We start from the raw sequence: 72,089 nt of genomic DNA, 5'->3' as shown, positions 1-72,089 counted from the left end.
AGCAGATTCTTCTTTACTGAATAAGTTTTCCAAAGAAGAATCTCTCTCTGCTTTCAGAAATAGTTCCTTTTTCCTGAGCATTAATGTGTTTAAGTCTTAAGGAATATGAAGTCATGTTGCCATTTTGGCTTGTAGTGAGCCGGACGTTAAATGTGGCTCCCCTCGAAGTGAGGGGCGGACGTTCGCCGGCTCATCTTGGGAATACCCTGTCGCGTCTGGATTGTTCCTGTCTTTGTAGCCCTACATTCTCTTTGCTCAGTTGCACTCAGCTATTTTGATATTTTATATTGGTAAATTTGTAAATTTATATTGTAAAATTGTAAATTTATAAAATTGTAAAATTGTAAATTTATATTGGTAGGTATTTCCCTTAGCTGCCTTGAATCATTTGGGGAGTGAAGTGAGATAAATAAATAAAGAAGGAAATGTTGATTGCGAATTAAAAGAACTCAAACGATTTAAATCTACTGAAGTAATGCAGTAAGATCAAAACCAGGAATAGCAATCAACCCCTCAAAGCACAAGTGATAATGCACTAAGATAAGCAAAATATAAGTTTATAACCACTCCTCTGCTCTAAATACAACCATTCAGCATCAGGGCAAGGTAATGTTCCCTATTTTACTTTCCCCTGAAAATACATCAAATTCTTAAAACTTCGTGGTCCTTAATGGAAATGAAACTCGGGGGTCCTGCCTCCAGGGATTCCCAAACAGGCCCTAATGTCTCATCCTGCGAACTGATCTCATTCCTCCATTGCAACAAAGTATCATCTGTGACCTTTGATAAGCACGGAGTCTGTCAAAGGTAAAATATTTTAACCAGTATCATCACGCAATATCTGTTATTTTGTGGATTATATATAATGCATGTCTTAGATGTCAGACATGAAGGAGGTGAAGTTGATGGTGCATTGGAAGAGCTCGAGACAGACACAACAAATACATAAATTGTTTCTGTATGAAAAACTTTGAATCTTCTCAAGCTCTTAGAGCAACCGAGTTCGTACGTTTCTACACCATACAACATAAAGGAGACAAGTTCAGCTTCTAAATCGTTAAAGACACAATGCCAAAAATAAATGCAAGTCTTAGATTTAAAACTCTAAGTTACTAATACAATCAGAATTGGTTTAGAATAAGGGAAGCAGAGGTACTAATATTACTTTCATTTGTCCAATTCATTGGTCTGTTCATTTAAATGTCTATGACATTTTATTCAGTATTTTAAGAGAAATGTTAATTTGTCAGACTGACGCTAACTAAAAGAGAAAGAATAAAGAAGTGATTTTTAACACTGTATCCAAGTCATATTAGGAAAGTGTGAAGGAGCTACCAAAGAACAGAATTGGAAAGAAAAGTTATTTGGAAGCCTATTAAGTGAAGGAAGAGCCTAATTTATGCTAACAAAACTAGGGCCATGGGTGGAACCAAATTCATTTTAACTCAATATTAGAAAGTGTTTGAGAATTGTAAGTGTTTAGAAGTGGAATAACATGCCTTGGAGACTTGAGCAAAGTTTCTGGAAGTGTTTGAGCTAACACTGATTTCCCCATCAGTTACCCCATTGAGAGGATCACTGCACTGGGTCTGTGGTAGGACTAGATAGATTCAAAGTTTCATTGGGTGTAAAACTCTCTACTTGTTGCAACATATTTGTTATTGCTAAATCGTGGAAGGGCACAGCCCAATGATTGGTTTTCATAATACTGGTCATGTAAAAATAAGTGAAAAACTATCACAATAAATATGTGAACTTTAGAATAATTAATTAAAGTCATGCCATCTAAGATTAGCTAATCTGCATGCACCACTGTTTCAAACCATAACTCCTAATAAAAAGCAGTTAGGATACGCAATTTGCATGAAGGAAGATGCTGGGATTTCACAGACCCTACTTTCATTTTACCAGAGTGTCTGGTAATAAGCCTATAGAATCACGGATTGTAGGGAAAGGCTGTGAAGTTACAAGCCACCCAAAATGTACCAAAAATAATCTTTTAGCTAGGAAGAGCCAAGTTCCCATTCCCAACAGTTATTCTTGAGTCTGTTCTGAGAGATAGAACATAATAAAACAGTATTAGACTCCAGCTTTTTGTTCATAGATGACATTATTTTAAAGAACCAGGTCCTAAAATTTATTAGAAGGAAAGAAGGCCTAAGTTTTTAAGATATGGTCAATAAATAGATAGATTTTATTTTGAGGCAATCAAAGATTGCCACAAAATTTTGTCCATATTTTTTATTTCATAAAAAAATATGGAATAAATCCGACTTCAATGCCCTTCAAGAAAATATGTAAAGATATCAGATAAAGGGCTAGTGTCCAAAATCTATAGAGAACTTATCAAACTCAACATCTAAAAACCAAAAAATTCAGTCAAAAAATGGGCAGAGGGTGCGCCTGGGTGGCTCAGTGGGTTAAAGCCTCTGCCTTCGGCTCAGGTCATGATCCCAGGGTCCCGGGATCGAGTCCTGCGTCGGGCTCTCTGCTCAGCAGGGAGCCTGCTTCCTCCTCTCTCTCTCTACCTGCTTCTCTGCCTACTTGTGATCTCCATCTGTCAAATAAATAAATAAAATCTTTAAAAATAAATGGGCAAGAGTCATGAAGACATTTCTCCATAGAAATGGCTAATAGACACATGATAAAATGCTCAACATCACTTGGCAACAGGGAAATACAAATCAAAACCACAATGAGCTATCACTTCACGCCAGTCAGAATGGTTAAAATTAACAAGTCAGGAAACAACATATGTTGGTGGGGATGTGGAGAAAGGGGAACCCTCCTACACTGTTGGTGGGAATGCAAGCTGCTACTGCTACTCTGGAAAAGAGTATGGAGGTTCCTCAGAAAGTTAAAAATAGAGCTACCCTATGACCCAGCAATTGTACTACTAGGTCTTTATCCAAAGGATACAAACATAGTGATTCAAATGGGTACGTGCACCCCAATGATTATAGCAGGAATATGCACAATAGTCAAAATGTGGAAAGAACCCAGATGCCCACCGACAGATGAATGGATAAAGAAGATGTGGTATATATACAATGGAATGTTACTCAGCCATCAAAAAAATTAAATCTTACTATTTGCAACCATGTGGATGGAACTAGAGGAAATTATGCCAGTCAGAGAAAGACAAATACCATAGGATTTCGCTCATATGTGGAATTGAAGAAACAAAACAGATGAACATAGGGGAAGGGAAGGAAAAATAAAACAAAATAAAAACAAAGAGGGAGGCAAGCCATAAGAGACTCTTAACTATAGGAGACAAACTAAGGGTTGCTGGAGGGGAGGTCGGTGAGGGGATGAGGTAACTGGGTGATGGGCTCTAAGAAGGACACTTGTGATGATCACTGGGTATTACATATAACTGATGAATTACTAAATTCCACCTCTGAAACTAATAATACACTATATGTGAACTAAATTGAATTTAAATTTAAAAAATTTTAAAAAGAAAATCTGATTCACAGGTGTGGCAAAGTCTTGGACTTTCAGCACAAAGATCCTTTCTGGGATCAGCATAAACTGTGCTATTAAATATGACATGAGTAACAGTGGTAGCAAAGTTTAGGTTAAAACATTATTACATGACTGAAAATGGTAGTCTAGAGAACTCCAGAACCACTTCCCACTATCCTCGCCCCCCACACTAAAGCAATGATTAAGCTAGCAAAACCTGTCAGAATTAACTCTTAGGATCTCTGGATTATAATTTAATAACTTACACCTGGGAAATGATTAAAGAAGGAAGAAGTTACTGGAATTGAATAGGAGATAATGGTGGCATTTTTCCTTACCTGCCCTTGATGGTCTGTGCCCCAGCATGGCAGCAACCAGGAATCCATGATGCATCTTGCTAAAACCAGTGGGAGGGGTGTGGGCCTTGTTATCAGAGGATTGTGTCTGTGGGCTTTGATCTGTCTGGTGACTCCCAGAGGTTTGGCCCTGGGGAGGTTCCTGTGGGGGTCCTAGGGGTTGGTGGAGATAACTTTTGTTTTCCTACCTTGGGGTTTTCTCAGGGCTGGATGGCTTCCTAGGCAGTATTTGTCAAGTGCATTCAAACACAAATACACTAGCAGAAGCCACCCCCCAAAGGGCAAGCAGCAGACCAAAAACCAGGGAAGGAAAAGGCTGGGAAGGAGACACCACGGAGAAACAAGGGCTTTAAAAATCTCCTGTGTATACCATGGAATCTAGAAGGCCTTGCTCATGCCCAGGGCTAGATAGATGTTCAAGAAAGTCTGAGAAGACCCCGAACTTTCCCCTCTGACTGACCCTTAGGTTCTAGATAAATGGGAAATGAAGGTTAAGACAAGATTTATCAACAGCTTGGGTAAATGTGGAAAGAATGTCCCAACAAAAACCACCCTGCAAACTCGGGATTTTTTTTTTCTTTAGCTCTAGGCATTTAAGGAAATCTGTCTAATGACAAAGCTAACGAAATACAGAATCAGTAACCTTGAGTAACAATGAATACAGTCTTTACAAAACTCATTTAGAGTTTACAAAACTCATTTTAGAAATGAGTCATTTAGAAAAATGACTTTTCTTTTAGAAAAGTCACTAAGCAGGGGTGCCTGTGTTGCTGAGTTGGTTGAGTGGCAGACTCTTGATTTTAGCTCAGGTTGTGATCTCAGGGTCATGAGATCCAGCCTCACATCAGGCTCCACGTTCTATAGAACATACTAACTACCCAACAATAGCAGAACACACATTCTTCTCAAGTACTCATGAAACATTCTCCAGGATGGCTATATGTTAGGCCACAAACAACCACATAAAATTTAAAAGATTAAAATTATACAAAGTATTTTCTTGGACCACTGTGGAATGAAACAAGAAATCCGTAATGGAAATAAACTGGAAAATGCACAAATTTGTGAAAATTAAACAACATACTCTTAAACCACCAACGGATTGAAGAAGAAATTGCAAGAGAAAATAAGAAAATACTTTGAGACACATGACACCAAAAACATCACATACCGAAACTTATGGGTTACGGTGAAAGCAATACTCAGAGAAATTTGTAACTATGGAGATAAATGAAATAGAATATAAAAATGGATAGATTAAAAATTAGTTCTTTGAAAAGATCAACAGAATTGAAAAACTGAGAAAAAAGAACAATGAAATTACTGAAATAAGAAATGAAAGCATCAACTTTGTAGAAATAAGGATTATAAAATAATACTATGAAAACTTGTACATGACAAATGAGATAATCTAGACAAAATGAACAAACTCCTAGAAACAAGACACTATCAAAACTGACTGAAGAAGAAATAGAAAATCTCAATTACCTATAAGAAGGAAAGAGTTAAATCAGTAATCAAAAACCTGCCAAAAAAGAGAAGCCCAGGATGGTGACTTCTACCAAATATTAAAAAAATTAAACCTAAGATTTTCTCAAAAACTTTAAAAAAATAGTAGAGGAAGGAACACTTCTTAGCTCATTCTGAGACCAGCATTACCCTGATACCAAAGCCAGACAAAGACATTACAAGAAAATGAAAACAATAGGGGTTTCTGGGTGGCTCAGTCGAGTAAGTGTCTGCCTTTGGCTCAGGTCATGATCCTGAAGTCCCAGGTTCGAATCCTACTTTGGACTCCGTGCTCAGTGGGGAGTCTGCTTCCCCCTCTGCCCTTCACCCTGCTTGTGCTCTTTCTAGCTCTCTCTTTCTCAAATACATACATACATACATAAAATCTTTTAAAAAAACGAAAATGAAAATGATAGACCAACATCCCCAATGATTATAGACTAAAAATTTCTGAACAAAATGCTAGCAAACTGAACCTAGTAGCATACTGAACACATTATATGTAATGATCAAGTGGGATTTATCCCAGAAATGCAACATAGGAAAATCAATCAATTCAAAACCCTACATTAATAGAATGAAGAAAGAAAAAACACCCCACGAATACCTCAAATGATGGAGAAAAAGCATTTGACAAAACCCAATACCCTTTCATCATAAAAACACTCAACAGACTAGGAATAGAATGGACATTCTCAAAATGGCAATGGGCATTTATGAAAAACCCTACAGCTAACATAATACTTCATGATGAAAAACTGAAATCTTTCCAGCTAATATCAGGAACAAGGCAAGGATGCCTACTTTTGCCACTTATATTCAAAATTTTATGCTCTATCCAGAATAATTAAGAAAAATAAAAGGAATAAAAGACATCCAAATATAAAGAAATAAAACTATCCATATTTCATGTATGACAATCCTACAACATCCTTATAAGAACTATTAGAGCTAATAAATGAATTCAGCAAGTTGCAAGACACTGGATCACACAAAAATCAGTTGTATTTCTATATACTAGTAATGAACAATCTAAAGGGAAGTTAAAAAAAAGCAGTTGCATTTTTTATAATAGCATTTAAAAGAATAAAATAGTTCTGAATAAACTTAACTGAAAAGGTACAAGACTTGTGAACTGAAAACCACAAAATATTGTTAAAAGAAATTTGAGAAGACCTAAGTAAATTGAAACTCATCTGTGTCAATGGGTTAGAAGGCTTAATACTGATGGGGTCCCTGGGTGGCTCAGTCGGTTGAGCATCTGATTCTTGGTTTTGGCTCAGGTCATGATCTCAGAGTTGTGGGATCAAGCCCCAAGTCAGGCTCTTGCTCAGTTGGGAGTCTGCTTGAGATTCTCTCCCTCTGCCTCTCTTCCTTTCTCTCTCTCCCTCTCTCTCAAATAAATAAATACACCTTAAAAAAAAAAAAAAGACTTTATACTGTTAAAATAGCAGTACTCCCCAAAGCAATTTACAGATCCAGTGCAATTCCTTTCAAAATTCCAAGAGCCCTTTTTTGCAGCAATGGAGAAAGCCAATCCTGAAGTTCACATGGATTTGTAGAACACTCTAAACAGTCAAAACAATATTGAAAAAGAAAGGCAAAGTCGCAGTATTTATATTTTCCAATCTCAAAACTACAAAGCTACAGTAATCAAAATAATGTGGTATTGGCTTAAGGATACTCTATAAATAAAGGTATACATGAGATCATATTCATATAGATCATGGAATAGAATTGAGACTTTATAAATTATCTATACATCTATTTTTCTTTTTTTTTTTAAGATTTTATTTATTTATTTGAAAGAGAGATCACAAGCAGGCAGACAGGCAGGCAGAGAGAGAGGGGGAAGCAGGCTCCCTGCCGAGCAGGAAGCCCGATGTGGGGCTCGATCCCAGGACCCTGAGATCATGACCTGAGCCAAAGACAGAGGCTTAACCCACTGAGCCACCCAGGTGCCCCTACATCCATTTTTCAACGAGTCTATCAAGGCCATTTAATGGGAAAAGAATAGTCTTCTCAACAAATTTGCTGAGACAACTGGATATTCAAGTATAAAAGAAGAATGTTGGAACTTTATCTCACCCCATATACAAGAATTAATGCAAAATGATCTGAAGGCCTAAATATAAGAGTGTTTAAAACTATGAAATTCCTAGAAGAAAAGAAAGGAGTAAATCTTTATAACCTTAGATTTGGCAATAATTTCTTATGTATGATATCAAAGTATATTTGAGAAAAGAAAAAAAATATGAATTGAACTTCATCAAAGTTAAAAACTTTTGTGCATCAAAGAACAAAGTCAACGAAAAGGAAAAGGCACAGAATCAGAGAAAATATTTGCAAATCATATATTCAATCACGACCCAAGATCCAAAATATGTAAAGAACTCTTAGAACCCAACAACTAAAAGACAAATAACCCATTCGAAAGATGCAAAAAACTGACATTTCTTTGGAGAAGATGTACAAATGGCTACTGAGCATATGAAAAGATGTTCAACATCAATAGTCATTAGAGAAATGCAAATTAAAACTCCAATGAGATACAAATTCACAAACACCAGGATGGCTATAACAACAAAGAAAGGGAAATAACAAGTGTTGGCAAGGGTGTAGAGAAATTGAAACCCTCATACACAGCTGGTTGGGACATACACTGATGCAGCTGTCCCTCAATCAGTTCAGCATTACACTATGACCTAGCAATTCTACTCCTGGGGGGGGGGGAACCAAAAGATTTGAAAACAGGTGTTCAGACAAAAACTTGTACACAAATGCATATAACAGTACTATTTGCAATAGATCGGAGTTGGAAACAATTGAAATGCTCAGGAGCTAATGAATGAATAAGCAAAATGGGATATGCAATAGAATATTATTCAGCCATAAAAAGGAATGAAGTATTTGATAAATGTCCCAACAGGATGAACACAGAAAACATGCTGAGTGAAGAGCTGGACAGAAAAGGCAACCTATTGTATGAGCCCATTCAAATGAAGTATCTAGAATAGGCAAACCCATAGAGACAGAAAGATTAGTGATTGCCTGGGGCTGGTGGGGGGGTGGTAGTGGGTCATGGGAGTGGCTGCTTAAAGGGTGATGAGAGTGCTTGGGAACTAATTGGTGGTGATGGGTGTCTAACACTGTGAGCACTGAATGCTTAGTTTACTCAGTTTAAAGTAGTTAAAATGGAGAATGTTAAGTTATGTGACTTTAAGCACAATAAAAACCATTATTATTCAAATGGTAATTTATAGGCATTGTCTATGCTTCACTGGGTGTCATGTTTTTCTGAAAGTGAATATCAAAATGCACAGATAACAGCTTGCCTGAAATGAATGTTATTTCTGTTGTTTTATCAATATTCAACAGCAAACGCTTGGAAGCCAGAGTCAGTGTACTAAACTCTTGGTATTTTTCACAGTGCTGCTTTCAACGTCCTTAAAGTAAAATGCTTCATGGGGAGGAAAGAGGCCCCCAGGTGCATCAAAGCCCCAAAGTCCCAAGATGTATGACGACAAGCAGCATGACCACTGTAATAACTTAAATTCTTGAGCACCTACCCTGAACCGAGCACATTCATCATTTCTAATCTTTACAACAGTTCTACAAAGTGGGTACAACAGAGAACCCATGCCGCAGAGTTGGGGGAGGGGATGACAACTGGCTCGCTGATACCAAGGGTGCATTAAAATGAAAATATTCTAGATGATGATCCAAATATATCTTTGAACATTTTATTTTAACTGAAAACATATAAACATATTTTATTCATTAGTCTTTTCATAAGGAGTTAAGAACTTGCTTTGCCCATTGTTTCATTGATTCCTTTTGTACAGCTCACTTATAACATGTGACCCAGTCTCCCAATTTCCAATTTGGGTTTCTTCCAAGAGAAGGGAGAATTTTGAAACACTTGTGAAATCATTAGAACTCAGATTCCTGCTATATTGTTACACCCCACCAACCCAGCCAATGACATAGAGTTGTCTTATTTCCACCTTACTCAGCAGGAACATTTTTCATTCTCTTTTCATACTGTCTTCCCAACACATTCAATGTCAATTTCATGGAGACAACAATTTTCTTTTGAAATTTTTTAAATCATTATTTTATTAATTTTTCTCTTTTCTATCATTTTATTTTTTAAGAGATTTTATTTATTTATTTGAGAGAGAGAGAGAGACAGAGAGAGCAACAGAGATCATGAGAGAGACCACAAGCAGGGGGGAGAGGGAGAGGCAGACTCCCCACTGAGCAGGGAGCCCAACGTGGGACTCGATCCCATAACCCCAAAAGAAGGCAGACGCTTAACCAACTGAACCGCCCAGGCATCCCTCTTTTCTCTCATTTTAAAAATCAGCTTTGAAGTTATTTATATAATGACAATAAAAAGAAAAGCAAGCATAAATAAGCGTGGGAATTAAGACAACTTAATAGGTATACAAGTCAGGGGTAGCAGCAGAAGGGTTGAGTATACTCCAGAGCAAGCTAAAGTCAGACTTCTCAAACTTGAACGTGCACAGGAACTACCTAGAGAGGGAGATCTTATTGAAATGCAGATTCTGATTTAGGAAGTCTTCAGTGGGGCTCGGGATTGTGCCTTTTTTATTCTTTCTTTTCCTTCTTTCCTTCCTTCCTTCCTTCCTTCTAAGATTTTATTTATTTATTTGAGAAGGGAAAACACAGAGGGAGAGGGAGAAGAAGCAGGCTCGCTGCTGATCGGGGAGCCCAACTCAGGACTCCATCCTGGACCCTGAGATCATGACCTAAGCTGAAGGCAAACACTTAACCTTCTGAGCCACCCATGTGCCCCTGGGATTGTGCGATTCTAATAAACTCCCAGGTGACACAGTGCCAACTAGTTCACGGTCCATACTCTGAGAAGCAAGGTGGTGAGGCTCTCCGTGGCATTAGCCAGGATATTTTCTGGAGGGAATGGGAGAGTCCATGAATGCAGGTCACTGAGAAGTGCAGGTCTGCTCTAAAAGCTTCAGTTTCACCGGGTTCTGAATCTCATTCTATAAACGCGGAAGCTGAACACAGAAAAGCTGAAGGACTTACCCAGTGAAGGCAAGTGGACAGTGGGTGAGCAGGGACTCAAACAGGGGGCTCTTTGCCTCCAAAGCCCGTGCTCTTACGACTGGATGTCCTGCACGAAAACCCAGGGAAGGGCTGCAGGAAATGAAGACCGCTTTGCCTCACTTGCTCAGAGGAAACAGCAAAAAGGAGAAAACGGTTTCCAGGGAAAGATCGGTGACTTTCTGGATCTCATACAGATCATTAGAAGGGTCAGCTAAAGGTAAAAGACCTCACATTCTCGTCCTTAAATGTACGTATTGTCACAAACATTTGGGGCTTGCAGAGTTCTCATGAGTTCTTAATTACTTTTATCACCACCATTTTCTCCAACATCCCGGTGCTCTTCAAGTGAATTGCAACCGGAAAGTGAACATATTGGCTCTCTGTTGTCTGGAAAAATGATCAGAAACTAGGCACAAGTGAACAATTGGGCATAATCCAGTGATGTTAGTGCCTACATCATTCCTTAGAAGAAAGGTTCCTCCAGAAATAGAAAGTATTTTTTTTCCATCAGGCTGCTCATTTGAATTCATATTCACTGCCTTATTATGCTGAAAATTGCACATGACTTCTTTGGATCTTTGGCTCAATAATCACTTTGATGTTTTATTTATTGATGCAAAAAGGGGACTTGCCTTTCAAGTTCGTTATCTCTCGTTTCAATGGAATTTTTCAAAGTATTAAGAAACTAGCTGCATAGTACTGTCTACCCAGTTTGGAATTGGCACAAGATTCTGAAGTGTTATTGGTGCCCCTGGGTGTTTCCTGCCATTTAGTTTCAAGCTAATAAGGAAATGCAGAGGTTGGCTAGAGTTTGCTATGAATACTGTAGGTAGACATTGGTGCTGGAACACACTCAAAGGAGTTTCTTCAGAGAATGCATTTTATCGTACCAGGGACTTTGTTTTTTTGGCTATTGAACTCATTTGTACTTAGAAATCAGAGCTATTTCTCATCTTTGACCAACTCTTTTGTGAAGTCTGAACTTCCATGTTTATGGAATCTGTGGCATCATTCAGTTGTTTCCAAGGCAAAAAAAAAAAAAAGTAATTAAAAAGTTTAGAAAAAGCTAAGGAAGAAACAATACAAAATATAATATTGTTTTTGGAGGAAAGTCCTTTTGCCCATTTTTGAAAATTGAGTTATTTCCTTTGTGTTTGGGTATTGAGTTGTATTTTATAAAGTACACATACTTTATATTTCCTAGATATTAACCACTTATCAGATATATGATTTGTGATATTTTTTCCCATTTCATAGCTTAGCTTTTCATTCTATTGATGTCGCTGTGCAGAAGTTTTTGGTTTGATATAGGCTCACTTGTTTATTTTTCCTTCTGTTTTGGAGTCAAGAAATCATTGCCAAGACCAATGTCATGAGGATCTTCTTCTGTTTTTTCTTAGGAAATTTACAGTTTCAGGACTTTAAGCTTTTAATCCATTTTGGTTTGAATTTTGTGTCTGGTAAAGGATCCAATTTCACTCTTTGGGTGTGGATATCCAATTTTCCCATCACCATTTTTTGAAGAGACTGTTCCCATGTAGTCTTAGTACCCTTTTCAAAGATCAGTTGACTGTATAAATCTGAGTTTATTTCTGGGCTCTCTATTCTGGTTCTATTGGTCTGTGTCTTTATGCCAATGCCACACTGTTTTAATTACTGTAACTTTGTAATATATTTTGAAATCAAGGCGTATGATGCCTCCAGTTTTATTCTTTCTCAAGACAGCTTCAGCTCTTCAGAGTCCTTTGTGGTTCCATATAAATTTTAAGATTGTTTTTTCTATTTCTACAAGAATGCCATTGAGATTTTGAAGGAATTACATTGACTCTATATATCTCTCTGGGGAGTATGGACATTTTAACAATATTAATTTGTCCAATCCATGAACATGGATGCCTTTCCATTTTGTAAGTCTTCTTTAATTTCTTTCATCAGTGTTTTGTAGTTTTCAGTGTACAAGTCTTTCACTTTCTTACTTAAGTTCATTCTAATGTGAAAAGCAAGTTTTGGAATTGGAGAAAATATTTGCAAACTATATATCTGACAAAGGGTTAATATTTTAAAAATTATAAGGAACTCTTATAACCCAAGAACAAAAAATAAATATCTTGATTATACAATAAATAATGAAAAGAATTATGCACAATGACTAAGTGAAAATTATTTCAGGTATGCAATTCTGGTTCAGTATTGAAAATCAAAAATCTAATCCATCACATCAATAGGGTAAAAAAGAAAAACCACATGATGACATCAATAGATGCAGTAAAAGTATTTGACAAAATCCAGCATCCATTCATGATAAAAACTCTCACTAAACTAAGAATAGAGGACTTGATTAAGTCCCCAACTTGATAAAGACTATTTACAAAAACCTGCAGCTAACATTATACTTAGGGTAAGAAACTGGAAGCTTCCACACAAAAATCAAAATACAATGCAAGCATATCCCCTCTCACCATAACTTTTCAATATCATACTAGATGTTCTAGCTAATGCAAGAGGCAAGAAAAGGAAATAAAGTGTATACGGATTGGGAAGGAAGAAATAAAACTGTTCATAGTTGACATGATCATCTACACAGAAAATCTAAAAGAGTCAACAACAAAAAAAAATTTCAGGACTAATAGGTGATTATAGCAAGGTTGCAGGACACAAGGTTAATACACAAAAGTCAATCATTTTCCTATATACTAGCAACAAATAAGTGGAATTTAAAATTAAAAACACAATACCATTTACATTAGCATCCTAAAAAAACTAGTATGTAGCTATAAACCAAGAGAATATATTGTACAAGATCTCTATGAGGAAAACTACAAACCTTTGATGAAAGATATAAGGTAACTAAATAAATGAAGAAACACTCCCATTTTCATCGATAGGAAGACACAGTATTTTCAAAATGTCGGTTCTTCCCAAACTTATCTTAGATTCAATGCATTCCCAATCAAAGTCTCAGCAAGTTCTATTGTGGATATTGACAAATGGGTTCTACCATTTATATAGAGAGGAATAAGACCCAGAATAACCAACACAATTTTGAAGAGGAACAAAGTTGGAGGGCTGACACTACTGAATTTCAATACTCACATTATTGTAACTCAACTGATCTTTGACAATGAACAAAGGCAATAGTTGCAATGCAATGGATCCAGAAATGGTACTGGAACAAGTGGACACTCACGTGCAAAAAATTGAATTTAGGGGCACCTGGGTGGCTCAGTGGGTTAAAGCCTCTGCCTTTGGCTCAGGTCATGATCCCAGGATCAAGCCCCACATCAGGCTCTCTGCTCAGCTGGGAGCCTGCTTCCTCCTCTCTCTCTCTGCCTGCCTCTCTGCCTACTTGTGATATCTGTCAAATAAATAAATAAAATCTTTTAAAAAATGAATTTAGACACAGACCTTTCACCCATTACAAAAATTAACTCAAAATGAACTGTAGACCTAAATGGAAAACATAAAACTCGTAGAAGATATAACATAGGCAAAGACCTCGATGACCTTGGGTATGGCAATGACTTTTTAGATAGGACATCAAAGGCATGATCCATGAGAAAAATAATTGATAAGCTGGACTTCATTAAAATTAAAAACCTTGGCTTTGTGAAATACAACATCAAGAGAATGAGAAGACAAGCTGCAGACTGGAAGAAAATACTTACAAAATAAACATCTGATAAAGAACGTTAGCCAAAATATACAAAGAACTTTTAAAATCCAACAATAAGAAAACAAACAACTCAATTTTTAAAAATGGGCTTAAAGCCCTTAACAGAAACCTCACCAAAGAAGATATATGGATGGGGAAGGAAAATAAGCACATGAAAATATGTTCCATATCATATATCATTAGGGGAATGCAGATTAAAATGAGATACCACTACACACCTATTAGAATGGACCACACCAAATGCTGGTGAGAAGGTAGAGCAGCAGGAACTCTCATTCACTGCTGATGGGAATGCAAACTGGTACAGCCACTTGCAAAAGAGTTTAGTGGTTTCTTATAAAATTAAATATACCCTTACTGTATGCTCCAGGAAGAACACTCTTTGGTATAGCCAAAGGAGTTGAAAACTCATGTCTACACAGAAACCTGCACATGGATGGTCATAACAATTTTATTCATAATTGCCCAAACTTAGAAGGAACCAAATGTCTTTCAGTGTGTGAATTGATAAACTGTGCTACATCCAGAAAATTAAATATTATTCAGTGCTAGAAATAAATGATTGATCAAACCATGAGAAGAACACAGAGGAATCTTACATGCCTATCACTAAGTGAAAGAAGTCAATCTGAAAACACTACATACTGTATGATTCCAACTACATGTTATTCTGGAAAATGTAAAACTATGGAGACAGTAAAATGATCAGTAGTTGCTAAGGGCTTAGGGGAGGGGTAGATTGGGGAGGGATGAATAGGCAGAACACAGAGCATTTTTAGGACAATGAAAATACTCTGTATGACACCATAATGATGTGTACATAATTATGTGTGTTTGGCCAAACCCATAGAATGTACAACACCAAGAGTGAACTGTAAGGTAAACTCTGGGCTTTGGATGATAACGACGTGTCAATGCAGGTTCATCAGTCCTAACAAATGTCCCACTCTGGTGTCCGGATATGGATAATGGGGGATGGGAGGGGGGTTGTGCTTGTGTGGGGGCAGGAGGTATATGGGAAATCTCTGTACCTACCCTGAAATTCTGCTGTGAACTTTAAACTGCTCTAAAAACTTCGTAGTCTGAATTTAAAAAATGGGAAAAGGACTTAAATAAGCATTTCTCCAAAGAGATATACAAATGGCCAGTAAGCATACTAAAATTGTCAGGGAAATGCAAATAAAACCACAATGAAATATCATGTTCTACATGCTCAGATGGTCACTATGAAACCACCCGCCTGCCCACCACCACCACCACCGCAAACCACTAGCAAGTGTTGGAGAAGAGGTGGAGAAATTGGAACCCTTGTATACTGTGGATGAGAAGGTAAAATGGTGTGACCACTGTGAGAAATAAAATGGTGGTTCCTCAGTTAATTAAAAATAGAATTACCATCTGCTCCAGAAATTCCACTTCTGGGTATTTATTCAAAGGAAACGAAATCATTATCTCAAAAAGCTCAAAAAGTACCATTATCTCAAAAAGTACCATGTTCACTGCGGCATTATTTCTAATAACCAAGAAGTAGAAACAACCTAAATGTCCATCGACAGACAAATGGGTAAACAAAAGATAGTATACACACACCATGAAGTATTACTTGGCGTTCAAAAAGAAGGAAATCCTACAAATGTGATAGCGTGAATGAGCTAGAACATTCTGCTAAGTGCAATCAGCCACTCAGAAAGACAAATATTATAGGATTGCATTTACAAGAGGCATCCTCCAAAAAAAATGAGGCAAACTCATATTTCTGTGTTCCCTCTAAAACGATTCGATGAGCCACAGAGATAGAAAAAGAGAGCTGGTCACCAGAAAGGGGAAAGGACTATTATTTATGAAAGAATGTACCAAAAATTAAGGACAAACAACAAGGGTGAGTGTGGTACTCCAAGAGTAAGCCTGGTGGGGAGCCACGAAGGGTATGGGCGGAAGGGCTTCCAGAGAGAGCAGAGAGGGCAGCTCTTTGGTGAGGACCATCAGATAAGAACTGTGGCTCTGGCAGCTGACCCTACAGGGACCCAGCAGGTAGACAGCTGGAGGATAACTCGCCCATTCCTCTCCTCCTGTTTTGGCTGGGACTGCCCGTCTATGCCCCTGTTGACTGATTTCGGTTGGATGGTGGAGGCAAGTGGAGCCCATGGCTGCTGTCTGTGTGGGGACCCAGGTCAGGAAGGGTGGAGCCTGGATTTGGACTTGGAGAGCCCAGTGGACAATATCCTGCCCAGCTTACCTTACGTGCTTCTCCTGGATTTTCCTTGGGGCCTCTTTTGCTGAACGTGACTTTTGAGTCCTTCATCCTCAAGATGTGGACAAGCCTGTCTGTCTGAAATGACCAGCTATGGCCTGGAGGATACCACCGCCCCAGCATGGATGGGAGCCATGGCTGAATGTTTGACTTGAGTACAAAGACTGAAGGAAAGTATGGGGATCTCAAGTGAATGATTGCCTGGGCAGTGTTTATTTAATAAACACAGGCAGACGTGGCTTGACCGGGACGGTGTGCTAAGCCAAGGCCAAGATGAAAGCTGGCCTGCTCCAAGAATTCGCTAGAACCTACTTTGGCCCCAGAGAGCACAGACACTGGTACACGTACTTCCACCCAGAGGATCCCTTACACTGCACACCAGGTTTCTTCTCAGGAGTTTCAGTGAGTGCATTAAATCTCTCTCCAGCTTGACCCGAGCTGCTCAAATACCTGTCCCTTGAGCTTGAAATATCAAGTGTGTGCTCGTGGATGCAGAAGTCCATCCCGAAGTCACCTTCACTCATTGCTCTGGAGACCTTGGACCAGGAAAGATCTGACTGAGGAACTGAGGGTCACTGAAGCCTGACGATGTTTGGAAGTTGAAAATGCCCACTTGTTGCAAAGAGGGCACGTGTCATTCCATCCCGATGGTTCCTGAAGGCTTCTGGGAGGAAGGAGGCTCCCTGGGTTCCTTAAGCCTGATCAGGGGGTAATGATCAGGTAATGATCAGGAGCTCGCAAAGTTAAAAGCAGAGACTGACGCTACCCTAGTTTCTACGCTCTCTCCCCCGAAATCAGGGAATGACATATGCTTCACCAGCTTTGCTGTGCCTCCTGGGTTCTGGAAGGGTGGGTGATAAAGTCCCTAAAGAAAAACTGGCTTGTTTGTGGGGAGTTAGGACGAGCATTCTGCAAACCCTAACCGGATTTCCCCACAAGAATTCAAAATGGCAAAGTACTAGGGTGTAGTGAAGATGAAACGAGATAATGGATGTAAAGAACAGGTTACAACGCCTCAGACACTGCGCATTGGAGAAACGGCTGCTATGCTTGAGAAGGTCAGGCTGAAATTCTGGGGTGTGAAAAGAACGGCTCCCACAACAACTCTTTGATTCCCTAATCCCTGACCTCGGGGAGCGTCACCTTTATCATGTAGAACCAGAAATTAGTGATGCCTTTTTGGTCTTCTCTAGAGCCGGTTGAGGTTCCCAAGGAATCCAATGCTCTATTCGCTAGCCTTACTTTAACAAACACTTCAACAACAGGTCAGATTTAATCTGGAACATGTAGTTAGAGGGAAAGGAGAATTGATTTGTAGATTGGCGAAACATACATATAATTAAAAAACAGAAAGGTCTTCACATTGACAAAGGGTGGAAGAAGCATTGAAAATGGACACAAGTGTCCACTGGGACTGGATAGTGATTGCTTCTCTTCCTATGTAAGTGGCAACAAACTCTATAACAAATGCTATGTCTTTCTAACGGGCCATAGTACTCGTACTGCTGTGCTCTCCATCTGATACTGGGAAGACAATTCATTTCAAAAGCTTAATGGATGCAAAGGGCTTTGAAGGCAAAGCGGTCTTATATGTTACTAAGGTGTCTTTTGTTTTCAGGGATAGCAAGGCTACCACAGTGGAAGGGAGCTCTCTTCTTGTCTATGTGAGTTTCTCCTGCCAAGCTACCGGCTTCTAATACAACACAAAATACTCTCTTCTGCTTTGAGATGACACACTCTTTTCAGGAACTTTTTTCTTTTAATGCTCTACTTAGGTGCTATGAGGCTGATTCACTCGTCTCTTTCACGTAAGGGATGCTGGGACTCCGATATACTATAGCTCCAATTACCAAATAAGTTGGAGGATAAAACTGCAACATGCAACATGTATTTCGATTTTTCAATCTATGGGAGATCTCAGTTTCAATGAGATAGCTCAGTGTTTCCAGCTGATTCGAGGGCAGACATGTTACCCTGGGCTCAGCGTGTGAGAACATGGACTGCATTATTTAGGGAATGGGAAGACATTCTGCAAATGAGTTTCTTAACGCACAGTGTTCCTCCCTTGCTTATTATAACCTGATTTTCTGAAGGTCATGTCCTCTCAATTGTCCTGCATATGCTTCCTCATCTGCTGCAGAAAAAGCCCAGACCTCAAATGCTTAAAGTCTTCAGGAAGTACAATCCCAAACCTGCCGAGGATCTCTCTCAGCCTTTCCCATCGCTTGAGAGGGAGAGACTTCATGAGGATTAAAGAGGCTGGAACAGTCCCCGAGCTGTGGACAAAGCTGCCAGGTGGCCCTCCAGCTCAGGAGGACAAAGACGCAGCTGGTAGTTGAAAAACCTTGGAGGCCTGGGTTCGCAATGTGTTGCTCTCTGCACTCACACAGCCCCTGGCTTCCAGATTCTAACATAATGGTTCTACGAGATGGATTAAGTGACGGGGGCATGGAATCGCTCGGGTGGTGTTCCAGAGGGCATAGGGGTCGCAGAGGTGGTTGTACAGCGATGTCAGAAACCAAGAGACCCGAATGAATCCATGGGCACCACGGGAGGCCACCGGTCCGATCCCGCAACCTGCTGTCCAGTGTGAGGTGCGCGTTTGGCCAGTGTGTTAGGTCTCCCCTGGAGCAGTTGTGATTGTGCCAACTGTCTGTGTCATCAGGTCTCATTCAAGGGAGAAGTGGGAGGGCATCACCTCCCCAGTATTTTCTCGTGATAGTGTTACTTCTACCTACTGAATCCCCAGGGAAATGGGATCATGCTAAAATAGGAGCTCCATGGACATGCACAGATCATTTACTCTGCAAGCCAAAGGCTCTTGGGTCATCAAAGGGACTTAAAGGATTCAATTTGTGTCTTAGGACATAGGATTCTCTTACTTATAAGAAAAGAATGCTTATGCAATTTTCAAGAGTCTAAAAATCAGTGAGAAACACTTATCCAAGCTACCTTTATTTCCTCTTGCTGCAGGTGTATCCTTATGAAAGATGTTTGGATTCATGAAAGCTTTCAATGTCTCAAAGAGGCCAGAAAAATCTGTGTCAGATAGATAAATTCTCCGTGTCAGAGTGAGTCCACTTCCTGTGTGTTTCCACCCACCATCCCTGCTCTCCTAACACCACCTCGGAATGGTCTGCATTTTCCTTTGAGAACAGTGTCCAGAAATGCCCACTTAGATGCTATCTGTTGGTTGCTGCCCTCCATTGTCATGCGCCTGGTAAGTCATAGGGACAGAAGGTGGGGGGGGGGCTACCATTCTAAACGAAATATTGCAATGTGTGGATCGCTTTGAACGTCATCTGTTTTCAAGATCTATTTAAGGAGTGGGTGGGTTGGAGAATCTCTTCTATTCTTTTGAGAGCTTTCCCTTCAACCAGGAACCACAGGTCTTACAGTCCAGTCGTTTTTACAAGTGTGTGTGAAACCATGTCGAGGACGCCCTGACCCCCCAGCCTCTCACGCAGGGAACCTCGGTGCCGGGCACTGCTGAGTTACCCTAGTGGGCAGCCACAGCACCGGGATGCCACGATGGACTGTTCAGGATGGCAGGACGGACACCACCTGGAAGTCACAGACGGGGGCATCTATGCAGATAACCAGATTTGTCACATCTGCACAAATTACCTTTGTTCTGTACGGGGTGACTGGAGGCTCTAGGAAGCTCCTTTCTGAGTCCAGGTCCACCTGGAGTTGACAAGGGTTGCCCAAGGAACGACTTTCTGACCCTGTCCATCATCAGCCTGCTACCCAGGAAGAGAGGAAGTCCAGTTCCCGGCCAGGGCAGTCAAGGACAGCCATCCTTTAGTTACTTATTTCTTCCACCAAGCCCAGGATTTAGAGTGGAGGTACCTGTCACTAACGTACTGACCCTTATTTGTGTCAATATGACATAACCAAGATGTGATATTTGTGGGTGATACAGAGAGTGACAGGCGTACATCTAATTGTGTTGATAATCTGTGAGTAAAATAGATCGGCCATTCTCTGTAATGATTTCTGGTGTATCAGAAAGTGATACGATCCCATGAATGTCATGTTGTCTCTAAGACATATATATACATACACATACATTATATACATGTAAATACCTATATATTTGGATATACATGTGTGCGTATGCGTGTTTGTGTGTGTATGTGTGTGTACTGTTTAAAAGTTTGAGTAGCTAAGTCTGGGTGAGTGCCTGTGAATTAAATGGCTATAAATCTATCACTTCTATGGCGAATCACTGAGGTATTCTTTAGCAGTGAACATAGTTTTTCAGTAATTTTATTATATCCTTTAAAGATAGCGTTAGCGTTAGCATTAATTAAATAGATCCACAGGTAAAACGTATTCTGTGGGAGTATTTTTGACATCTTTGTTTATTAAACTTGGCAGACATTAAGTTAGTATTTTCATTTGAATAAACCCCCTCAGTATGCCCCACAACTTAAAATATTTTCTAAAGATAAAGCACTTTGGGACTCCATGCTATCCTGATAATTCATCACCACACTGAATGCTACAGCATTTCATAAAGTTACTTTTTAAATACAAGTACGACTCTCGACCTTGACCGTGGTTTCCACGCTCACTTCTGGTTCCGTCCAGGCTTCCGCAGACTTGCTACTCCCCTCCGTCGGTCTCTATCGGCAAAAGCACTTGGCGTTCAGAGAGCACCATCTGGAACAGTCCAAAGTAGACGTGGGCAGACATGACTCACGGCCCCTCCCAACGTCTGCGAGGAAGAAGCTCACAGACTCTCTGGAAGGTGACCCTGAGACCCTGTGCAGCCACAGACCAAAGGCAACAGCAGGACAGAAAAAAAGTCAAGATGTCCCATCCGGCGATAAGGGGGCTTTACCGGAAGCCTGGGCTTCAGGCACACTGAGGGTCTAGTACAGCCCCAGTGAGGATATCCCCGCTACACTTTCTTTGAACATTAAAGTGTGGTCTCTGCATAGTCATCTTTGAAGGTAGCCGGGACGGCCACGCGAGGCTCCATCTGCCCACCTTGACCAGATACAGCATGAGCCGGGACGAGGGCCCCACGAAGAGGAAACTGTGGAATGAACAGGCACTTTTTCTCTCTTTTTTAAATCATCCTGGTGGCATTTAATGCACTGTCACCATCCCGTACATTGCTGGTCCTGTGTGTACTGCTTCTGGTATTTTCTCGACCACCCTCATCAGCCGGGCAGTCATCAAGCAGTGTGCATTCCACGACCACCCAGAAACCAGCATCTCGCTGAGTCTCCTTTCCCCACAAGTTCAAACAACGGATAGTTTAAATTATGTTGAACCTTTAATTACAGATACTTTTCCCCTCCACATTGGAAAGCTGGGGTTCCCTCCCCCCCCCCCTTTTTTTTGCATTAAGGCTGTCAGGATGGTGAAGCGAAACCGTGTGTCTTTCCCTATATACATTTCTACACTCGCGTCTCTTCTTTATTAATAGAAGGCGTTTTGCTGGCGGTCCTAACCCACATCTGCACTGGATTCCAGGTCGTAACAGTTTCGGGGGAGGACAGCAGCAGGAAAAGCTGGAGCTTGATATCCCTCTATGTGTAACTCAGAAATAGATTAATAATCATGAAGGAAGAGAAGAAGAGGACTTAGCTGTCACCCTGCTCCGTCTACCAAACACATGAGCTCCATGCTCTCTGCGGTCTTAAAGTGCAATTACTCTTGAGAAGGCGCCCAGGCCTGGGATCCCACTGGCCAGAGTTCAAAGCAGAAACTTCAAAAAGGGTTGCTCAGGACTCAGGCTGGGAGGGAGGGGGGCCTGGCAGCAGAAAGGGAGCCACAGTTCTGGGGCACTCAAGTGCATCATGAGAAGGAGTGCCCTTTTCTTTTCTTTTCTTCTTCTCCTTCTTCTTTTTTTTTTTTTTTGTAAAGAAATTTGCCCATTGTAAGGAATCCTGGTTTGGAAAAATATCGCTTTTTAAAAAACATCTATCTGAGGACGTTCCAGTGCGGGAGAGTCAAAAGGCCGGCAAGCCCAGCGAGAAGCAGGGGACAAGCGCTCCTCTTGGGCGCCCAGCTCCCGTACTGGTGACCCCGGGGGTCCTCGGAGAAGTCGTCGGCTCTGGGTGCAGAGGACGCACACTGGACTAAGGGCATCTGGTAGGAGGTGGCTCTCTTCTCGGGCCTGTCCGGACTGGACCCATCGCTGGGCCTCTGGCCATTGAACAGCAGATAGTGGCCGCGGGAGTCCTGCTCCATTTTGAAGATCTCGTATTCGGTGTGAGGTAGTTTGATCCCCAGTGCCACACAGCCGTTGGTGTGTGTCACATCCTGCTGGACGCCCACCTGCCAGGAGCCCTCGGCCCCACACTCATTCCCGTTGAAAACGTTGAGGAGCGAGGCAGTGGCCGCGTCCATGGGGGTGACCTTCATGTGGTTCACTGCGGAGGAGAGAGGACAGGTCGGTGACACCAAGCTGGGGGTGGCATGTGGTACAGAAAGCACTCTAGCTCTAAACCCAGTCCCACGCGGCCACCCACCGGTCGCAGCTTTGAAGAGCAGCTCCCACCCCAGTCGGGAGAGTTCCACGTGTGAATGTGACTGCCGCTGTTAACGTGAACTCAAACCGTCACACAGAGTGTCTCCCAGGACTTGCCTTTGGTGTCACTGCGTCTTTGGGACTGACACAACATTCAACGCAAACTGGAATTCTGTTTTTGTGAAAAGGGTTTTGAGGGTTTTTTTTTTTTTTTTAAGATTTTATTTATTTATTTGACAGACACAGATCACAGGTAGGCAAAGAGGCAGCCAGAGAGAGAAGAAAGGAAGCAGTCTCCCTGCTGAGCAGAGAGCCCGATGCGGGGCTCGATCCCAAGACCCTGGGATCATGACCTGAGCTGAAGGCAGAGGCTTTAACCACTGAGCCACCCAGGCGCCCCTGGGTTTTGAGGTTTTTAAATACTTTTGGTGTTGAATGCCTATCCTAGTTGGGAACCTTGCAAATTCATACTGGCCCACAGATCAGGCATCTAAAATGAATGAGGCTGCAAGCAAGAAAAATATGCGTGAATGTATGAAACAGAAATCCCAGCACTTACAGAGGGCTGTTTCTGAAGGACCCCAGGGGACTGTATCTTATGTGCACCATGGCACCTTCGGGGTGGAACCTGGCCAAGGTGGCTGTTTTCTTGGCTACATTTAGCAAAGGTCCACCCTTCCTGGAGAAAACCTTCCTTCCTAGGTGGGGGATTAAGAAGGCCTCTCTTATCAGGTTGGCAGAAATACTTCCTATTAAATAGACTGAACCATGGAATGCTACCCTAGGAGGGGTCACATGCAGTACGTGGGCCACGTCTCTGTTACTTGTCTGTGATATGACTGACACCAGCTTGAAAAGATGTATAAGTGCAAAAAGAAATTCTAGAAAGACGCTGCGAGACCTCCCTTGCTGATAACAGCCTGGTGAATTTCACCCCTTATGTTCCTCGCTTAAGTAATCATTACAAACCCCAAACCTCCCACCTCCAGGCACAGAACAACTTTCAGGTGCATGACAGACGCAGCGATAAGTATGATGCTATCAGAGGGGCAGCTCAAAATCAGCCTGAGCGGTGTACAAAAAAGGAAATGGGTAGGGGCGCCTGGGCGGCTCAGTCAGTTAAGCATCTACCTTTGGCTCAGGTCCTGATCCCCAGGACCTGACACGGGGGATCAAGCCCCAAGTTGGGCTCCCTGCTCAGTGGGAAGCCTGCTTCTCCCTCTCCCCACCCCCCCCAACTTGTGTTCTTTCTTTAAAAAAAAAAAAAAAAGGCAATGTGCAGACGTGAGGTTTCATTCCTAGTCACGTCCTCCCTGGCCACCTCTGACACCGTGCAGAGCCATGTGGGCCCTTCCGCACCGGGGCCCACGGGCTGAGACGCCCTGCCGGCCCCATTATGAACAGAGGGGAACCTCGGAGGCTGATGTGAATGATGACCTTGAAGCAGAAAGGACTCCCTAATTTCTCCCCCAACATCTGTCCCAGAAAAAAAAAAAAAAGGCCCTTTCTCTCAGGCTCTGCCTGGACACAAAAGTCCCCAAACCGCTCAGTTCCTCACCCGCTGGGCTGTGACTTTGCGAGTTGCGGCAGGAGCCCTACCTTTGAACACGAACTCCGTTCCTCCCATGACCCGGGAGGAGTGCACCCCCCGGCTGTAGCGGCCCTTGGCGTAGATGGTGAAGGTGGGGTGCTTGCAGACGGGGTCAGAGTAGTGGTAGTAATGCCCTTCCCAGGTGTTGTTGTTGTCGTGAAAGATGAAATGGCGCGTGAGGAACAGGACCTCGGGCCGCACCTCGCAGCGCTGGCTCACCCACTCGCCGTGCAGGCCGACGGTCAGGTCGGCCTTGGGGGGCAGGAGGGGCGGGCGGTGCTCATCCGACCTGTGGATGATGCGGCAGGCGATGCAGGCGTGGTCGTGGTTCTGGGGATGAAAAACACACATATGGAGAGATCTTGGTCATCGTGACTGGACAGTGCACGTGTGCTGCCTTCAAATGAGGCCCACAGTGGGACCGGGGTGGGGGGGTGTCCCGTCATTTGTCACCTGGGGACCCAGGAGGCACCTGGAGCTAGGCCCTCGGGCACGGAGGGGAGGGCAGTGGGGTGTGTGTGTGTGTGTGTCTAAGTGTGGGCTCACAAGTGCACATGTGTGTTTGGCTGACATCAGCCAAACTTACCTAAATATGTCAGCTGTGAAGTGTACTCTCTTTAGAATCCTATCACATGTCCCAGATGCTTGACTTCAGCAAGGCTATAGGGTTACCGCTGGGATGGGTACTAGGAACAAAATGTGAAAAGAACAGTGTGGACAAGGAGGGTGGGGGGAGCTGGAACTCTCGTGCACCGCTGTTGGGAAGCTAAAATGGGACGGTGGCTGAGGGAAAGAACTCCAATACGATGCGGCAATTCCTCCTCTGGTTTATGTCCAAAGGACACCAGAGTCTTGAAGAGACAGACAACGCATCCATGTTCCCAGCAGTGCAGTCACAGCGCCAAATGATGAAAACAATCCAGTATATGTCAACAGGTGAATGGAGAAATAAGATGTGGTCCACACATACAATGAAAGATTATTCAATCTGGAAGAAGGAAAGAAATTCTGACCCAGGCCGTAACACAGATGAACCCCGATGACAGGATGCGAAGTGAAATAAGCCAGATACTAAAGGACAAATACCGTACGATCCCAGTCCCTCTTCTATGAGCGACCCAGAGTGATCAAATTCACAGAGAGAGAGAGTAGAATCACGGTGGCCAGGGGCTGGGGGAGGGGAGATGGGGAGCTCGTGTTTAATGGGGACACAGCTTCAGGTCAGGAAGATGAAAAAGGTCTGTGGGTGGATGGGGGAGACAGTCACACGATGGTGTGAATGTTCTTAATGCTGTGGGACTGGACACGTCTAATAGCTAAGATGGAAATGTTATGCGTCTTTTACAATCAGATTTTTTTTTTTTCACTTTTAAAAACAATTAGGAGACACATGAAACTTGAAAAAAAAAAAAAAGGCTTTTTTTTGCTGGGATGACAAAGGGAGCTGTGTAGTAAAGCAGGGGTCCTTTCAAAGGAGGGCCTTAAGGAGGCGGCCGGCAAGTGGGCAGGAGCGGAGGCCTCCTTGAAGGCAGTCTGCACACGTTGCGACTGGCCTTGAGGCCTGACGGTTTATGGTCTCTTCACTTGCTCCCTGCTCTATAGCTTTACGCCATTTCACGAGATGAAGATAACTGCAGCTCTGCCTTCCAGGGGCTGCCTCCCTGAGCGTCTGTTTCAGAACACTCCCACAGCCTCCCCACGATGGCTGTCTGTCCACAGCTGTGGCCGAGAAACCGTCCCGAGCAGCAGACGTGGCTGGACACTGCCAGCCACGTAAACGCTGTTTGCCCAGTGGGCTCGGGGCTCCCCTCCGAGTGCCACAATCCAGAGGGCAGGACAGCTGGGTTCTGGGCCTGACCTTCCATGGCCTGTTTGATTGGAGCCACGGGACACCTGTGGGCTGTCTGCTGCCTGCCCCTGGACGTGGGGGGCCACGTCTCTGGTACCCTCCCTCCCACACCAGCTGTGCTAAAGCTGACAGGGCTAACAGAAGCACGAGGCAAATCTGATCTGTGCAGTGGTGGGAGGGTCATCACTGCAGCCAACTGTCGGGAACTGGGGGAAACAGCTCGTGGACACTGGTCTTGGGCTCCCCCAGCCATGGGATCCATGGTATGAGGCAGCTCACTGGTGTGGTCTCAGGCTTAACAACAGGCACTGACAGGAATGCCCAGGAGGGCATGCCCATGCTTCCTAGAGTCAAAAATCCAGATTTCAAAGGCCTTTTCTTGTCCAGCAGTGACTCAGGGTGACGCTGCAATTGTCTGGTTAGGTGCTTGGAGATCTCAGAGCGCGGGAGAGCGGGACAGTGGGAGAGGGCTCTTGGCCGTCATGCCTCCACAGATCTCTGGGGAGATCTCAATCTTCACTAACAATGCTCTTTCGTGTCATTCCCCACAAATGGGCTTGCTATCTGTCGTTTGGGGATTGCCAGATTGATTACTTCTTTCAAACATTTTATTTATTTGACAGAGACAGAGACAGCAAGAAAGGGAACACAAGCAGGGGAAGTGGAAGAGGGAGAAGCAGGCTTCCTGCTGAGCAGGGAGCCCGATGCGGGGCTCGATCCCAGGACCCTGGGATTATGACCTGAGAGAAGGCAGACGCTTAATGACTGAGACACTCAGGCACCCCAGTAGTTTGGGGATTTAAGAACATCACTTGTGACCACTTCATTTCTGGCCATTCTGAGACCAGAGTCTCATTTCCTGACAGAATTTGGCTCCTCAAATACTAGTAACAGTTTGGGAACCTCCCAGAAAGCTTCTTGGATAGGGCAGAGTGGTGGGGGAACAGGGGTCTTCTCACAAGAGCTTCTGCCCCCAGCATAACACCAGGGATCAAGCGCTCTTCCGTCAGAACCAGAACAGGCTCGGTGACAGGAGGTGGGCACAGCCCTCGGGCCCAGGCTCTCTCGGAAAGGTGCCACGGTAGCATGTGGCATTCACGTGGCACTCTTAAAAACAATGGCACAGAGGTCTGACCTTGGAGATAGGGACCCGGCTGAAGCATTTCTGTTCGTCAGCAGAGAAAAGCCACAGGCAGGGGAAGCTTGCCATCCATCAGCTGGGTCTGTGAGAATTTAGGGATGGAGTGGCATGGAGTGGGAGGAATCTGGCCCTTAGCTACTGGTCTTGCCAAATTCCTACTTTTTTTATTATGGTAAAATATACATGACGTAAAACTTAACATTTTAACCATTTTAAGGGCATAGTTAAGTGGCGCTAAGCACAATCACACATTATGCAACCATTACCACGGTCCATTTCTAGAACTTTCTAGAACTTTCTCATCTTCCCAAATTCAAACTCTGTACCCAATAGACTCCCCATTCTTTCAATCCCAGTCCTTGGCAACCACCATTCTACTTTCTGTCTCTATGGATCTGTCTACCCTAGGTACCTCACAAATGTGAAAGCACACAGAATCTGTCCTTTTTGTGACTGGCTTAGTTCATTTAGCATAATGTCCTCAAGGTGTGCCCATGTTGTAGCACATGTTAGAATTTCCTTTTGTTTTAAGGCTGAATAAGAGTTCGACGTATGTATGTACCACGTTTTGTTTATCCGATCATCCACTGATGAAAACATTCCATTTTTTGACTACTGTGAATAACGATGCAATAAGCACAGGTATACAATCTATTTAAAGACCCCACTTTCAGTTCTGTTGGGCATACATTCAGAAGTGAAGTTTCTGGATCATACCATAATCCCACGTGTAACTTCTGGAAGAACCACCACCATATTGTTTTTCCACAGCAGCTGCACCATTTTACATTCCCACCCCCAGCGCACAAGCGTTCCCATTTCTCCACATCCTTGCACACAACTATTTTTTTTCTCTTTCAGATAATAGCCAATCAAATGGGTATGGTGTGGTGTCACACTGTAGTTTTTATTTACATTTCCCTAATGATTAGTGATCTTGAGTATCTTTTCATGTGCTTAACCTGTAGATCTTCTTTAGAGACATGTTCATTCAAGTCCTTTGCCCGTTTTGTAATAGGGTTGTTTTTCTTGTTACTGTTAAACTGACTAGTAACCTGTCGTAACAACTCTTGAGCAGCCATTAAGAAACCAAGATGTCATAAACATGGGTGGGATTTTTGGCCTCTCTGTGCATACTGTCACCAAGCAGACAGTTTTAGCCATGGTTAGATAAGGGGGAAACCTCTCTGTTGTATGGATAGGTTTTTTTAAAAAAAATCTAATTTGTGCTCTTCATTTCTACCATCCTTGGCTTGAATAAAACTTGAAAGACCTATAGGAAAAATTACCTAGAAGCAGAAATTAAGGCCTATATTCTGGCTCTAAATTTTCTCTTCTTCCAGATGCTTTTCTTAAAACAGAAGCTTTCTGGGGCATCTGGGTGGCTCAGTTGGTTAAGCTTCTGTCTTTGGCTCGGGTCATGAGCTCGGAGTTCTGGGATCGAGCCCTGCATTGGGATCCCCGCTCAACAGGGAGTCTGCTTCTCCCTCTGCCTGCCGCTCCCCCTGCTTGTGTTCTCTCTCTCAAATAAAATCTTTTTTTTTTTTTTTAAAGGTTTTATTTATTTATTTGACAGACAGATCACAAGTAGGCAGAGAGGCAGACAGGGAGAGAAGGGGGGAAGCAGGCTCCCTGCTGAGCAGAGGCCAATGCAGGGCTCGATCCCAGGACCCTGGGATCATGACCTGAGCCGAAGGCAGAGGCTTAACCCACTGAGCCACCCAGGCGCCCCTCTCAAATAAAATCTTAAATAAATAAAAAGTAGCTTTTCAAAAAGAATAAATGGGAAGAGTTTCCTGACATGAAGAGTGATGTGTACTTTGAAATATCATTTGCTTTATGAAATTCCTCTCTTTTAAGGTCCATGCTCTGATACTGATTCTCCTCTGAGAAGCTATACTTTAGTAGGCTCTCCCACTGGGCTTCTACCTCCCTCCGTCCTCTGGGATCTTAGGATGGGCTACTTTAAAGTTAGGCTTTCTGGACACAGAAGATCCGAAGGTTAAAGCAGCAGGACCAGAATGTGTTTCTTTGTTGCTACTCTTCACACCAACTATAAAAAGCTTTAATTTTGAAGGAGGAGGGGAGAAAAAAAAGTCCCCATGGAATTAATTTCCTAAAAGGAGATAATCAAACTTATTCAAAAAATGACAATCAACCTTCAACTTCATAAGTGTGTAATGTTCTAAGCAAAGAGTGGGGTTTTGCCCACTCTGCATTCCAATTCCTGTCCAGCGCCCTGGCAACAGGTCAGCTACCCACAGCTTGCACGTCCAGCACAATGAGTCTGAGCAAGTTCAAGTACACCATCCCCTTAGCTTTATAACCTCTCGAAGAGACCACGGGTACACTTTACAGATGAGGCCACCAAGGCACAGAGAGATAGAATAACATGGCCCAGATAAGTTTACAAGCCAAAAGTAGAGTCTGGAACATACTCTGGTCTTGGGGCTTGCTGAGTGCTATCCCCTGACCCCAGGCTGCCCCTCAGGCTGAGAACAGATGTCTATCAAGGACTCTGGTCCCTAGAAAAGGTCTTCTCTGGCCGATGACTGATAGGGATTCTCCAGGCTCTCTCCTGTTCCCTGCCAACATTTATTTCTGGAGAGATGGTTCACCAACAACATTTGCTGACCGTATCCACTTGTTTCCAGCCTCTTCCCTGAACGGAAGAAATTACTTGATATCATCTTGCCGTGAACCGATTAACTAGAGAAGCAGGATGAATAAAACATTTCTTGGGCTAAAAGTTTTGCCCAAGGAGAAGGAGAAATGGGAACAGATGATGGAAACTTCCTTTCACAGAGTTTCCTTCCACGGGATCAAAAACACATTCATGTTTCTCAGGAAGCGACCTGCCAATGACTGAAGCTAAATTTTTTTTTTTTTTTTTTTTACAATAGCAATTCTCCATGCATTTGATTGCATTTCTACTGTAGATATTTCTACACATATAGCCTTCCTGGAGCCTCTCTATTTCACTGGAGAATAATTTCACCAAGCTCTTGGAGGCCAAGACCAGAGTACTCTCCCATGACGTTTGGGGGAGCGTGGCAGACTGATTGCTAGAATGTTGTCACTGACTCTTTAACAGTATGAACAGAGTAGGCAGCAGTCATCGCAAATGATGAAAGCTGACGGCCTTGTGGAAGGGGCCTCTTGGGGTGCATTTCAGATCTGGGGTCGCAGGAATTCATGAACCTGGGCTCATTTTGACCACCTCGATAGGTCACGATGATTCCACTTTCAGGGTGTGAACAGCCATGGTCACGCCTGTTGCGTCTCTCCGACAGCGGCTTTAGGAGCTGGAGGGGGCTGTTAGTAGCCACGAAGGGATGGGCGAGGAAAGGAGAACGGAAGGACATAAGAAGTGTGAGCTGCCAATGTCTCAGGCTTCACATTTGTCTCCTGACCGCTCAGTGAGACAAAAGTTAACCCAACACTGTCCTGGAGTTAAGGGGCACTTGGGGGCAGGGGAGGGGGCTCGCTGGAAGCAACCCTTCATTTTCTAAAAAGAGGTTTTCTAAGAAGTTTAGAAGCTAAGAAGTTAGCTCACAAAGGCCTTTCCAGTTTGCGGAACATTAGGAAATCATCCACAGATAAGTTTGCTTCCACCTTGCCTATATACACACATCATGTACAGACTCAACAGCCAGAAAGGGCCATGAGAAGCCAATTCTTTAAAACAAAGTTCTTCAAGAACGGTTTCGGAAGAAAATTTCTGACTGATGTTTTTACTTGATTGTGTCTTCCACTCCTGTCAATTTAAATTCATTTCAATAGTTAAAGTAGATTCATTGTAATAATGACATTAAATCTACTGTAAATCCAGACCCCCCCCCCCAGGCCCTCTTCCCCTCCTCCACATGCTCTCCCCAGTGCCGAGCCGGCCCCCCTGCACACTACAAGCCTACTTTAGACTGAACGGCTGACTTCCGGCACGCCCGGGGCTCTCACTCTGTCCTCTGGGCTCTCTTGCCTTTTAAGGGATAACTGTTTACCACTTATCCTGTCCCTGACAACAAGTATTTCCTGGTCGGCCAACTCCTTAAATAAAGCAACCTCGCATGTCTGTTTATCTGCTGAAATGCTCTGGAGTCAAGAAATATAACGAACTGTTTCTTCGAGGAAAGTAGACGCCAGCAGCTGTGGGGAACAGAGATCGAAGGCACGATTCTTCATACTTTGGCCCAAATCAAAGGTCCACACAGGCAAGCCTTTCTGAGTCAAGACCCCATCACGCAACCCCCATCGTCAGCTCTGACTTCTCCAACCACGTGCAACATTGGCTGCTCTGTAGTAAACAACCAGCCCTGGGGAGCAGGGCCACACTTTTCTTTAGGATTCCTCCTTGACGTGAGACGGGCTTTTGATTAGGTCACGACTCCTTGAATTCACCAGTCCTCTACCACCTCTTCTGTTCCCTGTCATCTCCACGATCCCCTTTCCTCTCCCTCCAGAGGCAGAAAGAGAAGGCAGGCAAATTCTTCCACAACTACCTTCCCTGGCTCCTCCTGCCGTTAGTCCTGTGATGCCCACTCACCCAGTCCCCCGCCCCAGGAGCCCACCAAGCACTCACCTGAGGAGCCCCTCCCCCACCCCATCCTGTGGCAGAGCCAGCTCCTGGGGCTGGGCAGAAAAGTGCACTGCCCGTGGCCACCTGATCCATGGTGCCTCAGATGTCCCTGATACAGAAAGTCTCACAGTCCATCTGTATTTCTCACAGACTCTGAAAAAGCTCGGAAAGGCCAGCTCCCTCAAAAATGAATGCTCGTTCGCAGTCTAGAGGTTTCTACAGAATTCAAGAGTGAAAGCACAGGAGTATCCCCTACTTCATTTTTAGTGCTCAGCGACTCCTGAAAATACTTCGGTGCCTGTCTTCTCTAGAGGGGCTGTGGACGCGCTGGGGCAGAATATTAGAGATGCATGGCTTGGGGAAGGTTGTCTGGTTTCAGACAACCCCTCTGATTTATGATGCTGTGGCTAAATCAGTGCAGGGTTTTGGAGAAGGACCAATTCCATTTGCTTACAAGTCTGATCCTGAGGCTCTTGGCATTTTCAACAACCCCGGTGATCATTTGCTTTTAATTACTATTTGATTCTACCACTGAAAGAATTCGGCTCTCTCACCCTTCAACTGCACGAAAAGCAGAGGGCGACGACTGCCCTGATGGGAAACTCGGTTGAGGGAAAGCATCTTCTTGGAGGGTTATTTTATGTGGTCTTGATTTTTCCTAGTGAAGAGCGGCCAATTTCATCCTGGAAGAATCCTCCCAGCACACCTGATTCTCTTCAAACACGATGCATTTGCCAAAGGACTCTGAACCTCACAGCAAAGCTGTATAAAGCTTAGAAAAACAAGTTGATTTAAAGTTTCTATTTTTACATGGTGTCCCGTTTCCAGAGGGGCTGAGAAGAGTGGTTTCAAACTCAATTTAGCATTTAAACTAATTTTCAGCCAGGTCTCTATGGACCAGCAATTAGAGGAGGCAAAAAGTTCAAAGAGGCGGGTGGCAGGGGGAAGTGTGGTCTCTCCGGATGCATTCCCAGCCCTCCTCCTTCCCGTTCCCAGTCCCCAGGGGGTGAGGCGACCTGCCACTGGCCAGTGGGTGGGGAGCACCTGGGGCTCTGCCTGCGCTGAGTCCGGAAAGGCACCCATGGTGAAGTCCGCTTCTTCCTTCTCAGAGCTGTCCTGTGGAGGGATCTAAAAACTTCCTGAGGACTCTGCGGCATGCTGCGGGCCAAGATGTTCAATGCCAGGGACAACAAGAGAAGAAGGGGCCCTTTCAGCTCCCAGAGCCATGCAGACCTCACTGGCCTTCGAAGGACGCCCGTGGCCATGCAGGCTGGCTACGGAAGCAGACGGCAGCACACACTGGCCCTGGACGGCCGCCTGGGTCCTCCTCCCAGCCCTGCCACAAGCTCTGACAGTAGCCACAGCTCTCCTCTGAGCTTCAGAGCCCTAGCTTCCAAAAATCTATTTCCCTCTTGCACGGTGACTCTGTTTGGACAATGCAAGATCACGGCACAAAGTGCAAAAGCTACAAAAAAGGCATACAGTGATGAGTTGCAGTCCAACTGTCCCCCAACTGTTCCCTTCCTCAGAGGCAACTGTCATGTTTCTCACGTGCCCTTCCAAAAATACTGCCTCCTTTGTAAGTTTACCTTATTCTTCCATGATTAGTTTCACACGATGGTATCATACTATTCATGCTATTCTAGATGATCTTCTTCTTCTTTTGTTTTGTATTTAACAGTATGCCCAAGGTTCTTTCTATCCTTAAAATTTCTTAAATCAGGGCCTCGGGCCTAGGGTTTAGAGGGTCTCCCTCTTAAGTATCTGGGTCAATGTCTTCACAGTTGCCTTAGTAGGGAGGGGAGGAGAAAATGGGAGGAGATGCTGGTCAATGTCATTGTCATTGTCATCCCTCCAGGAGACACCTGCCCAGAAGAGCTACCTACTCCAGGAGTGGGCAAGACAGGAACTTCGGTGAAGGGTCTTTTCTAGGTGGCAGATAGCATTCTGCACGCTAATCCAGTCGATTCTTCTATTCTTACCACTTTATGGAAAAAAAAAATCAAGGCTCCCAAAGGTCAGATGACACCACCAACACCTCACAGCTGATGGCCACAGGAGAAGTGAACTCCAGGATTGGCTACCATCTCCAAAGTCGGCATTCTTGCCAATTTATCCAGACAGTGTTTTTTTTTTTTAAAATTAAAAAAAAAAAAGCATGTCTCCCACTTTTGTGTTTATAAAAATTCTAAGGTCAGCCTTACAACTATCATCCTTAGTCCTTATGCCAATGGTAATAACTCATGGTCAAGACATTTTTCCTCCAGGAACCACAAGTGTGTGCCTTTGCTCTCCCAACAGACAGGCTCTGTTCAGGGAGTCGACTGACAGCAGGAGAAATGCCTCCTACGGGCCTGGGGAGGGAGTGGGAGAGAATCTTCCAGAGCTGCAAGTCTTAGGAATACTGATTTTACGTATCGAGCCTGCTGACCGGGCAGCCACCGGAAGATCAGAGTGAGGGAACGGACGTAAGAAAAGAAAGGTATTACGGTTCGTCCTTTTTTCTTTTCAGTCCTAAAAAGAGCCTACATGGGTGTCTGCAGTTGAGGAAAAGGAATGTGAACCTGAGTGTGTGCAAAGGACTAATCCAAGGTCAGGTGTGGACGGGAGAGCAGCCAGATGCCAGCCCAGACAGCTCCGGGATGGCACCTGCCTCCTCCCTCAGACTGCCTCCTCCTTACTCAGTTCCCTGCCTCACTGCTCCTGCCTCTTGGCCCTTCGCTGCCTGTTAGTGTCTCTGCTGGAGGGCGAGCAGGCGCAGAAAGGACCGGGCTGGAGCTCCTGGCTGACAGAAAGTTTCTGGATTATCTGTGGGCCATTTTTATTCATGACATTCTTACCTCCCATTACCAGAGATAATTTAAAAGTTGGCTAGACCGGACTCAGAGGAAGCCAAATGTTCAGACGAAGAGCTCCTTTACCCTGCTGCTCTCTCGCACCAGAGATTTCAGTCAAGAGAACTGCTGTACAGCTGCAGTGTTCAGCACCGACTCTGGACCATGGTTCCATCTGGAAGCATCTCAGGATGGATGGGGAGACCAGGAGTCCTGTCAGCCCCTCCCCCAACAGACCATGCCCTTGTCTAGGGGCCACCTATGGCCACTGTCCTCTTGATGCCTTTGTGTGACCCGTGGAATGGGTGCAGCTTCAGCTCCTCGGCTCCCTACCCCTCCTGAGGAGGCCTGGGGCATCCCAGGGCGATACTGGGATGGAGACCGACAAGAAAGGCCATGCTCTCCCTCACTGCCCTGTTCCCCTCTTCCTCCTCAGCGCATCTGGAATCTCGAGGCAGGATACAGGAGCCCTGACTCCCGTTTGGCGCCCAGAGTCATGCCGTGAGCCCAGGGAGGGCTGGGTCTGGGGCCCAGGGCCTCCGGTCTGGCTTCACCCCACACACGGGGACCGTCCCTGGTGAGGCGCATCTAGAGGAAGGAGTCTTGGCCGAGTGGGCTTCCTCAGCAGATTTCCCACAATTAGAATAAAGGCGACTTTCATTACAGGAGCTCACAATAACACAGATAAACAGAAGATAACACCGAGTGGTCTCCGGCAGGAGAAGTACTCTGGGATATCTCTACCAGTCATAAATAAGCTCAAAGGACTAAGAAAAAAAAAAAAGATTAAAAAAATGAATAAACCGTCAAACAAAAGTCAAACGGGGCCCCTCATTTAGAGAGTCCTTGTTGGAGAGAGGATTCCACAGAAGCCAATCCGATGGTGGCAGGGGCGGGGGCGGCCACAGGAGAAATCTCCCTTGACCCCCTCCCTGCCTGGAGCTTCCCCGACTTCTGCGGTGGAAGATGGTGTTACAGGCTGACACGGATCCTGAGCCCAGGGAAAGGAAATGTTTTGTGAATTCCAAATATAATTACTGGACTATCATTCATGAAAAGAACATTATAAGGTTTTAATTGTTTCCTGCCCCACTCGGTCCTCCCCCCAGGGGATCACAGTGACTTTACATTTCACTTAGCTGAATGGAAAGAATGTGGGGTCTAGAGAAGGAGGTCTGGGTTCAAGTTCCAGTGCAGAACCTCACTGCCTGGGTGACACTGGGCAAAAGAGACAAACCCCTGAATCTCCACTACCCCTCCCTTCTGCCTAAGGGGGCAGCCATATCTGCCTCAGGGGGTCGCTGGGAAGACCAGAAGCAGTAGTGGGGGTGGGAGACCATCAGCTCTGCAGCCTACAAGAGCACTGTCCCTATTCCCCTCAACTGCCTCGCCCTCTCCCCCAGGGCGGGGATCACTCCAGCCGTGGCATCTCTCCCAAGTGTGGTTCTAACATCTCCATATTGTCTTTGTGCTTTCCTTTCAGAACCAAAGATGTTTGTGGAGTGTTAGAGCTGAGGAGAGCCTTCAGAATATGCTAGAATCACAACACCAGGGCACCTAGCACACCAACGAGCCCGCTGCCATTACCCACATCATGCAGAAAAGCACAGCACCCCCATGGCAGAGCAAGAGGGTGGCCCAGCTGGGTGTCCTGACTCTGCTGCGGGCCCCTCCCTGGGCAGCCCTCCACAATCTCCCCCGTGATGCAGGTCACCTCGCAGAGGTCCCTATGGACCCCACCGCCATGCCTCCCCGTGGCTCGCTCGTCTTACTTCATAAAGACCTGCCCGTGGGTCCCGAGTGTGGTCGGCTGTGGGGTACCTTGGCGTTCTGCAGGGGGGGCTGGTAACTGGACGGACGGTAGAACGTCCTCTGCGAGGCGTCCGTGTGGATGTCCCCGAGGAAGAGCTCCTCCACCAGGCGGTCCAGGTTGTGCTGCAGGTACTGCTTCTCCACCCGGATCAGCTGCAGCTCGTGCATGGCGAAGTTCACGGCCTTGGTGCACTCGCAGCCGTTCTCTTCCCGCCACAGGTCGTAGGGCACATCCCGTATCCAGGGGCTCCCGGCGGGCACGAAACCCGGGCATGTGCGGTTCACTAGTTGGCTGAGCCTCTCGGCGACAGCCTCCGTGTGGCAGACGACCTGCACGTTGTGCAGCTGGTAGTCGGCCTCGGTGCCCCCGCGGATGATCCAGGAGGCCTGGCGCAGGCGGACCTTGCCCCGGATGACCAGGGTGTAGGTGGGGCTGGTGCATCGGTTGCCGCCATAGTAGAACTGGTAGGCCTTGAAGGTGTTATTGTGGTAGAATCTGTAGGACCTCGTGATGAACTCTGGGCCCGACCTCACTTCACAGCTGCAGGAGGAAAAGGGAGGGAAGACGTTTTCAAGCCCAAAGGTACTGAGGGGCAGATTCGCTATGGTGTCAAGAAACTAGGGTCACAGGCACTGTTCTGTGCCTTCACAGACACCCATGTATTGACTCCTCACAACGACCTAGAGCTAAAGGAGGTATCGTTTCCATTGCACAGTGCAGAAACCAAGGCCTGAGAGATTAGGGAAAGTGCCCCCAGGCCATGTAACCAGGAAAAAAGCCAGACCAGGAATCCAGGCAGTCTGGCTCCAAGCAGTGTTCCTAATCTCTCGACACCACAGTCTTTATTCGTTGTAGGAACAAGCCACCAGAGCCCAAACCTGCTATTCTCACTGCCCCCTGGGGGCCTGACTTCAGAGAAGGGTCCTTCCGGTAGAAAGAGGGAAGAGAGTGGTGCTGGCCTATGAAGGAAGGCTCCTTATGCTAGCTCAAAAAGAGGTGATCCCCTGAACACTTCTGTTTTATGGTCCTTGTCTAGAGCGTGTGGGTGCTGGATGTCTGTCGTTCTGCCATGGAATCTAGTCTGGGGAGAAGTCTCTTAGGGGCAAGTGGAAATTCACCCTTTCATCTCGTGAAAATGAATTTTCCCCCTACTGGGGAAAAGGGTCCATTAGTGAAAGCAAAGCTAACAGAACAGAAGTAAGGGTTCCTTTTGTTTGTGCTGATTGACAAAATGGCAATGACAAAGTGGTTTTCTGCTGTGGCCTTAGATCAATGCTAGGTTCGCTGGCCAGAAATACTTGGACTAGGTCTACAGCACACATATGGCCAGCAGGACCTGATCACTGCCCTGAGGCCCGTTCCTATCACTGCAGCCCAGCCCATACCAGGGAAACGCTGGAGGGCTTCTTCAACATACCCACCACAGAATCCAACCTCTGGAACTCTCCAGTAGATCAGAATCTCAGTCACATCATGACTTACATCCATCAGGTTTGGCCTTATAACTCTGCTCGAGTCTGTGATACATATATATATATATTTACATATATATATTATATATATATAAGATATAATGATATAATATCAGAACTCAGTAATATATACATATATTATATATTACATATATATATTTACTATGCATTATTTATAGAAATTATGGTTTGAGCAGACTCAGCATGGTTTGAGCTTGAAATCCCAAAGACCTGTTATTCTCAAAACCGCTAAACACTTCCATTTTTCAGTTAACACACTGCTGAAAGGTAAATATCACTCCAAGCGGACACCTGCTTCTGGGAAAGGCTGTCGGTGGAAGTCTGGGGTGGGCGCATGCTCAGAAGGCACTCGGTGGAACTCTGAGCCCAGCGTTCTGCAGAGAAGGCATGAGAGGGGCTGCAAAGGTCCTCCCCACTGTGAAGGGGGCCCTGTCCAGCGTGAGCCATAATTGCGGTCTGTTCATAAGGGCCCTGAAGGTGTCACGCTGCCTGGCCTCAGGGCTCAACGTATCTCAAGTCCTCAGGCACTGCACCGGCCTGGCACCCCCTCACCTACGCGTTATCATCTCTAGATGCACCTGTTACAACCATCTTTTAATTGGTCATCCTCCTCTCACTTTTTCTACTACCCATTTGCCACACTGTAGCCAGAGTGCCTCATGTGAAAGCTGGATCGTGTCTTAAGCATGGTCCTTGCTGCGAACTCCTCAATGACCGTCCAGTTCTAACCCCAATCTGGCCAGATCTGCTCTGGAGTTGTCCCCGCCCTCCCTGGCAGCCTCATCTGGAGCTGCCCTGCCTCACCGCCCCCACCCCAGTCCCTCCACTGGGGTTTACCACTCCCCTGCTACAAGGACTCCTGGTCAGTTGCTTCTCCAACCCAGTCTTTGCTAGTTCTTCCAGATGGAAAGCTCTTCCCTGGGTCTTTGCACAGCTAAGGACATCCCAGCTCAAGTGTCCTTTCCTCTGGTAGCCTTTCCTGACCCCACCCCGGTCCTAAAATAAGGCCCCTGGTATCCTCCTTTAGCACCTGTTGTTTTTTTCCCTCTTCATAGTACTTCTTTGTATGTTTATTTGTAAAATTCCTGAAGACAGGGATCGTGTCTTGTTTTGTTCACTGCTAGATACACAAAATCTAGAATGGTGCTGGGCACACCGTAAATATTTGTACACTCAATAAATAGCTGTTTGAATAAGATGATAAATTCTTTAAAAGTACATCACATTAAGATTGTGCAAATATGTATCATGCGGTTATTTTAAGAAACCCCCTCTTTAGGGGGGGAAAAAAAACCACCTCTGGGTCTTCATCATCTTATAAAAATTCCTTTTTTTTCTCTTCTCTGTGTATATTTGATCCCTCCCCAGGGTACCGGGAGGCTGCAAGGGAGAAGTGATCAGATCCCAGAGTGAGCCTTGTTAATTCTCAACAATTTAATGGGTAGGGGAAAAACTGCAGGTCTGCCTCTAGGCTATTTTTAAAAGCTCTAATGGAAGATAAGCCAGAGCTCAAACTGGGATAAATCTCAGCTCTGTAGCCTGGGAGAGTCCAAGAGCTACGCCCTGGCTGGTAGAGGTAGCCTGAGTACCTCTCCACCTACTCTTAGAACCCTGAAGCCATATATTAAATTACCAGAATATGGCTCGAATATTTAGACCCTCAGAGGCTTGCAAGTCATGTTTCAGGATTGGTGAAACACAGACTCCTAATTTCACTTGCTAATGGTTTCTTTTCATACAGAAGAGTTCGGTAAACAAGGACCCATTCACTCGCAGCCTGTGGTTAACAGTGGTAAGCATCATCTCTGCTTTGGCTAACATTTCTAAAGTCCTGAGCTCCGTGCTTTATCCACTGGAGTCTCAAAGTGTTGCTTGGTTTTTAGTTAGAACTTAGATAACACGTGCACCATTGCAGATAGGATACAGTCTCTGGGCATCTGAGAAGCCCTGAGAAAGGCCTTCCACAGACGTGTGCTCTCTGGTCCACCCCCACCCTCCACCTTCCCCACCTTGGTCCAGCCCCGACCCTCTTACCCAGTGGACACCCAGTGGCCCTCGATCGCTGGCGGCATCTGCACGGTGATCCTGGCGCCATTGTGGAGATGTTTGAGCATGTGATGGCACTGTGATTCCTTGAAAGCCCTCCAGGCACTTTTCTCTAAGGACCTGGGATGGGATCTGCTGTCTGGATGAAGGAGGGCAGAGCCCTCTCCCAGCCCTGAAAAAAAAGTGGAAGTTGCTGAAGGGAGAGCTCGCAGCACACAGGAGTCAGGCTGAGAAACGGCAAGTACGTCGCTGCAAATGGCGGGGGCGCCTGGGTGGCTCAGCTGGCTAAGTGTCTGCCTTTCACTCAGGTCATGATCTCAGGCTACTCGCTCAGCCTCTCCCCTCTGCTCCTGCTCTTTCTCTGTATCTCTCTCTCAAATAAATAAATAAAATCTTTTAAAAAATGATTTAAAAAGAAATCACTGCAAGTAGGAAATGCACTCCTACCCCACCAGGTTTATCACTGCCTCTGCTCTCCTGGAGTTCACATCTCAAAGGGGGATGTATTTCCCAGGTGGGAAAGCCAGGAAAAGCGAGGCCCAGGGAGACAATGCAGACTCCTGGGAGATCTCTTGGCTAGTTCTCGGCAAAGCCTGAGCTCAAACCTGGGCCTCTCTGCAACGGCACATAAAATGGTGCATCTAAGGGAGCAGCTTACAGTGCAGACAAATGAATGTAACAGGGGCTGAAGAGAGAAATGAGTATGTCCAAAGCCACCCAATGGAGGCGTAAGAAAGGGGTCGGCAGGAAGGCAGGTCTTGTGCGGTGACACATTAAGGTGAGGAGAGGCAGGAGCGTGGAGACCAGCCTCTGTGGAAGGGGAATTCTGATGGAGCGGAGAAAGGCCCAGGAATAACTCAGAGGGCTCCTAACTGACATCTGTTGCCTGGGTCGGCTCCCGGCGGCTCCCCTCAAGCCGGGCATCTTCCGGTTCTATCTCTGGATGGACACCTTCTACAGGGCTGCCCATCAGTGGGGCATAATTCATATACCCCCCTTCAGTATGAGACATGGGGGACATTTTTCCCCAATTACCTTCCCACTCCAGCCCCTCACACCCATAAAGGCAGTGCTAATACAGGGTTCTAAATTAAGAATAACTCCAAGAAGACTACATATTTTTATTTTCCACAGGTAAAGGAATATTCTGACTCAGTTCATCTTCAGTATAAGCAGTTTAGGTTGGCAGACACTTAAAGGAATGCAAAATAACCACCAGCCCCTTTGCAGAGGAACGCAGAGCCAGCTGAGTTATAATCTGAAAGCCTACTCTCCCTTTCTGTCTCAAAGGAAATTGACTGACTTCTGCTGTCAATTACTCCTGAAGTAATTAACACATTAATAGGTCTTTACTGTAAACCTACTAAGTATTCAGCACCTTGTTAACCAAAAAAGAAAAAAAGACCCAAAACAAAAAGCCCCTGACAAATAGACAAAAGCAAAATAAAAATGTACACAAAATAAATAAAATGCACCCCTCAGAACTGTACTGGGAAAAGGCAATTCTATACTTTGTAATCAACACCTAAATAACTTCATAGAGAAACCAGGGCTTGAGGGGGGATTGTTTAAAAATGAAAAGTTAAGACCCAGAACGTGGTGACTCAGAGCAACAGGGTGAAAATCTACAGGAGAAACGCAGACCACATGCTGATAACATTCAGATATTTAGAAAATATTCAGATATTGGCCATAACTGAGAGGGCTGAACTAATCTTCTGTTGGAAGTCTTTGGTACTGAGAAGACACGTGGGAACTCTGGGCTCTTCCTCTGAGCAAAATGCTGGCCTTGGACTAGAGCAGTGACTTTGAATTATTCCCATGGATCTTAAGTGAAGCAAAAGGCAACGAATGAGGGAGACACCCATGAGTATGATTCAACTAATTTAAAAAGAGTGAAAAGAGATTCGAAATGAGAGGACAGTGCTGCGTTCCAATGAAATGCAACCTCATCACCAACCCTGCTTAGCCCAACCCGGTGATTCGGACCCCAGCAAGAATACGTGAAAAACATTAAAACCCTGAAATCCACGTCTGGCGGTGTCGGTGCTCATGGGCTCCTGGAGGTTCAAAGAGGCCCTTCCTACCGGTGGCCCCTGCTTGCACGGAGGACGGCAGAATGACATTTCTGGGAGTTCTCTCCCCAACCCTCTGAGGCTGTGTGCACGACGGGAACAGGTGTGCATAACTACACCATTCGTCTTTTTCCGTCTGCCGCGCTGGCCTCTTTTCAAAATACAGTTCACCCTTGAACACCATGTTCTACGTGCTATATACTGTATTCTTACAGTAAAGTAAGCTAGAGAAAAGAAAGTGTTACCAAGAACAGAAAACATACATACAGTACTGTATTGTCTTTATTGAAAAAAAAAGCCACATGTAAATGGACCCACGCAAGTCAAAGCTGTGTTGTTCAAGGGCCAACTGCACATGCATTTTATTAGTGCCTGCCCTGCCATGTAGTAGGCACCCGGACCCTTTGGCTGCCTGGCTGTGGCACGAGAAATTCAGGGTGAGAAGGCCAAGAAATTCAGGGGTGAACTGTTAGCTGTTAACTGTTAGCAATCCCACCATGGACATCTGTCGATACTGCGATTTCTTTCTTTTATTTTTTTAAAGATTTTATTTATTTATTTGATAGACAGAGATCAGTAGGCAGAGAGGCAGGCAGAGAGAGAGAGGGGGAAGCAGGCTCCCCGCTGCGTAGGGAGCCTGATGCAGAGCTCAATTCCAGGACCCGGAGATCATGACCTGAGCCGAAGGCAGAGGCTTAACCCACTGAGCCACCCAGGCGCCCCGATACTGTGATCTCTGACTGAGTATTATCACAGTTCTCATGTTTTCACCCCCATTTGTCTGAGACCTCTGCTGATCTCTCAGTTGGCTTTGAACTAGAGGAGGGAGAGGGGGCTACTACGGACCTCTACTGATCCCAAGAGTTGTAATTATCTTGAAGATGGGAAGGAGTTCCTGAATTCCCCGTTAGGCAAGAAATGAAGAATACGACAGCTCGCTGTCTGGTGGCTCAACTGTCTGTGTGATCAATTACGATGTGGCTAACTTAAAACAGATTTGAATTCAAGTTATGAAACACTGGGAGCTGGGGAAGATGCTGCTTTAAATGGGACACCGAGTGTGCGGTAAAGAGCCATCATCATCTCCCTATCGACCATATTATGTTCTAAAAATTGATTTGTAACAATTAACACCCTGCAACTGCTTTCCCGTAAAGATGATAAAAGCTGGAAGGAGAGTGGATATGGGCGAAGATTCCAGAGCTGGGCTGCCTGAGTCTGAAACTAGATCTGCCACTTAAAGAATTTCCCTGAATCCAAGACTTCAAGGATTATTAAGATGCATTATTATTTTACAACCAGTGACAAAAACACTTGCCGTTCAATGATGTCTGCACCAGGGTCCTGAAATCCCCCTGAATCCTGCACAGCAGCACCCTACTTCTCTGACATTGCTCTGTTCAGAGAGATCTGACAACATTTCTTGCCTTCCGTTGCAACGCTTCATGTGTGACAGGTAATGGGTTTGCTTTGCACATATCTCAACAGCAAAACAGGAACAGGGCCTCATGTTTTGGTGGGTATCTTCCTTTCTACGTAATTGGAGGTTGCAATGTAAGTATCTGCCTCACTGAGGTCAAACTTGCCCCCCACTGCTCTGCTCCAAGGCCACGCTGGTTCTGAAGGGTGAAATTTATTAAGTGACTTATGGAGAAAATAGCCAAGCACGCGTGATTCAGACATCGACTCTATTTTCAAAACTGACCTATTTGCAATTAGTCCATAGATGGGGAGTAACTAGGGGCCACGTAAAGGAAGTGATGTGATGACAGGGTGAGCTGCTGTGTCCAGATTCACACAGGCCAAGCCTGCAGCACCCCGCCCGTGACTGCTGCCTGGAAGCTAACATGGACTGGGACCCCCATCAACCCGCAGATGCACTTCCACCGCAGAGATCTTAAAATAGGAAAAAAAAAAAAAAAGTGGGTCTTCCAATCAATGAAACACACCATTAGCGTGGTTACCTGAAACAAACAACTTAACCTCCAAGCTTCCGTCTACTCATCTGTGAAGAGGGGATAACATTACCCGTCTCTCAGGGTTGGTTTCAGGATTTCCTGAGACTGTCTTCCTGAGCGCAGACATAGTTCTCATGAAATGTGTTATTATTTTCCATAATGATTAGGCTTTTAGACCACCCTCAAAAAGTCCTTCCTAACTAACAGCAGAGTTAAAATAACGGTAAAAGTCAGCCACAGCCAGGCTCCCTCCGAGTGCTGAGGAGGCCAGAGAGCTCAGAGTAAAAAAAAGACACAGGGCGCCGTGACCAAGTTAACTGGTGACCCCCGAGCAGAAGAGGCAGGACCCAAAGTGCCAGGCTCTGTGGCTCAGTTTAACAAATACCTATTCACTCTTTGTATATTTTAGGAGCCGGAAGCATGAAGAAGAATGAAGATAAGTTTTTTCCGACCTTGAGGCTCTCAAGGGCTCATTGGCCTGAATGTCAAAGAACAAGGGTGGGGATGATGAAGGGGGTTTCTGGGAAGGAAGCTGGGAGTTCAAAGACAGAGGAAGAGGGAGGGGTGGTCAGAATATGCATGGGTCGTTCATAAGGCCAGTCACAAAGGAAGGGAGCTACAGGGATGCTTTTTAACCAGGGGTGGTAAGAAATAAAATCCCAGAACCACCAATACGCTGATCATTCGAAAGCAGGCACAAGAGCATATGTCACTTGGGTTTCTAGGGACAACTCTGTACTTGGCCATTGCTCTTATGGTCACAGACCAAAGGTCACAGACACAGCAAGACTGTCAGTGCAGAAAAGCAGCAGCATGAACAGCCGGGTGGAATTCTACAGTTAGCATAGCTCTTCAGCATACAGTGAGTTAGGGTTCATACTTGAGGCTGATACTGTACTTTTAAGGTAGAAAAAAATGGGATTGGTTCCCTTTCTATCTTTGCCCTTCCAGTACCCATCACCTTGGTGGGAACAAAATTAAATGGGTCATGTGAAAGCCGGGGCTGCTGTACAGTCAGAGAAACTTGTCTCTTAGGTCTACAGTCAACTGCCAAGAGTGGTCTCCAATATTTATTTAGTTTTTCTGGCATGGAAACTCTGGTTGGCCTTCTCATGAGTGCTACTTCTATGAAATGCCTTTTAGAATTAAAAGGCCATTTGAAGCACCAAGTCTAGCTGCAGGAGAGGTCAAGGTTAACAGCTTTCCTTATCCCCCAGACTTCCATCTTAGGATCGCCCATGGAGTGCCATCCAAGGACTTCTGGTCAACCCAGGGACCCTGGTGTTCACTGTGTCACTCAGAATAGGTCAATTCCAGTTTGGGACTGAAACTAGCAACTCATTCATTCTAACCATCAGAAAGGTTCTGAAGGGTCAGGCTCTGTTCTAGACATGGAAGCTGTAAACATTATGGCCTGAGGGAGTCTCAGTTGGACCAGAAACCAGACCCCAAGTGGGCTTGTAGAGGGACTCGTAGGACAGAGAGAACAGGCTCTGAATTCATCCTTGAAAGGTTCGTAGAAGGGCAACCTTGCCTTGAATGCTGAATGGAAATGGTTTGGTCAGAGTATACAGCATATCCAAATATAAAGAGGTGGACAGAAGGGGTTCACGTAGGAGGAACTGGGGCTGAGCTCAGGGAGCGGGCACCATGGTGTGGCCCACAACAGAGGAGCAGAAGAAGAAAAGCAGGCCCATGATCAAGAGTGCCACATAGCAGACAGAGCGTGCACTTCACTGGAAAGGTGAAGAGAAACCACGAAAGATGTTACCAGTGTACTAGCACAACAGGAATTCCATTTTGGGAAGATCACTTTTCCCAATTTCGGAGGGATGGGAAACAGATGGGAAACAGGAAGCTCCATTCTAAAGCTTCTATGATGATGGCTCAGCGTATCATTTTTGCCTGAATAAATGAGAAAGAGAAGAGATGGGAAGCACTCTGGACAAACAGCCGTAAATCTCTTTCGTAGTCTCTTGAGTTTTTTGTCCTGACCATCTTTTGCATGTTTTGGAGAAGGTATATAAGAAAGGAAAGAGGAGGGAAGGGAGGGAGAGAGAAAAGTAGGAATGAATACTAATTTAACACTGCATCGACAAAGACTTGTGCAAAATATTTTTATGTCCTACGTGTCCTAATTTAAACGTCCTATATGTCCTAATTTTAAATTATGTAAATCTGTCATCCTGGTACTTAGCAATGCAGTACTCAGGGGTGGCAACTATTAGAATAGCTGCTGTCTATTATTTATAATAAATCTGTTTGTTATATATAATAACTTTTTAAAACCCTCATTTAATTGGACTACCTATGTAACTGAAAGTGTGGCTAATCACAAGAGGTGGTTGTTGAAAATTCTGCCATTTTATGTTGAATGCAGTTGACATTTGTGGTCATTCTTTGATGATTCAGGTTCTCAAAGTGACTCAAGGTCATTATGAGGAACATCAGTGCCGGATACAAAGAGATGCTGGACCAAACAGGTAACAACCCTGTTTAAGCCATGAAGTAGTTTTTTTCTTTTTTCTTTTTTTTCTTATAAGACCAGAGTGACGAAGTCTGTGTGGGGGAAGTGCAGGCACAAATCATGTCAACATTTGGTTCAACTGAGGATTCTAGATATTTTGGTTAACTGAGAAGATAAGTTAATTGGGTTCTTTTATTAAGATTTTGCTTAATAAGGGAAAAAAATACCTCAAAGGATTAAAAAACAACCACCATCCAGTAAGAAAGTGACTGTGAATTTGGTCTTCAAGGTGGCTTTGGGCAGATCATCCCATATGTGCCTATTACTTGGATAAAAGTAAAAATTATAACAATGATAATAATAAGTAAAGTTTGTGTGACAATGAACAATTTGCTTTATGCACAGTCTATCTCATTCTCAAATGCCAGTTACTACCTAGGTATAGAAAGTTAGAAGCAGAGAACCACTCTTAAATGTGCAGTATTCTATAAATTGCCAGTCCATGACACAGACTAAGCGGGAAGCTCTCCATAGCCCTGTTCCCTGTCCAGCAGAGCTCTCAATCAGGAAAAGGACTTCCCCATAAAATGGTCTCCAACACTGGGGGTCCCAGGCTCAGATAAAATTATGATGACAAGTGAGTATTTCTTTCAAGTAAGTGTGGGAAAGAATAGTAGACTCTGGAAGGAAATTATTCACCTATTGAAAAAAAAAAATTCCTGAAGGCTTTAGGGTATTATTTTACAGGTTACCACTTCTAGAGAACTAAACGAGATCCCGGAGCTCGGGAAGGCTGACTCACATGCCTGCATGTGTGTGCGTGTGCGTGCACGAGTGATTTACTCCCAGGGAATAAATCATTCTGTAACAGTAATCCAAAATGACTGCAGAAGGACCTCAAGCACTATCATAATTGTCATAGTCTACTGTTCAGAGACTGAAAACTCTCAGGGACATCGATAAAAAGCCCTAGATTGCCCGAAATGAAAGGAAGCATAGGGTTGACCATTTAGGCAGAGACTGACACCCCAAATACAAAGCCCGTGTGACCAGGTGACCGTTGACACCACTGAAGTCACCAGTTTGCATTCAGAAAGCAGTCCTTAGCATAGCTGTCAAAGGGAATGAATATATTACGTTTGCTGTGGTCATCCCCAGCAAAGCTTGTTCCTAAATCCAGGGTGTTTTCAGAAAGTAGCCAGTCCAGGGACAGGGAGGGACTTAACAGAAGAGTGAAAGATGGGGGAACAGGGGACCGGTGAGCAGTGACTACTTGAATGTTTGAAAGTCAACATTCATTCATCAAATAGCTGAATACATGTGAGGTTCTCTCACACGCATGGGCCATTGTTTTTAAATGAAAGGAAACGTGAAATAGAAGGAAAATATACCCCATGTCCAAATCCCCAATTTTTCAATAACATTTTTAAAAATTTGAATTATTTAGATATATTCCACCTGCCAATCAAGACAGAGAAGCAAAAGCGCCACACTATTTTATGTGTAATAAAATGTAAAATTAGTAGGGAAGGAAATGATTTTCAAGCATACTTGGGAATTGAACTAATCTTTGATCAGGACAGTCTCTATAACATGTAGTACAATCCTTGAAAGAAACGTTTTAAAGACTAAATAAGCATATGGAAAAATATTAACAATGGTTGTCTCCAAGGAGGGGGTTCTGAGTGACTCTTTTCTCTTTCACTTTGCATGTCTCTGTTCTAAATAATGTGACATGTATCATTTGGATAATCAGAGTGAGAAAGTATTCTCAAGTTAGAACTGGTGGGATATGTAAAAACCCAAAGCAGATAAAATGTGACTGATTAGATTAAATGCAGGTAATTACTTAGCCATGAAATTGCCCTGCCCAATTAAATAAGCAGTCATTACTGTAAATGTATGCTTTACCACAGATTCTGCGAGATAAACTCCAGCGCAGCTTTACATGCTGTTGGAATAAAAGCCTGTATGTGTTGCTGACAAACTGGATTTTACTACCATGTGGGTAGGTATGCCTACCAAGCTCTTATTTTTATTTCCAAATTGTTTTTTGAGATAAAAGCTGAAAGAACTGCTCTTGCCAATCTTTAAACCTTTTTATCTAAAACAATTTTCCCTTTATGAGAAATATAATAAAGTCAAGATTTCAAATTCCTGGCTCCATTCAACCGTAGCTGCAAATGAGGTAATTGTCTATGTCATTTTCTTCTAATGCCACAGTCCCCAGGCTAGACACTGGGGTTGACATCCTGTGTCAATTGCACAATTTGCATGTTGCATCTGTAGCTGACTGCTGCTGCCGCACTGTGCTCTTCAGCACAGTTGTGCGCATGTGCAGGCGTGCATGGTGTGTGTGTGTGTGTGTGTGTGTGTGTGTGCACGCAAGCACGCATGCATGGTGTGCGTGGTGTGTGTGTGTGTGCGTGCGCAAGCACGCATGCATGGTGTGCGTGGTGTGTGTGTGTGTGTGTGTGTGTGTGTGCGTGCGCAAGCACGCATACACGGTGTGCGTGGGGTATATGTAGGTTTGGGGCAGTTTGGTGGGATTCTCAGCAAGGAAAGTACTACAGAGCATGCCATTCTCCCAGCTCTGGAGCCTTGCAACAAGCTTTCCTTCCTCACCCCTCAATACTCTTTGGGGCTCTGCAGGAAAGGGAGTATGGGCCTCCTCACAGCTCCTGTCCCTGGCACACAGTGGTACCTGGCACACAGTTGGGCCTCATAAATGTACTTGCTGAATGAATGAAACTGGAAAACCCTCACAGAACAGAACACCCTTAATAATTTTAGGGTGTTCCCCTATCATTTCTCTGACCTTGATACCCATCCCATAACATCCCAGAATAATTCTATTCCCAAATCAGAGCTACACAAGGACCCGAACACATACAATCTTGACACAGTAAGAAGGCATTCGTGGGCAATGATGGCAGGGTCTTCATTTCAAAGCCACACGCGGGGGTCTATCAAAGACACATCCTGCTGTGTGAGCTTTCAGCAGATGTATACAATCACTAACCTAGCTTTTCATGTTTCGAGTCTTAAACGTTTTATGCTTCACTTTAATTGATTATATCAAGTTGTCATCAGTCTGTCCCTAAACACTATGTAATTACACAGTCATATCATCCACTTAAGGTTTAGTTCTCTTCTTGTTTGGGGAGAAAAAGAACGAACATTGTTATTTACAGATCTGCCTAGCTGCGTGTTTGAAGCAAGTCAATTGATTTCACAAGAGAATATTTAACATCTAAGACCCTCGCCCCTTGATACGTACCACTGAGTCAGATTTCTTCTCAAGATTTCATTTTATGACCAAGGGGGAGAGAGTGCAGGAAACACAGTGTTTTCTTGGTTACAAAAACTGTCTTCTTTAGTAAAACAGTATTTCAAAGATTCTTATTTTACCCTATTTAAGTGTTTTGGCCAATTTTGTTGGGTAAGCTCACATTTGGAAATTTAGTTTTTCTTTCTTTTTTTTTTCCCATTTTTCTAGAATTCCTTGGATGAAAGGGAATAGCTCAAAAGTGCCTTCACCTTTCAGAAAAGTCAACGAATGCTACACAAGTAAACGGCATGGGGGGTAGAACATCTCCCCCGACATCAGTTCCAAAACTTAAAATCAAATATTTCCATTAGCAAGGGGAGTCTGCACTTCGCTGTGCATTAAAGCACCACTTATTCTGGAATACCTCGTGCTAATCTGTGTTTCTGGAGCCGGATGATTTTTGTGGCTTTTCATCTAAGCAAGGGAAACAGTGATAACGGACGTCTTCCAGCTGCATACCTCCGTGACATTCAATAGGTTTTATTTGGATTAAGAAATTCAATTGTTTTCAGAAGTGGAAGGAGAGGAAAGTAAAACTGACGTGTATACTTTTATGCCATTAGATTTTGAACTTGAGTCCTGCTCTACATTTACAGTTTAAAAAACAGCAAAAACAAACAACAGGCTCCAAGTCTGGCCAGAGCCTAATTTACTCACCAGTAGGACATAGGGGTGATTTATGACTTGCAATGAGTTGAAATAAAAGTAACCAACAAACTGAGCAAAGACTGGAGGCCAAACATCATAGTTTTTCTATGTCATCCTTACACAGAATCTTCCTGAAGGCCTCGTGTACTTTTTAATCTTATTAATGTGACTTGCTAGTGTAACTATCTATAAATGATGTCTGAAACTAAAAGTTTGTCACAAATACACTTTTGACCCCAGGAAATCTGTTGTTACCTAACAATTGCTACCATAAACAGACAAATAATGTCCTAGGGTTAGTAAAATAAGATACCTAGGTATCAGGAAAAAACCATTAAGCCATTCTAAGAAGATTTCAGGTAATTTCCTTCAACTCATAACTATTAAAATATACAATCAAGCTCACCTGTCGCTACAGAATTTTTAAATGCTCGTAAAACCTCCTATAGAGTAGGACACATTCATCAAGCCATTCACTAGGGTTAAGACGATCAATACCCATTTTCAGTTAAAATTACATGAATCGGGAAAAATCAGGAGGAAAAGGAGAATACTCAATCGTTTCCTGGTGCTTTACATCATCCTAACGAATTATGACAGCCTTTCTTAAATCCCAAGGATTTATACGTTGAACCACCATTCCATCTGTTTATTTTTTGTGCTAGAGTCCAACACTCCCTGCCAGATCCAAGGGGATCTGTGAGCAACTACAGCATGAATAATTTTGCCATTGCAGATTCACTTTGAAATTGGGTCATTTTTTTTCAGGGTGTCCATGTCATCCAGTTAGAATTTGCAAACGCCTTTTTTCTCTTATATCCTCTTCATCACCATGCACAGGGTCTGACGTGCCCCACCCCCCCACTTGGGTTAGAGTGCAGACTGACCCCTTCCTTCCTCATCACAAGGTTCTCCTTCTAGCACAACCGGGTCAATCTCTAATCTCAAGAAGTTCAGGCCAACACAGACTCAAATTGGGAGATTTGGGGCTACACTCACAAGGATATACTGGGGCTTTTATTACTAACTATTAGTTACCATTCCAGCTTACACTAGCGGGCAGGGTAGGAAGTATAATTACAACACCCATCTCTGAAAGGAGGGAGAAAGCGTTCAGAATTAGCCGGTCCACGATGCACATGAGGACCACTTCTGTACTTCAAAATGCAAAAAAAATTCCGTTTATGCCCAATTTTCAAGTAATTTCTCATGTTAAAGTCATTTGACCATCCGGCCATTTTTGTTTGCAGATATTACAACAGATTTTTTTTTAGGGGGACAATTTTCTCTGTTTCATCTCTCTCACTCTCTTTCTTCTGGTGTGTGTGGCAGCTGCTGTTTGATCTGTTCATTGGCTCTGATTTGTTTCATGTTTCAGCCAAAGATTAAAACTGCTCTGTAATTCTAAGCAGATGGGCCTAGGAGTGCAACCTATAATTATACCTTCTCTCTTTGGCCCTGGAACTGCAAGCCTTCCATCCTGACTTTTAAAGTCTGGGATCACTGGGGCTCGGCAGACACACCTTGGCAATCAGGCAGATCTGGCCCCACTGGACACCTTAGCAGGGCCTGGAGCTGTCTGCCCTGAAGCAGGACTACAAAGCAAAGAGCCACTTCCATAGCTCCAGGATTCACTGGCTCCTGCCTTTCTAGATCACGCAGGGTGGGGGGTTGCAGGGCGGTGGGATGGGGGTCACAGTCTGGTCTGGGTGCTAGCTACAAGTGCATCCATGCATTCCGAAGCTGCACGGAGAGAAACTGACTGTCCTTGAGGGTGCTCATCTGACCTGCAGATGAGCTCGGTTGGGGAGGCTTGGTGGTGTGGAGGAAGGAGAGCCTTGCTCCGGGTGGAGACGCTCCCTGAAATGTCAGGTGGCCACCATTAGGGAAAGTTCACTCAGACTTCTCAATCAGCACAACGTGTTCTGCCACCGCCTGCAGCGAGGATCAACACCAATCTCCCACAAAATCAGCCTTATTTTTTTCAGTGCAATTCCTGGAACTCTTTGAAAGAGCTGATGTTCTCCGGCTAAGGGTTTACTGGAGCCCCCGAGGAAATGGGGCCCATGAGGCGCAGAAACAAAACCATCAAACAAGAGTCTGAAGGCAAACAAGGTGTCCGGGGCCGGAGAACCTTCGGAGACCGGTTTTCATGATTACACCTTGGCTGGTCAGAGTCCCCTGCTCCTGGAGACTGCACCCAGTCCACTTGGGGGAGAGCCCCACCACCACACCTTCAGCAAACACTAGTCCTCTCCGCGGGCACAGAGAAACGCGCGCGGGCGGCTTTCCCCCTTAAATGACCACGGTTTCGCTTTCCAGCCCCACAAAAGCTCGCACCACATCAAGAGCCCCTCTGGCAGGCACTCTTGACACTTTGGAGACGGGGTGGCCAAGCCCACGATTTCATGACAGTCCGCACTCTAAAACTCCAAGAGCGCATAAAAGTTTTCCCTGGAACTTGATGCAATCCATTCAGGAGCTAAAAGGGGTCTGTGAGCTCCGCACCCTTCCAGAAAGGAAGCTCCAGCCGCAAACCAGCTCCGGGAGCCGCCGGGGGACCCGCGAGCCCCCTCTCCCGGGAGGCGGGCAGGGGGAGCGGCGGTCGCCCGCGCAGGAACTCACCGTGAAGCAGGAGGGCCGGGAACAGGTACGCGAGCAGGAGGCGGCACAGACCGGACATCTCCAGTCCTCCTCCGGGACCGCCCGAGCCGCCCGCCGTCCAGGGACGCCGCTCCCCGGGAACGGCCGCGGCGCCGCGCGCGCTCTGTCCCCCCGCCTCCAGCCCGGAGGACGCGACGAGGCGGCGGCGCCCAGCAAGGCGAGCACGGCGGCGCGGGGACACGGGCGGCCGGCCCAGGCCCCGCGCGTCAGGCGGCAGCGGCGCGCCCCATGCCCGGAGGGCGCGGCGCGGCGCGGGGGCTGCGGGGCGCGCGCTCTCTGGGCGCCGTCTGGGCCCCGCGCGCCCGGCCCGGTCCTGTCCCCGCTACCGGCCTCCAGGCACCCGGGCCCTCTGAGTCCCTCCCCGGCCGCTGCCGCCGCCACCACCGCAGCGCGCGCCGCTCCGAGCTGCACTGGCCGCCACCACCGCCGCAGCTGCAGCGTCTCTTCATATTTCCCGAGCGCCGCCGGCGGGACGGCCGGGCCGCGGGCCGGGGGAGGGGCCGGGGGAGGAGTCGGGGAGGAGTCGGGGCGGCACCGCCGGGCCACCGCCTCCCGGGCCGCCGCCGGGGGGCCGGGGGCCGGGGGCGCGGAGACTTGAAAGGGCGCGTGGGGCACCGCCTCTCCCGCCTCCTTCTCCAGCCTCCTCTCCCGCCCTCCTCCTCTCCAGCCCCTTCTCCTCCTCCCGCCTCCTCCTCCCTCTCCCTCCCCGCCACCGCTTCCCTCCACCTTCCCTTCCCCTCCCAGACCTTAACCTCCTCCCTCCCGCCAGCATCCCCCCTCTCCCAGCCCCGGGCTCCGCGCCCCTCTCCCTCCTCCCAGCGCCGGCCAGGAAAGAGGTGCCCTACGCCATCCTGGCCTCCACCCCGGGCACTCTGGACCCTGTCCCTTCCCTCCGCAGGGGTGGGGGCACCGCTTGTGAAAGGTGTTCGGAAGAGGGGTGTGGGATCCTGCAGGGCTGGAGGACTCGTGGAGAGCGTCTGAGAAAAGTCCGCTTGCAAGGATTGGGGTGCGTGTATGTGTGTGTTCGCACGCGCGCGTGTCCGGGCGCAGGAGGGAAAAAGAGACTAGGAGAGACAGGAGATTAGTGCAAAGACGAGTTGAGTTCTGGAAAATTGCTCAGGGTGGGGACGCTGCAGCGTCTGCTGCCTCAGGGGTGCCGTGTGCGGCTTCGCCGACAATCTTAGCCTCGGAGCAAGGAGCCCTGTCGCAGGCCCCAACCTGTGAAGGAAACGGTGGAGGCAACAGGAGCTCTTGCTCCCCTTCCCCTTGCAGGAGGCAAAGGACTTGTTGAAACACGGGAGAAATCTCGCTGTCAGTCCCCAGGAAAGTGCACCGAGGCCCCTTCTCTGTTCCTCCTCTTGCCCAGCCCCAAACTTGATTTTATCTATGTTCTGTGGGCCTTTGGGGGGTATGGTCAATTTCACAGTGGCTTTTAAGACCCAAAGGCGGGAATGGCTTCCACTCCTTTGATTCCTCCAGGGCGCGGGTACAGCTGTTTCCGTCCATGGCAGCTACCCCGCTGGGCTGATGTGCCAGGGCTCTCTGAATTCTCTGGAGTCCTGGCCTCTGCAGAGCTCCTCCGTGGGCCGTTCACCAGCTCCCTGGAGGTTTCTGCAGGCTCTTAGGCTAAATGTCACCCCCTCCTCACACTGGGATAAGGAGCAGCCACGGGACCAGATGGAATCAAGAGAACATTTCTTGACTCTGCCAGTGTTTTTCATAAATAAAACACTTAAAAAGAATGCCTAATTTCCCAAGAGAGTTCTCTGCCCCTTTGAACAATGTAACAATTCAACTCTTTATGCTCTAGACTTTCAAAACCAGTGGGACCTTAGCATGGGTGTAAAAGTTCGTAAAATAGATAAGAATATATTTGACAGTTTCTACTTTTCCCTTTCTTCCTTCCTTCCTTCCTCCCTCTCTTTCCCTTTTTTCTTTCTTTCTTTCTCTTTTTCCTTCCTTCCTTCCTTCCTTCCTTCCTTCCTTCCTTCCTTCCTTCCTTCTTTCTCTTTCTTCCTGAGAAAGCCATGGGTCTTTTCATGGGATGGTGCTGATACTGTTTGATGTGCTTCAGTTTTTATCACCATCATTTTCATCTTTTCCATCTTTAATAAGAGGGGATCATAACATGTACCACCTGCCTGGCTCATAAGGTTGTTGTGAGGATTCCAAGCCAATGTTTGCAGATCTCAGAGATGAAAGACTCTCTCACTGTGGGAGAGAAGGCAAGGTTGAGCCGGAACATTCTTTTGTGCTGGGTTTGTTTTGCAGCATCTTTCTGGGCCCATTTTGTTCCCTGCCTCTGGCTTGTCCCCATTAAGAGGTTTGGGTAGCAGATTATGACTTGCTGGATTTGAATGTTGCCCAAAGGTCAGTCGTGTTTAAAGCAGGAACTTGGTTTCCTCACGAGTGCTGGGCAGTTGGAAATGATGTAAACAGACGACTTGGCTGCTTCCAGCAGAACATTCGCCTTGTCACCAAGAACACATACTAGGCAGTGTTTAACTTTTCTATGCCTTCTAGGCATTTGATGCTTTTAAAGTCTATCAGCGAATATTTGAAAGAAGCAAACAAGAGGGGAGAACGTTAGGGATGAATAAGAGACTGAATTGATAGTAATTGAAAAAGGTTAAGGTCATTCATCACATGTTAGCAGAAAAATTAGGTCATGTATTTAGTTAAATAATTATTTGGTTCTGTTATTTAAGAAAAAGAAGAAGAAAACCAGCAGGCCAGCCAATAATTGGGTGTCATCTTGACAGTCAAGTTCATTCAATTTTTGTTTTTCCAACTGGTTTTACTGGTGTGGTATAAACATAGCCAGAATGGTGTCATCAGTTTAAAATGTGTTTTGCCAGTTTATTTTCTATATGTAGTGTCATAGACTTAAAGGCTTGACCCTCAACCCTCCACATAATATCCAGCCCAAATCGTGGCTCCCAGAAATTCCCTCATCGCCTTCTGCCTTGTCCTAGCTGTAGGGTTCACTCTCTGTATTGGTTTTTGCTTTTGCCCTGAGTGTGCTCGATTCTGGAAGGGACTAATGAAAACAACAGTAGGAATTTGTATTAGAGTGATTGTATAGTATGTGGCTAGAGTAATAGAATTGGGATGAGGGCCTTTTCTGGGAGGTAACAGAGTGGCAGTGAGTTCCAGCTCAGAAGCTGGCCACCTACAAGGAATTTTCCCAGGGCCACATGTAAGGACCAAGTCCACATTCAACGACTCCTTGAGCAGGAGTGTGTGTAGCCAGGTCCTGGTGATAATGAGAGAGTCCCCAGCCGGGACAGCTGGACAAGATACCCTCACCGGTATCGACCAGTACGTTGCAACAGTCAGAGCTACTCAACTAACTTTGGGTGTATTGATGGGGAAGTGGAAAGTCAAAGGGACTGAGTTCTCAAGCACGTGGCAAGTCAGAGGTGTACTTGGAACTCCGTGATTGTTCGATCACCAGCTCACGTGGCCTCTCACATGTTCAGGGAGTGGTCTTTTCCCACCATCACTGCTGATCCTAACTCTGAGCCTCTACATTCGACTCTGTCTCTGAGTCAGAACCACCCTCTTGCTCTTTCCCAGTCACTCTGAACCATGAGCACATTTTCTGGAATGGACCGTACTGGCCACATAGCTTGAGTGGATCACCCTGGCTTGGTTTTCTTAGGAGGTTGTCTCAAGTATGATCGAGCAGAGCAGCAGAAAGCTCAACTGCGTTGATATCCTGGAAGGTGCAAGGACCAATGTCCTTTAAGTTTGGTTTTTTTTTTTTAATATTTTATTTATTTGTCAGAGAGAGAGAGAGGGAGAGAGAGCGAGTGAGCACAGGCAGACAGAGTGGCAGGCAGAGGCAGAGGGAGAAGCAGGCTCCCCGCCGAGCAAGGAGCCCGATACGGGACTCGATCCCAGGACGCCGGGATCATGACCCGAGCCGAAGGCAGCCGCTTAACCAACTGAGCCACCCAGGCGCCCCAAGGACCAATGTCCTTTAAAACCTCTGCCAAAATTTGGTTTCCCAATCAGTCCTTGGGAAAACTGACTGAAGGTGTACCATCAAGCAAGTCATTTGTAACGTTGAAGATTCCATGTCTTTCTTGGAGAAAATGATAGTGTCAAGAAGGGTCGGAGGAATGAAAACATGAATTCTGAAATGTATTCAGCTATGAATAAAGTCAAAAGCATTTTACTGCACCCGCATCCTCAGAAGATGGGAAGGGTCACTGGGAATAGACTTTTCTTGAAACCTGCTGAACATCAGTGACCAACCTACGGCACCATGGAAATGCCTTTGAGTGTGGGAGGCTGGAGGACAGGAATGGTGTCTAGTCATGACTCAGCTCCCCTTTGAGCACCTGTGTCAGTGTTCTCAGTCTTTTGCTCCTAGCGGGACTTCCGTAGTTGATAAAGACATTACATTTAGAAAATCTTGTACAGCTTCCTCAGAGGCAGAGCTAATAACAGTATCCTGAGGAGTCCTTAGAAAGGGACATATGTCTGACTAACATTTAAAAATACATTTGCTAGAACAAACTCTATTTTGAAAGTAAAGTGCGGTTTCTGAGCTGCGTTTCTGAGTGACATGGTCTTCTGAGCTTCAGAAATTAAAGGTTACATTCCATTGAATCCTCTTGGCAGTTATCAGAGGAAACCATTAAAATGTCTGTGTCCTTAGCATTCATTCATTCATCCAGTCAATCATCCAACACGTGACCACTGCTGAATATAGATATATATGTACAATCATCCCAAAATAGGGAGAGAGGTATACAAGGATGGCCCAGCTTACCCATCCATTTATCCCATGTCACAAGCCTTTGCAGGGCCAATGACAAGACTTGGGACCCTTAACACCGAAGGAAAATATGAGATCAATGGGGACAGGAGGCAATCACGGACCTCAGTAACATTTTTTGTCTATACTTTCCTCTGCCCCTTATAACATCCTTTCTTGTCCGCCTGGTTGCCCGTATGTCTAACTGCTTTATCTGCTTAACGAAATTACTTGGCTCTTGGAGGGCGGGAAGAAAATTGGGTATTATGTTTGCCTCTCCCCCCATCCCCTCCCTTCACAAGTCTTTCCATAATGGGCATTTGTTGGGCTGGTAGATGAGGAAGGATAAGATCAGACCATCAAGAAAGGGTCTTTATGAGGCCAACACCTCCCTAAGCCACTGCAGCACACAACTACAGAAACGGGAGGACACAAAAACCCTGGGTTTCAATCCGAGCACGCCCTGTGTTGTCATGGCACACATAGCAACGCTCAAACATGTTTGTCAAATGGGAGGCAGTGTGGCACGCTTGGTAAGGAGCCAGATCCACCAGGCTCAGGTCTCATAGCTCCAGGACCTTGGGCAAGTTACTTAACGTGGCTGTGAAGTGGCAATAAGAGTAGCAGATACCCGCACAGGGTCACGAGCCATGCCAGCGCACCCTGAAATAAATCACTCATTGACAGTGATGACATCAGACGAGCCTGTATGTTCTCAGTGATGGTGAAATCACCCCTAAGAGGGTGAAAATTGAGTTTGGGTGGGAAGAGGGTGTGGAAAACGAAAACGAAAACAAAAACAAAGCTCTTCTGATGGTTTGTGGCTCTTCAAAGGGACACAGGGCTTAAACAGGTGTACTGTATATCCACATTACTTACGATTCAATGGGGGCAGGAAGCAGTTAGGAATAAATGTCTAAAAGGCTCCTTGGGGACAGGGCACCTGGGTGGCTCAGTTGTTAAGTGTCTGCCTTCAGCTCAGGTCATGATCCTGGGGTCCTGGGATGGAGCCCCGCATCGAGCTCCCCGCTCCACAGGAAGCCTGCTTCTCCCTCTCCCTCTCCCCCTGCTTGTGCTCCCTCTCTGTGTCTCTCTATGTCAAATAAATAGATAAAATCTTTAAAAAAAATAAAAAATAAAAGGCTCCTTGGGGGCCAATAATGAGAAAAGTCTGAGTAACAGTACTAGAGGAATGAAATTTAGGTGAGTCCTATTGTAATTAATCATACAGCAAACGTTTATAATAACTTCAATTCTTTAATTCACTTGATACGTTTTGATTATATGAAACCAAATGTTTTACTTCAACTGACCATCTGGTGTGGCATTCTACCATCTGATTACATCATCATGATATCACATTCAAATGTTGTTTATCTTTGATTTAGATACTTCAACAATTACTAGCTCTCTTCACAGATGGGAACGCTAAGGTTAAGGCCAAAGAGATTAAATGGTTTGCATAAAAGTCTTACAGCTTTCCAAGGGCGGTGTCGGTAGGGTTCCTAACTCCAAAGGAGGTGTTACCTTCAGCTCTAAGGCCATACCACCAAGAATAAATGCTTTTTACCTCTCAGAATTAAAAACAAACAAACAACCATGAGTTAGGTTTTGAGACATGCAAACTAAAATAGACAATGCCATTGAGGCTCTTTGGACATTTCTTGCAACAGTCATCTGGATGGTTGGTGCTGCAGCTCCACATGTAAAATATCCAAAGAGTCTAATTTCTAATAGATTCTTGAGGTCTGTAAGATAGGGCGGTTGAGCAGGAGGTCATAAAGGGCTGTGCGCTGCCGCGAGTCTCTCAACTTTTCCGCAGGACCTCGGGGCCCAGCCCCATCAAAAGGTCCACGTCTGTGTCACCGTGCTTTCATGCTTTCGTAGGCTTATATGCACTTTCTGCGGCGTATATGCGGAGTGATGAGCTGCGCAGGCATAACTAGATGCGCTCGTATCTCGTCTTCCTGAAGTGCAGGTCTCTAACGCACTTAAACAAAACAGTCCTCTGGGCCACCAATGGCAACCTCGCGGAGTCCATAGCAACGTCTAACCTCCGCGACGGTGTCACACTTTGTAATTCTCAAAAGACGTCCAAGGGCATGTTCTCTTTTGACCTTCATGCAATCTGGTGAAGGCCAGAGGACCGCCAGGGCTGTGCTGATGTAGGGATGCCAGCTCGAGTTTCAGAGAGGATTACGATGGTTGTGCTAAGATCTCATGACGCAGAACACTCTACCATTTTGCATCTCCACACACTGACAATATTACTCGAGCTCTGTTCGGGCACAGGAGGCCCTAGCTTAGGCCCTGGGTTTTTTTTTTTGTTGTTGTTGTTGTTTTATTTTTTATGTTTTAAAATAAAAAAAAATTTATTTGTTTATTTGTCAGAGAGAGACACAGAGAGAGGGGAAACACAAGCAGGGGGAGTGGGAGAGGGAGAAGCAGGCTTCCTGCGGAGCAGGGAGCCCCATGCGTGGCTCCATCCCAAGACCTTAGGATCCTGACCTGAGCCGAAGGCAGACACTTAATGACGGAGCCACCCAGGCCCCCATAACTGTTTTGTTTTTTTTATACAGAATTTGGTGTGCTTGCTGCTTCTACCCTTATGCAGGAAGCAGGGGGAATCTTTTTTGAATAGACAGAGCACTCAAAAAGCACCAGAGGTCAGTTAAAAATAAATTAATCAGGGGCACCTGGGTGGCTCAGTCGGTGAAGTGTCTGCCTTTGGCTCAAGTCATGATCCTAGGGTCCTGGGATTGAGCCCCACATTGGGCTCCCTGCTTGGCAGAGAGCCTGCTTCTCTCTCTGCCTCTCCCCCTGCTTGTGCTCTCTCTCTGTCAAATAAATAAATAAGATCTTTAAAAAAATAAATTAATCATATTAATCTAGGTAAGCTATAAGGGTATATAGTTTATTTTTTTCACATTTTATCTCTAGATTTTTCATATGCTTTAGCCTGGTGCCTAAATTAGTAGTTATTCACAGACTCTCAGTGGATGAGATGGCACCTAACCTAACGTTGTACTGCAATGGCTCCACGGAGTGAAATGAAAAGCAGCAAATAAGTTGGCAAATTGTGCTAGAAAAACAGACAAGGAGGGAACAATCTGAGTCATGCACACCTTGAGGTTAACCAGAGGGTTCACAGCCACAAGGAGATGGAGGCCTCTTGATGTCAAACTTTCCCGAGGTCACACAAACCAGGGTTTGGGTCCAGAGCCAGGACCAGACTCCAGGTGTCCCATCTCATTCCAGAGCCTCTCTCCCTTCCACCTGTTGCTTCAGATCTGTATTCTCTTTCTCATAATGATCAAAAACCTGGAAAGCAGGACCTCATGAGGCATTAGGTTTGTTGAATTACTTATACTTTGGATTTCCTCGTCACTGTATATTCTGCATCATTAATTCTTTCCTTCACGGAATCTGTTCTGCTTTTGCTGCTTCTGAAGGTACATGAGGTCCTTCTGTCCTGGATCAAAATATTTTTTACTTTACAAAATCTCCTAATTTATAATCTCGTAAGCTTTTAATGTGGTAAACTAAGTGATTCAACTTTATCTGTGGTACTTACAATTTTTTTTTTTTTTTTTTGTCTCCATCATGGTAGCTGTTGACTTTGCGCCCTTCTGTGCAGAAGGGCCACTGTGATTCTGTGAGGTGACCTGCTGGGGAAAACTACTCTTGAAAATTCACTCATGTTGTAGAGCAGGCCTGGGGAGAGACGGACAAGGAAAGAAATTAGAGATTATGTGTTGATATAGACTCTGTCATACCTTCCTAGACCCTCCGATTCATCTTTCTAATATTTTAATGCAGAATGAAATGCAGAGACGTCTTCCTTGCCATTGCATAACTGACAAGTTTGCCAAGACTTGGTGGCTCTCCAGGAACGTGGTAGGTAGGTAGGTAGGTAGAGGGGCAGTAGTTGATTCCATGCTTCACGGAGGAGAGGCTGAGGCATGCCTGGCCCATGCTGAATTTAACACAGTGCCCTGTTGCCATCAGTTCCATGGAAGCCACAGTGACAGACAGACCTCCTGAGGCTTGCCACTTTTTAGAGGTGGGATGGTTTTCTAAAAGGCCATTTGAAGACGGCTGACCCCACATATGATACTTGAATTCAGTGGCTCAGATTTAACATCTTAATCCAATCTCCTAGACACAATTTTTCACAGAAGATCCTCCATTCCCCCCTCCCACACACACCTCTATGGCTCTGCCCTAGATATGACCTTCCCGTGGAGCCCAAGTATTTGCACAGAGCTGAGTCTGGCCGCAGGGGGTGGGTGCTGGAGCAGAAGAGCCACAAAGCACTGACAGTCAGCAGCGGTTATTACAATGCCTGCCAGGGGACAAGGACACATGAGCAGTTGTCTGTCTCCAACACTTTTTATTTTTTTTTATTTTTATTTTTTTATTTTATTTATTTATTTATTTATTTTTATTATTTATTTGACAGACAGAGATCACAAGTAGGCAGAAAGGCAGGCAGAGAGAGAGGCAGAGGCAGGCTTCCTGCTGAGCAGAGAGCCCGATGCGGGACTCGATCCCAGGACCCTGCGATCATGACCTGAGCCGAAGGCAGAGGCTTTAACCACTGAGCCACCCAGGCGCCCCTGTCTCCAACACTTTTAAAATCTTCACCTTCAAGTGTCCATCAATAGAGATATGGATAAAGAAGATGTGATATGTGTGTATATATAAGTGTGTTGTATATGTGTATATATGTATATACATATATATATAAAAACACATACCCGTACATATAAAATATATTCCATTATATATAATATATTCCTTTATATATAATATAGCCCATAATAGATATGGTATATATGTCCATTATATATGGAATATATTATGGAATTCCATATACACTATATATATATATATATATATATATATATATATATATATATATACTGGAATATTACACAGTCATCAAAAAGAATGAAAGCTTGCCATTTGCAACCACATGGATGGAGCCAGACAGTACAATGCTAAGTGAAATCAGTCATAGAATGACAAGTATCATATGATTGCCCTCGTATATGGAACTTAAGTAACAAAGCAAACGAACAGAGGGGGAAAAAAAAGAGCCAGACCAAAAAAGACTCTTAACTATAGAGAACATGCTGAAGGTCACTGGAGGGGAGGTGGGTGGGGGATGGGTGAAGTAGGTGATGGGATTAAGGAGGGCACTTGTGATGATGAGCATTGGGTGATGTATGGAAGTGTTGAATCACTTTATTGCACACCTGAAACTAGTATCACACTGTATTTTGACTATACGGGAATTAAAATAAAAAACTGAATTAAAAACAAAACAAAACAAAACAAAATTCCCATCTTGGATAAGTTAAGTTCCATGGCTGACCAGGTCAGCTCAAAGAGATAAGTCGGTGGTCAAGCATGCCTCTAACCAGAGACTTCTGCACAAGCAATCAAGGAAATCCTACGATAACAAAATAATTTGAAAACAAATAGCAGCTCTCTCCGATGAGCCAAAGAACAGGAACAAGCTAAGAATAAAGAAGTATAAGGAAAAAAACATAACTGAACAATCTTAGAATAAAGTTGATGTATACAGAGAGCCAAATGCAAAGAAAGGAAAATATTCAAAACATTTTTTGCTTTGTTTAACAAATATTCATTGAATCTTATTTCTCAGGTCAGAATTCAGATGCCGCTTCCTCCTGGAAGACTTCCTGGGCTTCAGGCCATCTCACACACCAGCCTGGACCTGGAGGAGCGATGCCAGTCCACTTGACTCGATGACTGTTGGAAGGCAGGGCCTCAGGCCAGCCTCGAAGACAGGCATGGCACAACTATGCATTAACTACGTTTTTGCTGAATGGTTAAGAGAATGAATACCATGTTCTAGACACCTAGCTAGGTGCTAGAAATATAAATGAGAATCCAGTAGAATTCTGCCCCTGGGAGCTCACAGTCAGCGTGAAGAGTGTGTCGAGAACCATATCTTCTTCTGGACACATTCTGTTGATAATCTGAGTCGGGGCAACATGAGACCACAGGGAATCTGGGAGACCACGAGGAGGAGGGTCGGGACATTTATTTTCAGCTCTGCTTCTGACAGCTAAAGGTCTCAGTTTCCCCATTTGCAAGATCAGGGTTTTCTTAGGCCCCTCCCAGCTCTAAGTCCTGTCTTGAAGGAAGAGTGGAAGAATTTTTTATCAACTGGGCTTTGCTAGAAGGAGAAAATGCAGCTGGGGGAAACTCTAAATTATCTTTTTGTTGATTTCCCGGCACGATGCTATGTACTTTTCAGAACCCACTGGAAGTGTAGCTTGTGAACTTGATCTTAAGAAATATGTTCTCCAAAGGATATTAGTCTTGCCATGAGGTCGTCCTGCGTTCTGGGCCTCCTTTATAACATTGCTCGAACAGCCTAAGAGTCTTCCGCATCTACCTTCAATCATACATTCATTCAATAAACATTTACTTAGCATCCACTGTATTTCAGATGCTGTTTACATAAGTGCACCACTATTTTTACCAGAAAAACACAGAAGAGCATCAGGATTAGAGAAATAAGTCTCCAAAAGATCCCCTTCTCCCTGGTGCTGCCCTGGGTCATGTTCAGCACTCATCTGACTTGACCTTCTTTCTTCCTTTGCCCATCCTCCCCAAAGATATCAGAATGCTCTTATGTCCTCTGCCCTTATTCTCTGACAAAACAAGAGTTGATCTCATAAAACCATTCATACTAAAATGCAAAAGATTAATAAGTCTGAAGTGTCAGCATTTAAACTGCAGATGAAACCCTGACCCAGAATGAAACTGGAGAGGTGGAATTTTAGGGATCAGTTGGAAGCAGAGGGCTCCCCAAGCACTGTCTTGAGTAACAACCCTGACCCCAGAGCATCTCAGTTGGAAGTAGAAGGATATCCAAGCACCATTTTGAGTAACCGCCAGATCCCAGAGCATCTCACCTTCTCGCAGCACTCGCGTTGTCCATGAACCTCTGTGCTCGTATGTAAGAGGCTGCTCACTCCCCTGTGGGGGTGTGAGTGAGGGAGTGGTGGAGACTTGGCTTTGCTGTGTTTGTTTTGAACTCCGGAGAAGCCAGATTTCTCTTTCGTTTACATTATGGCTCTAGTTGTTTTATGTTTTCTTTCTAGCTGGGGGTGGAGAATTTGGTGACACCACTGGAGTGTTGTTTGCTCGTTCTGTTCTAACTTGTAAATGTTATCTCGTTCTATTCTGTTTTCCACTTTATGTAATATAATTTCAGTATCTAGATTACCTGAACCATTAATTGGGTTGCAAAACCCTTCCTTTTCCCATGTGAAAGCCGAGAGGAATATGAGACATGGCTACAGATAGTTGTGTACGTATTTAGTTAGATTTGTTGTTGTTGTTGTTTAGATTTTATTTTATTTTAGATTTTATTTATTTGAGAGAGAGAGAGAGAACACAAGCAGGGGGAATGGGAGAGGGAGAAGCAGGCTCCCCTAGGAGCAGGGAACCCAATGCTGGGCTCGATCCCAGGATGCTGGGATCATGACCTGAGCTGAAGGCAGACACTTAACTGAGTCATCCAGGTGCCCCCATATTTAGTTAGATTTGTAGGGTCATTTGCTTCTCACATGTAAAGAGGTTCTCTCTTCTCTTCTCCTTTTACTATCGCTTGGCTAGTCACTATCTTCTGTAGAGTATTACTGGGGAAAGACTTGACGTACACAGCATAACCCGAAGCTCTACCTGGTTTTCATTCCCTGCTGTGCTCAGTTGCTGTATCTTAGCTTTTCCGGTGGCGAATTCTCCATCATCAGTCAGCAGGGATCGAGATTCCTGGCTCCTGTTCTCTACTGGCCAGTGGCATCCCGATGAGTTCTAGTAATAGATGAGTTCTCTGTAATAGATGGGAAGTTGGTGCATTTCAAGAGGTGGTCGATGGTCCCATCATTGAACACGCTGATGGTCTCCCCTGTTGTCTAAGAGCACCTTATGAAATGGGAAAATGTGGATGGCCGCTGGAAGAAGCCCTTTGTGTCAGGATGGACTTTGCAGGCTCTAGATGAATCTAAAGATGGGTCAAAGACCCTGAAAATGGTCATGGTGGCCTGGGGTTGAGGTTTGCCTGCCCTGAGAGCTGAGAAAGTCACTCTGCTATTTCAGTATTAACTAAGGGAAAATTTAAGTCTATTTTTACATGTGGGACTTGGTGTGATAAATTTCAGCTATAACAAACTTATTTTTTAACTCATTATGAAAACGAGTGTAGCTGGCTTAAATAAATAAATAAACAGGACATGCTCTAGCAAACAACTTACTATCACTTCTTTCATTTGGAAAGAGGTTTGCCCTTTTGAGGATGAAAGCAGAGACATTTTCGTATCAGAGTTCCAAAATAACTTTTTTACAATTTCTATTTCTTTTGGATGCAAAGTTCTTTGAAGCTAAAATAAATAGAAATAAGAAGGCAGAAAACAAACAGTAAAACGAAAGACATTTCTCTGGATTGCAGTAAGCCTTGTGATTATGAGACAGGAAATGCAAAGAAAAGTGGTGTGTATTTTTTGTTGTTGTCCCACTGAGAGGTGGGCTGTCCATGTTTATTTAAAATTTCCCTTTGGCTTTTTTTCTTCTTTCAAAGTAGAAAAACTTCTTCTAGTAATTCAAAGATGTAGCATCTTCAACATATTCAGGTAATTTCCAGTGGAAACGGAAGTTATTACAAAGGAAAACTGGAATAGTTTAGTTTTAACTCATTTGCTTTTGGGGGCTCAGTTTTACTTATAATCCATAAAATATACAGCATGGCTAAAAGCTAGCTTGAAATCACACACAAAGAAAAATAGTAATCATATTAAACAACATTGTATCTTACTACACAATGAAGCCATCTTCAGGCAGCTGTTAAACAATCAAGCTTTGTGTGGGTGTGAGGGTGGGGGGTGCCTGCTTCATATTCACGGAACACACATGGTAATATGAATAAACCAGAGAAAAACACAACAGGACTGCACGAAGTTCGCATGTCAGCCAGTTAACAATCTCCTGTGAGCATTTGAGCACTAACCTTCCTACAAAGAGGGAAAATATTAAAACCAGGGCGAAGAGAACTAACTCCTTTTATGAAGTGTATGAAGTGTAGATGGTGTCACTAGATTAGACAACACAGCTTTGTAAAAGTAAACTAAACCATCTGCTGGGCAAAGACCGGTGCCCAGGGAAGGCGTGACCGGGGCTAGGATCTGCAATGAATGAGAGCATTCAGTGCGCTGATTTTCTATTGTCCCAGCGTCAGCGTTGACATTGCTCAGCCTCAAGACAGATGACAAAAGAGATGTTCAATTAGGTAGCACCTATGGGGTGGGCACAAGCTTAGAGAAAAAGCAGGAAGGCTGCTGATGAGATGTTTAGGAAAAATCCTGATAATGTCTCCTGGTAAGCGTTCAGTCAGATAAGGTCATTCAACCACTTGATTCAAGGGAGTAATCTGTCCCAGCAGAGAGACCCACAGACTGCTGCATGGTGGGAGACAGGTTTCTCTTCTGCTACTTAAGGCTATGGCATCAACCATGGTTTTCTGCAATTTCTTTTTCAATGACCCTGAAAGTCATGGCCATGGCTACAGTGACGCGAACTGGCCAAGTTGACAGCTGTCTCTCAAACCTACATTTTGGCAGCAAAGTTCTGACATCTAGGTTGCAGACTGCTCCCAGTTTTAAAATTAGTTCATGCCGGATCAAATTGTGAGGTCCAGTCAGAGTCAGGAATGTGTTTTTGGTCTGCACGGTGGTAGCTAACTATGCATCTGGGGGAAAGAGAAGGCAGGACTGGAGGTCAGTACGTGGACTTGGGTGTATGATGGGGCCAGTTTCGAATCTTTACTATAGCGATGAGGCTTTGTTGCATTAGTTATTCTCTCAACCCCCCCCTTTTTTTTTTGTAAAATGGTAATGACAGCTGTGCGGATCTCATGGCATCGTGTGAGGATTAGCTGAGATGACACCGAAAGCTCTGTGCACCGTGCCTGGCGCCCAGCAGATGCCAATAAAAGAGTGTTTAGTGGGAAGAGCTGAGCTGCCTTTGAGATAAGCTGGGAAGATGAGTTCTTAATGGTGCTAGATGGTGCCAGCAGCCAGTATGAGAGCCCGTGGCAACTCTTCACGTTCTCCCTGAAATCTGTTTGAATCACTAATTGTACAAGCTAGGATTCTTGCCTATAAAGCAACAGAGACCAACTTCAGTTGGTTTAAACTGAAAGCACACAGCTGGTCTGGTAAAGACACAGCCATGGCTGTCCCTGAGCCAGACCGTGAAGATTGCCCAGTGGACCCCACTGACACTGAACCCTGGGAATGACCACTAGAACTACTGTCCCTTCCCCACAAAGGTGATGACTGACTTCACCTGCTGGCTATACCCACACCAGCATGGATTCCTAGGGGACCCTTTTTGTCACCATGAACTCCAGCTACAAACCTGGGGTGGGTGAGTTGGATTGGCACCCTTAGAATCCCTTGAAGTTACTCTTTGAGGAAGGAGGGTTGCCTTCATTCCTGCTGACTGCACTACTGCCCCCTAGGGGCTGCCTGATTCGGAGTGGGGATCAAGTTCTTTTCAGCACCTGCCAGCTGTGGCTCAAGAAGGGATATTTGAGAACTGGTTGGTGGCTGGGCTCTGGGTGTTTCGGCCCACCCATCTGTAACGGTCCCTGTCTTCCCTGAAGCTTAGAAAGTGGGAACTGGTGGGTCTCCATGCAGAAGACATCTAGGGGGTTAAATGACAGAACACACAGTGGGAATAGAAAGCAATATATGGAAATATGAGTATGAAAGAGAACATCACTGGGTTTTGAGAAGGGAAGTCAGCCAAAGGAACAGGCTCAAAACCCCCACCGTACCACTGGCTCTCCTCCCGAGCTCGGGGAGAGCCCCTGGGTTGCCGGGAAGTCAGCTCAGAGTAGTTTATGCTTTGTCGCCTGGCTCCAGCATGGATTGTCCCAACCCTGTGTACTGATGAGGGTTGAAGAAGCTCCTGGAGCCCCTACTGGGAGCTCATGGAACTTCTACTCCTACTTGAGGCAGGAAAATCCTTGAAAGCTCACCAATGCTTTCCCTATTCCCGGGTCCATGACGTGGAGAGGAAAGAGTTGCCAGCATCAGCTTTCTCTGAATATAACTGTCAGGTGCTGATTTAACATCATACCATTATAGGTTATACTTTTGCCTTATCCCAGACCTTAGATTGGAGACAGGAGGATGGATACAGAGATATGTTTTGGAAAGCCACAAGACAGTGACTTCTAAAGTGGTCTGTGTGTACTTCTTGGCTCAGGAGAGGATGGAAGAAGATAGCAGCACTTTTATTCTTGTGTCAAAGTTAAGAAAAAAGAATAAAGTTTTCTTAACTTTTCACACAGAGACTGACCTGTCACCCTCATTTGGTCTGTGCATGTCGGGGGAGGGTGGGGTGGAAGGTGGTCTCAGGGATCAAATGCCTGGCCCTGGCAGGACCCTCACAGGTGCTGGTTATGGCCTGTGGAGGCACGGCTGTGCACACCCTAGGAGTCTTGAGCCTGATGCAGGACTCAATCCAAGGACCCTGGGATCATGACCTGAACCAAAGGCAGATGCTTAACCGACTGAACCACCCAGGAACCCAAGGAACTCTGACCTTTTCTTTAACCATAAGTCCATGTCAATGGAAAGCTACCTAGTAGAGTGTTTTGAGGGGACAGGTGGGGAAGGGGCAGATGAGGGAAATAATCTTTTGAAAAAGCGAGGCTCAAAAATAAGTAATCAGGAGTTACTTATTACCATCCAAGCAAAGGTGACTTTAAAAATAATAAATGAGGAAGAAACTGGTTTTCAAAAGAAACTATTCTACCCTCAAATATTGCAAATATATCCTTGCAGTTGTTGTAATCACTGTACAGTATAAACACATAATATACATAGTATAAACACCCTCATATTTCTTCCCCTAAAACACTTGGAAAGAAAACTTTCTAAACTGTCCAATGAAATGTCCAGATACTAAAGTGTCAAAGTTTCCGACCAGTTTGCAATGAAACAGAACAGTTCGAAGTTTTGATTGACATAAGAAAATGGAAATTTTTTTAGCCAATTTCAATGGAAACCTTGATCAAATTGATAGATAGGATTGAAAAATGAATGTCATGATTTACGGCACCCAACCAATACAAAGTTTCTTCCATCTGGAGGGATGTAAGTGAATATTGCCTGCTTCAGCTGCCAGAGATCTTACAGCCAAGAATGAAGATAACCATTTAACTCTCCTTATCACAAAGTATTAAAGCAAGATTTTCAAAGATTTTTTTTTAAAAGATTTTATTTATTTATTTGACAGAGAAAGAGAGATCATGAGTAGGCAGAGAGAGAGGAGGAAGCAGGCTCCCTGCGGAGCAGAGAGCCCGATGCGGGGCTCTATCTCAGGACCCTGAGATCATGACCTGAGCCGAAGGCAGTGGCTTAATCCACTGAGCCACCCAGGCGCCCCTCAAAGATTTTTTTTTAAAAAAACAGCACAGTCCAAAAAAAAAAAAAAAAGGATAAGGCAAAAAGATATTGTTTAACACCATTAATAATTTTTGAGATACTATTTAGTTTAACTTTATTTCATCCTTTTAAAAATCGTCTTTATGTATGTTTTATCAAGGATGTCATAAACTACTGCCTTTTTTTTTTTTTTTGACTGATAGGGCTATAAAATCAAAAATGTTAAGAGATCTCAACTTTAGATGTTTTATAAAACTGGAAAAAATTGGACCCCATCCTATAGGAAAGGCAAATGGAAGATGGTCTTCTCATCCATTAGAGGCGTGTACCATGTAAAGCTAAATTTAAAACCTCAAGGGGGGGGCGCCTGGGTGGCTCAGTGGGTTAAAGCCTCTGCCTTCAGCTCAGGTCATGATCCCAGAGTCCTAGGATAGAGCCCCATGTCGGGCTCTCTGCTCAGCGGGGAGCCTGCTTCCTCCTCTCTCTCTCTCTCTGCTTGCCTCTCTGCTTAACTGTGATCTCTGTCAAATAAATAAATAAAATCTTTAAAAAAAAAAAAAAACCTCAAGGGGTTTATTGAACTTTGCCAATTTTGTGTCTCACAAAGTTAAGGACAAAGTTCAAAGTATTAACTTGAGAAAATGTGTATGATTTTGCTGAGCTATTTATAAATATGTTGATTATTAAACATTGCCTGCATAAGTGAAGGTCAAAAACAGTTGGTTGCAGTAGATTAAAAATAATAGGACAGACAAAGTTGACCAGTTGAATATAGTCAGAAGAATTTTAGGCTGTTTAATTTCTATTTATCTTAAAACACTTATTTTCAGCTTCTAATTTTGAGACATTTTAGATAATGATTTAATAAATATCAGAACTTTTTTTTTTTTTAAGGATTTTTAGAACATAAGTAATATACTTTTAAGTGGAGGTTTGGGGGATGTTTATGCCACATTAACTTCATCCAAAAGATTTATATGTTCTACAGGTTCAGCGAAGTCAGTTATGTTAATTTAGCTCTTCATAATTAGCGTTTTACTTGATTTTAATTACAGAATCCTATGGAGCTAGTGACAGCAGCATCTGGGTTTTGGGTCTATTTACCTGGTTACTTTTAATCCACCCAAACATGGTCACTTCCAACTAGTTTCTCCTTAATCACCACCCATGTCTATGTATCTATACACTCTTTTCATATCATGTCTCCAAATATAGCCAAACTGAATAACCCTGAAATATCTGGTCTGTTCAGCTCCTACACACAAAGTTAAGTTGAAAAGACAATATAGTGCAAGATAATGTCTGTTAGGAATTTACCATAGTGATTGAACAATTACTAAAACATCCAACCTATCAAGCATCTATAATGAACCAATCATTGTTTCAGCAGTGAGCAAATAAGCACATAAGGCGAAATGCTCCTTTGACCAGAAACTCATACTTTACTATATGTTAACTAACTTGAATTTAAATAAAATCTTGAAAGAAAAATAAATA

General features: G+C 44.7%; 1 protein-coding gene across 1 annotated transcript; it reads right to left on the bottom strand.

The window, feature by feature from the left end:
* Positions 1–20,700: 20,700 nt before the first annotated feature.
* On the bottom strand, positions 20,701–53,757 carry APCDD1 (APC down-regulated 1). Its single transcript, XM_080821108.1, has 5 exons — positions 53,289–53,757; positions 40,173–40,356; positions 36,654–37,185; positions 24,441–24,762; positions 20,701–22,743 (listed from the first exon to the last, which is right to left on the bottom strand). The coding sequence occupies exons 1-5, from the start codon at positions 53,344–53,346 to the stop codon at positions 22,292–22,294; spliced, it is 1,548 nt and encodes a 515-aa protein (XP_080677234.1). The 5' UTR covers positions 53,347–53,757; the 3' UTR covers positions 20,701–22,291.
* Between the last annotated feature and the right edge of the window lie 18,332 nt (positions 53,758–72,089).

The sequence above is a fragment of the Martes martes genome (genome assembly GCF_963455335.1).
Source record: "Martes martes genome assembly, chromosome: 13".
NCBI lineage: Eukaryota > Metazoa > Chordata > Mammalia > Carnivora > Mustelidae > Martes > Martes martes.
The sequence above is the reverse complement of the archived record's forward strand: the minus strand, read 5'-3'. Positions and strand labels throughout refer to the sequence as shown.

Excerpts from the sequence above, each read along its gene's own strand:
- APCDD1 (XM_080821108.1), bottom strand. The coding sequence starts at position 53,346 with ATGTCCGGTCTGTGCCGCCTCCTGCTCGCGTACCTGTTCCCGGCCCTC. Across the intron at positions 40,357-53,288 it reads CCCGGCCCTCCTGCTTCACG|GGCTGGGAGAGGGCTCTGCC; the intron begins GTGAGTTCCTGC and ends CTTTTTTTTCAG. Across the intron at positions 22,744-24,440 it reads AACGGAGTTCGTGTTCAAAG|TGAACCACATGAAGGTCACC; the intron begins GTAGGGCTCCTG and ends TCTCCTCCGCAG.